At 44.7% G+C, this 56,997-nt stretch overlaps 1 protein-coding gene and 1 non-coding gene across 3 annotated transcripts; one reads left to right on the top strand and one right to left on the bottom strand.

Annotated features, from left to right (window-relative positions):
* Positions 1 to 7,203: 7,203 nt before the first annotated feature.
* TRNAT-UGU lies at positions 7,204 to 7,276 on the bottom strand. Its single transcript has one exon. It is a non-coding gene; the product is annotated as a tRNA-Thr (tRNA).
* Positions 7,277 to 31,746: 24,470 nt separating this feature from the next.
* On the top strand, positions 31,747 to 54,462 carry LOC115473730 (perforin-1-like). Of its 2 annotated transcripts, none has more exons than XM_030208791.1 (3): positions 31,747 to 31,900; positions 41,118 to 41,685; positions 52,985 to 54,462. In XM_030208791.1, exons 2-3 carry the CDS (start codon positions 41,120 to 41,122, stop codon positions 54,066 to 54,068), a joined length of 1,650 nt encoding a protein of 549 aa, XP_030064651.1. In that variant the 5' UTR covers positions 31,747 to 31,900; positions 41,118 to 41,119; the 3' UTR covers positions 54,069 to 54,462. The 2 variants fall into 2 exon arrangements, with proteins under 2 accessions (XP_030064651.1, XP_030064652.1); XM_030208792.1 differs by lacking the exon at positions 31,747 to 31,900 and adding an exon at positions 37,618 to 37,740.
* The last annotated feature ends 2,535 nt before the right edge of the window (positions 54,463 to 56,997 follow it).

Genomic DNA, 56,997 nt, shown 5'->3' with positions numbered 1-56,997 from the left:
AGTTAAGATCTGCACACAATTTGGGCATATGCCCAAAGCTGCATGTGCATCTCAAAGCACCCTTTATAGAATTAGGGGGGGAAAGCATGCGTATGAATCGTTTATCATTTATTGAATTTGGTATGCCACCCTTTTGGAATAACAAGTCAAAGCAATTTACAAAAAGAAGAAACTTAATAAAAGATAGGAAAGGAAATCTGTTAAAAATAGGAAAGTAAAAACAACAAGAAAAGATCGCATGAACTTAAAATAAGTTGCTGGACTGTGGTTGCCAGCCAGCCATGTCCAAAGGCAACACGCATCAGCAAGCAAAATATAGCAATATAAAGTATTTCAAATAGGGTTAAATGTCAATTGAAAGAGATACATTTTTAAAACAAATCTAAAGTTTGTATTTGAGCTCTCAGATTTCAATGAACAAGGTAAGGAGTTCCATACAGTGGGTGCCAAAAAAAACAAAACAAAGCCTTTTTTGCATAGGTTCCCATTTAGCCCATAATGGAGAAGGCAAGACAAGCCTATGATCATTTATTACTTGAAAATAAAGAGAAGGAAAATAGGGAATAGTAAGGGCAGCTGGATCATCTGTTTGCCACGGTGAATGTGGCATTCACATGTGTAAGTGCTAGTATTCTGTAATCTTAATTAACAAATGGAGCTTACATTGTTCGGAGGAGTGGCCTAGTGGTTAGGGTGGTGGACTTTGGTTCTGAGGAACTGAGTTCAATTCCCACTTCAAACACAGGTAGCTCTTTGTGACTCTGGGCAAGTCACCTAACCCTCCATTACCCCAGGTACAAATAAGTACCTGTATACAATATGTAAGCTGCATTGAGCCTGCCATGAGTGGGAAAGTGTGGGGTACAAATGCAACAAAAATAAATTTAGGTGCTAAGGTTATAGAATTAGGGGTTATAGCCTTTACACATGCCTTATAGAATAGTGTTTACATGTTTAAGTGCTAATTTCTTCTGCCGTTATGCGCACAAAAGCGTAAACCCATTTGCACCTAGTTATTGAATTGACTTTCACACGTATGTCTCATGAACATTCTGTGTCCTCATTTATAGTTGCAACAAGTCATATATGACCACCACCTAAGTTGGCTTTTGGACCTGGGGTTTAGAGCATTAGAGGAATGCTTGAAGTGAAAATTAGAAAAGAAGTGCATAAAACAAAACAAAATCCTAAAACTCACAGATGAGTTGGGAAAGAAGATGCATTGCAAAAGGACAAGATGATAACTATAAAAGAAATAAATACAAAGAGAAAACTCAACAGTTTACTTTATTCAGATTTCTAGATCACTTGTACCAAGAAGTTCAAAGCAGTTTACGGGGTTACAAGAAGAGGCAGCTGAGACAGACCCTCGGGAATTACATAGCAGTTAAAATACAGATATCAGACATGAGAAGATTCACGAATGCATTGTGCGGTTTCAAAACAGAAGTGTATTATGAGCATAGATATTTTTTGAATAAAGTTGTTTTGAGTTGTCTCAACAGTGTACAGTTGTTAAGGTGGTCCAGTTTTAGTGCTAGGTCTTTCCATGTTCTAGGGGCTTGGTAGGCCAGTAGTTGTGCAAATATGCTGATTCTTTTTACCCCTTTAAGTGAGGGGAATGCAAAAAAGGGAGTGGTTGAAAGTTCTTCTCGATCTGATGGCATAGTTATATTCTATATGTGAAATGAGGTAACTTGGGCAATCCCCTGTTAGGATTTTAAACAGGGTGCAAGCCAGATTGATTGTAATCTTAGCCTCTATTGGCAGCCAATGTAGTTCTTTGAATAGATGAGTGACACGATCGTGTTTGTGTTTTGGACAGACTGTAGTTTTCTTATGTGTTTTTTTTTTAGCACCTAGTAGTAGGAGATTGCAGTATTCTAGTTTCAGTAATAGTAATGACTGGACCAGCAGTCTAAAGTATTATCTGATTCGTCAGAGCTTTCTCAGCAGGGAGAAGGAGGAGTTTACTATGTAAATTAAATGATAGTGTCTGATCTAGCTGAACTCCCAGTAGTTTGGTTGTTGTCTGTAGTGTGAATTTTGTGTCTGCAGCCTTGATTTGACTTTGTAGTGAGTCTGGGTTATAGTGAAAGAGCAGAAATTTGTTTTTATCTGAGTTGAGCTTTAGTTTGTGCTTCCTCATCCAGGAGCTTATGGAGTTTAAACAGGTTTCTACCAGTCCCAACACTTGAGCTATGTTAGACGAAACCAGGACAATAACTGAAATATTGTCTGCATAACTATAACTAATGACGCCCTCTTGGGATAGTTCTAACCCTAATGTGTGTAGGTATTGTTGAATAGCATTGGGGAGATGGAGGATCCCTGAAGGACTCCACAGTGGTTTCTCCAGCTCTCCGATAGGACCCCTTTTTGTTTTACTTTGTACGATCTGGTGACCAGAAGACCTTTGAACCAGGTTAGTACCTTGTCTTCGATTCTTATGTTCTTGAGCTCGCTGATTAGTATATCATGGCCCACTAGATCGAAGGCAGAGAATTGATCGAATTGTAGTAGTAGCGCCTTACTATCAATCTGGTTTTGTCTGTTATGTATACTAGTACTGTTTGTGTGCAGTGGTTAGCTCTGAAACCTGATTGGGAAGAGTGTAGAGCATCATGTTGGGCTAAGTATTCATTAAGCTGAAGGCATGCTAGACACTCCATTAGTTTTGTGAGTAGTGGGATTGAGGCTACTGGTCTATAGTTGGAAGCTAGTTTGCAAGACACATCTTTGATGAGTAAGGTAATAATGATCTCTCCCATGGTAGATAGGAATTCTCCAGCAGACAGTTGGTTTTGAATCCATAGAAATAGGTTTCGTATGAATGCGACCGGAGGGGATCTTAGTAGATAGGATGGGCAGTGATCTACTATGCAGTGTGTTTTGGAGTACCTATGGAACAGCGCTGTGAAATTAGCCTATTTTGCCAGGTGGAAATCAGACCAGGACAAGTCCGTGGGGTGACTGTTACTGATGTCTGTGTGTTTCTCCTCAGAATCTGTGAATTGTGATCTAATATTGGCAATCTTGGTTTGAAAGAATGTTGCGAGATCGTTCGCTGATGATTTTTCATCCTAATTTTGTTGAGTGTGAGTTGTGTCTGACAAATGAGAGACAAGGTGAAAGAGTGCTTTGGTGTTTGAAGTATCTGTTCCAATTTGCTGTGAGTACCATACTTTTCTCTTCTTACTTATCAGAGACTTGTATCTATATATAGCTTGTCTCCATTCTAGTTTCAACTCAGCATTAGCTGACTTTGTCCATTTCTGCTCTAATTTTCTACAGTTTTGTTTCAGAGTCAGTAGCTCCAAATCAAACATTCATTGTTTTTGCTTATGGTCTTCATTTTCCAGTGTTTAGGGGCAATTTCATTCAGTTTGCTCACTGAAACTAGGCTGTTCAGTTCTGTAGTTTTCCCAGTGTTTGGCTAGCTGAGAGCGATTGACTGCTACAAGAGTTGGTCGGGGTCTATTTTGCCTCTTGTTTCTATTTTCACCCTTGGTTTCAAGATATGCTTTCTTTTTTTGTCTCATCTTAATATGAAGCTTAGCATGTGTTGTTCTGACCATATGGTTGGGTCCCATGTCTGATATTCTGATTGACTGTGTTGGTGTGGAATTTTTGGTATGTGCTAGTAGATCCAGTTGGTGTCCTTTTAGGTGGGGTTACTTCTGATTTGGTTGGAGAATAGTTCCATGCTGAGAGTATGTCTCTTAAATCTCAAACCTTGGGGGTCTTCTGAGTCCTCTAAATATGTTGATGTCTCCTAAGAGCAAGTTGAACTGCGAGTCTTAAGGAGTTTTTGAAAACAAAGTAATAGAATATACACCTGGCCTGGGGCCAGCTGCCTGGGGAGAAGTAGAACATTATGAAAGTCGGTCTATCCTGCCATGATTTCTAATGTTAGAGAGTTGTGTGAGTCCGTCATTTTGATAGTGAACCCCTTGTTGTAGATCACTGCTATTCTTCCTCCCCTTGTTTTCACCTGAGATTGTGAGATAATGTTGTAGGCAGGGGGGCATAGCTCATTTAGCCTGGGGGGCATAGCTTATTAATTACAGGGTCAGATGAAGATTGTAGCCATGTTTCTGTATGAAATACGCATCCCGGTTAAAATTCACTCAGCCAATTATTTAAGAGTTGGGCCTTGTTACAGACCGAGGGGCTTTTATGAGAAGCATGAGAATGGTGTCTCTATTTTCAGTCTGGGACAGCTTGATCCTTAGTTGGTTTAATCGCTGACCAGCTCTTGATTTGTTTTTATTTCTTGTTGTTGCTATCCTTATGGTTTTTGAGACCAGTTCTATCGGACTCAGCGAAGGAGTCGTATTGTGGATGGTAGTACCATTTATTGTGGTAGAGTTGTAGCGACAGCGACAGCGAGGGGAGGGCGCTAACTCTAGGCATATGAACCAGCATACAAGGTATATAGACCAGTAGAAAGCAATTTTAGGCCCGGCCATTTTGAAATGGAGATTGTACTAGGTTCTGAGGGAGGCTCTTAAATTTTGGGATGAGTAGGCCCGGGAGGTCACGCTGGGTACACTAGGAGCACACGAGGCACACAAAGGGGTGTGCCCCTTTTGCATGCCCCTTCAGCGCAATGCCTGAGACATGATGCCTCAGGAGTCAACACTAACAGTTGCAGTAACCATCAGGTGGTGTCTGGTGCTGTATGTTGCTCTTTCTCTTGCTCAACTGATCTGCTGAAAAAGGCACAGGCAGTAGCGGGCTCATTCCTCAAGATGGAGGAGGTGGAAGTCCGGTTTCTGCATGCTGAAAGAAGATCCTAAGCTGAATGTTTGCCTCAGGAGTCGGCACTAATTTAACAGTCACACTAATGATGTCATCGGGTGGTGTCTACTGCTGTACATCGCTCTGTCTTTTGCTCAGCTGACCTGCTGGAAAAGACGTAGGCAGTAGTGGGCACGTCCTTCAAGATGTAGGAGGCAGAAGTCCAGTCTCTGCACACTGGAAGAAGATCCCAAGCTGAATGTTCGTCTCAGGAGTCAGTGCTAATTTAATGGTCAAACTAATAATGTAATCGGGTGGCGTCTGCCGCTGTACATCCCTCTCTCATAGCTGATCTGCTGGAAAAAGTGCGGGCAGTACTGGGCACATCCCTCAAGATGGAAGAGGGAGAAGTCTGGTCTCTGCATGCTGGAAGAAGGTCCCAAACTGAAAGGGATGGATATGGGAGGAGGAGGAGGAATATGTTCATTTCAACTACAATGATGATGCTCATCTGTTTATCTTTTGGGATGCAGGAAAAGCAGTCCGTGATCATATATCCAAAATGTCTGCAGATATTAAGAGACAAGCGATATTAGATCGTCTTCCTACTTCATTAGTTGAGTTAGATGCCAACTATAAACCTATGGTTTGGCATATGAGTGTTGTTCGTTTTGGCCTCCAAATCTACCAAGCAGGATTCAAATTATACTCTGCTGTCGGATGTTAAAAGTTGGACCCTCTGTCCTTGGATAGAGTGGCATTGCAGGAGGGCCATACAGATTGTTCAACATGAATCAAGCCCTTCCAAAGTTTCTATGTGTACTTGAAAAAAAAATGAAGGAAGAGACTTTCTAAAAATGTTGTGGAAGTGAATCAAATTTGGGAGATGAATGAAGTAGGATTCCTAAAGGCTTTTTGAGTCTAGTACTTACACATTGGACAGCCACTCAAGGAAGATGAACTAAGAAGGCTGCTGAGGTCAAATATCATGCAACATAGGTTGCTATGGCAGCATTCAGCAAAGCTAGCATGGAAATGAGTGAAATGGTGTTCTACTTTCTAGACACCTTTTGTGATCCCTAGATGGGGATGAAGGTGTTATCTCGTGGACTGGCTTTTAATTTCTCAAGATTCATTGTGAAGTGTCAGTGTAAGACTCTCTGGGAGGAAATCCTACTGGCACTGAAGAACAGTTACCTTCTTTAGGTTGCCTCAGAGAAGGAGATTTACTTATGTATGAATTTAAACTGAACCCTAGAGGAGAGAAAGAAGGAGATCATACTACTGGCAGAGGCTGGTCCTGTAGATAGCAGTAAAATATCAGCAGAGATGTTCAGTCAGTGTAACCAAACGTAATCAGTGAATTCAGAGCATCTAAACTCCATGGTTTGTTTAATGAATCTGAGAGGGATGTGCATTCATTAGTGCGCATTCGATTGGCAAGTGTACATGTATTCATCGAGTGCAAGCTACATGGATTTAAAAGCGCATTGACCTCAAAAGCACATTTTGGAATGCATGTTGAAGTTTTAATTTGCATTCTAAAATGGTTATAAAAGTGAAAGTGTAAAAACAACTGAAAAAAATATCTGAAAATCAGGACAAACAATCAGATAAAACAAAAGTGTTAGCAGTGTACACTTCCCTAGAATCTGAAATCCAGAGTATGTTCATTAAGGGAAGTAATCTATGGGTGAGAGCAAGCTGGAATTAAGGAAGCTGACACTGACAAGAAAGAGCAAGCTAAGCTGTGATGAGAGTTGAACTCATGAACGGTGGTTAACAAAACTAGTGAGTGCTCTGACCACTGAGCTACAGAGCCTACCACAGGATAAACCTTTCCTTCTCTGGTAACTCAGAGAGAGCACGACTTAACAATCACGTTTCAAAAACACACTTCTCAGAAAATAAAGTCACTTTCCCCCTTTTGGTTTGCTTTGCTATTCCCCCTCTTTCAATAGAGATGTGTTTTTTTAATGCACATGTGGCAGGAGTTCTTTCTGTCCATTTGCTCTCCTTTCTTGGTTAGAACGCATCAAAAGAACTCAGGAAACTTAAGAGCATGACTAATTATTTCCAGGAAAGAGCCAAAACTTAGAATGGGCACCTTTCCTCATTTCAATGTGGAAACATGTTTTTTAGGGGAAAGGAATGTAAAGCTTACAAAAAAGGCATAAACCCAAAATACCAAGTTTCAATCCTACAGCTCATTTTCAAACAACTTGGGCAGCACCCTCAAATTTTCAGGCTGGTGATCACTCACTTAAGTCTTTAGAGAATCCAACAGTCTCATGGTTCTGGCAAGCAGTACAAAGCTGTGAATTCCGCCATAGGAGCTATCCTTTCCAAGGTAGGATCATATGTTTTTGAAAACTTTTATTTCTTGAAAAATATATTTACAGACAGAAGTAGGAAGAGCTCTGACTCAACCCAAACCCCGCTTACCAAAAAAACAGGACAAGGCACCAATGAGGGTTGAACTCATGACCCCTGGTTTACAAAACCAGTGCTCTTACCACTGAGCTACAGAGCCAATGGGTAAAGTGTGCTTATGTCGGCTTTCTCCACAATATACACATTTCACACTCCCACTTGTGATTTACTTGCTAGTTTATTTCCTAAAAGTAGGAAAGAGATATTATTTGAATATAGAAGGAACCGATGACACGCCCTGCTAACGTATTATTCTCACTATTTGCGTTTTCTAGTCACAAATGTAAAGTTCATATTTCGTGGGTCAAACAAGAGCAATGCAAACCAGTTCTGGTTCATCACATTTAACTGTGCATCCAGTAAAGAGAAATGGCAATGGACTGCAATAATTATGCACTGATAGGAGAGGCTACATGTGGTAAGGGTGAAAATTAGCAAAGAGAATGAGGAGAAAAACAAATACTTAATTTCTGTACTTTACTAACCAATATTCTGAAAAGAGAACTCAGTGTCTCCACATCATAGAGAAAGTTTCCAGAGGATTCAAAAAAGGGGGAAAGGAATCATCTCATAATGGCTGGCATATGGGAGAAATGGATTAGAAAAGCTTAGAAACTTCTCATTTCTCCTGAACATTAAAAGCAATTGCCCTTTTCCATAGGAAAGTGATCAACCAGAATGAGGGTAGATTGCGATCTCATCCTCACCAAATAGCACTGGATTTGGTGGATAGTCCAGAAAGCAGAGAATAAGGACCAAAACACAGAATGAATTTCCAAAGCTCACCGTACATGTCCTAGGGATGTGTATTTGCTTCCAATGACATGTTTTCCATGATGTTTCATATAATTTTTAACCTGAAATTACAGGAAAAAAGCCCCTTAAATTTCATTTTTATCAATTGTAGTACGCACTATTACTCAACAGGCGCCTATTGAAGAGCTCAATAGGCACCTACTCCTTCAAGAGAAGCCTATTGAGGGTATAAGTAGCACCTGTTCCTTCAACAGGCACCTACTGAAGTTTCTTACAAGAGCCTATTGAAGAATAGCACGCTGACAGTGTATTCTATTGCATGAAAATGGACAGCATTCATAAAATAGCCCTGAAGTTAAAATTTGAAAAGAAATGCATAAAACAAAAGAAAATTCTAAAACTCACAATCAAGACTATATAACCTTTGGATGCATGACTAGGGACACAAACATACACTTATTTATTCAATATCACAGTTCCTCATGTACAGCCACAAAACAACCTTTTAGGGTGGATGGTGTTCACAATGAGCTCCTTTTATTATTGACCATTTAGAAGAGATAAGAGTCTTAAGTTTTGGCACAGTATAGGTCAGCACAAGAACAAAATATAAGAAAACCAATGGACTGCATTAAGGGTTTATAACCTATTTAGCTATGTTTAAACAAATGAGAGATCTGCGTGAAACAAAATATTTATTTTTATTTTGACTTATAAAACCACTTATCCTTGAAATATGATCAAAACTGAATAATCCATTTGTTTCATTTTATTCTCTTTTTCAGGGTAGTCACTAAACAAAGTGGAACTCTGAGCAAGGACTGTTTTTAGCACTTCCTTTCCCACTTGCAGACTTACAGACCAGCTCAAAAGGGTGGCATAGAGCCCTTCCCAGCTTGGTGTCCAAGGCAGTCACCCTTTACCACTCCTCGTGCTGGCCCTGTTCCACTTGTCTGTTTAGTCTGCTTCATGCTTTTAGCTTGTCTTTAAAATCTTCCTCTTAGTCACATCTTTATTCAGACCTCACCTAAGCAAGCTAGAGATTGACAAAAGATTGTCTAAAGCACTGAGTTTCTTCAAAACAGGTTTATTTATATGCTTCTATTTTTTCAGTCTGTCATGTTCTACAAAACAGATGAAGTGAAGATATGATTCCATGTGTCCCAATGAAAGGAGAATTTAATTTTACTTCCATTTAATTTCAATATATTCCAACTTTATAACACCAGTAGGCTCATTTTCGAAAGAGATAGACGTCCAAGAAGTGGCATAAATCGGCACTTGGACGTCCTTCTCACAGAGGCAGAGAGGTTGGCTGGGTTAAGGAAGAAGGGGAGGAACTACCAGTCCCAGAATCCTTCTCTTCCCCACCCGGCTGTGCAAGAGTTAGGGGAGGAGATAGAAGATTGGGAAATGGTCTCTGAGGAAGGTGATGAGGGCCAGCTGGAGAGATTGGGGGCGGGGGAAGTTGGAGAGGAGGATAAAATGGAGATTACTGAAGGGCTAGGGGAGGAACAGATGGAGATTGGAGCCCTGGCTCAAACCCAAAAAGCTGCTGTAAGATGGTGGCTAGCTGTGCCTTGGAGAGACTGGTGGAAGACCAGAGGAGAGCGGCTAAGGCACTGGGGGAAATCTCTACTAAAGAGGAAACAGATGCAGCCTGTGGGAGAGAAAGAGAGCTGGGCACAATTGAAACCCCAGCCTGAACCAGGTGGGAATAAAGCTGTGTAACTGTGCTGTAAGAAGGTACAAGAAAGACTGTGTAAACTGTTTCATACTAAAAAGGTCTGGGCTGCAACCTACCAAGCTATTGGGTTTTTCCCTCTGATATTGTACTGTTCCCTAAGTGAAGTAATCTGAGCTAAAGTGAAGTTATATGGACTGTTTTTGAACCTGAGTTTGAAGTTATATGGACCTGAATTGTGCTCTGGGCTGCTGGCCTAAACAACCTGGAGTGAAGGATGTTTTGTTGATTTGAAGCAAGAAAATAAAAGCTCTTACTTATAAACATTGGGCTTTGAATGTGCCTCTGTGAAAGGAACGGAGGGAGGAGGAAGTCCTGGGAGTTCACAGGCCTGGAGCCAAGGCTCAGAGGAGCCAGATTGCTGTGGAGTGACGGCAACAGTCATGTGGAGGAAGAGGCAGCTAAGCAGGGTCAAGCCTGGCTGGGTCCTGGATGGGCAACCCAGCTACAGTACATAAGTACCACCATACTGGGAAAAGTCCATCAAGCCCAGCATCCTGTCTCTGACAGTGGCCAATCCAGGCTTCAAGAACCCGGCAACCCCCCCCCCCCCCCAAAAAAAAAAAAAATGAATAATCAATGGACTTTTCCCTCAGGAATCTGTCCAAACCCCCTTTAAATTCCGTATGCTGAGTAAAGAAAAACATTCTCCTGTTTGTTTTAAATCTACCATATTCTAGCTTCATCTTGTGTCCCCTGGTTTTGTTATTGTTTGAAAGTGTAAACAAACGCTTCACATCTGTCCGCTCTAATCCGCTCATTATCTTGTAGACTTCTATCATATCACTCCTCAGCCGCCTTTTCTCCAAGCTGAAGAGCCCTAACTTTCTCAGCCTTTCCTCATAGGGAAGTCGTTCCATTCCCTTTATCATTTTTGTCGCCCTTCTCTGCACCTTTTCTAATTCCTTTATATCTTTTTTGAGATGCGGCGACCAGAATTGGACACAATACTCGAGGTGCGGTCGCACTATGGAGCGATACAATGGCATTATAACATCCTCGTGTTTGTTTTCCATCCCTTTCCTAATAATACTCAACATTCTGTGCGCTTTCTTAGCTGCCGCAGCACACTGAGCAGAAATCTTTAACGTCTTATCCACGATGACTCCCAGATCCCTTTCTAGGTCCGTAACTCCTAACGCGGAACCTTGCATGACATAGATTTAATTCGGGATCCTCTTACCTATATGCATCACTTTGCACTTGTCAACATTGAACTTCATCTGCCACTTGCACGCCCAATCCCCCAGTCTAGCGAGGTCCTCCTGTAATCTTTCACACTCCTCCTGCGACTTGACAACCCTGAATAATTTTGTGTCATCTGCGAATTTAATTATCTCACTAGTTACTCCCATCTCTAGGTCATTTATAAATATGTTAAAAAGCAGCGGTCCCAACACAGACCCCTGCGGGACCCCACTAACTACCCTTCTCCACTGAGAATACTGACCATTCAACCCTACTCTTTGCTTCCTATCTTTCAACCAGCTCTTAATCCATAGTAATACCCTACCTCCGATCCCGTGACTCTCCGGTTTCCTCATGAGTCTTTCATGAGGCACTTTGTCAAACGCCTTTTGAAAATCCAGATACACAATATCCACCGGCTCCCCATTGTCCACATGTTTGTTCACCCCCTCAAAAAAAATGCAGTAGATTGGTGAGGCAAGACTTCCCTTCACTAAATCCGTGCTGACTTTGTCTCATCAGCCCATGTTTTTGTACGTGCTCTGTAATTTTATTCTTGATAATAGCCTCTACCATTTTGCCCAGTACCGACGTCAGACTCACCGGTCTATAATTTCCCGGATCTCCTCTGGAGCCTTTTTTAAAAATTGGCGTAACATTGGCTACCCTCCAGTCTTCCGGTACCACACTCAAGTTTAGGGATAGATTGCATATTACTAACAGTAACTCTACAAGTTAATTTTTCAGTTCTATTAACACTCTGGGATGAATACCATCAAGTCCTGGTGATTTACTACTCTTCAGTTTGCAGAACTGACCCATTACATCCTCCAAGTTTACAGAGAATTCGTTTAATTTCTCTGACTCACCTGCTTCAAATATGCTTTCCGGTACCGGTGTCCCTCCCAAATCCTCCTCGGTGAAGACCGAGGCAAAGAATTCATTTAATTTCTCCGCTAAGGCTCGGTCTTCCCTGAGCGCCCCTGTAACACAATTTTCGTCCAGCGGCCCAACCGATTCTTTAGCCGGCTTCCTGCTTTTAATGTATCTAAAAAAATTTTTACTATGTATTTTCGCTTCTAACGCTAACTTTTTCTCAAAGTCCTTTTTTGCCCTCCTTATCTCCGCTTTGTATTTGGCTTGGCATTCCTTATGTTTTATCTTGTTACCTTCAGTTGGTTCTCTTCTCTACTTTCTGAATGATTGTTTTTTTGTTCTAATGACTTCCTTTACCTTACTGTTTAGCCACGCCGGCTGACGTTTGGTCTTTTTTCCCCTTTTTCTAATATGTGGAATATATTTGTCCTGTACCTCCAGGATGGTGTTTTTAAACAGCATCCACGCCTGATGCAAGTTTTTTACCCTGTGAGCTGCACCTTTCAGGTTTTTTTTCACCATTTTCCTCATTTTGTCGTAATCACCTTTTCTAAAGTTAAACACTAGTGTATTTGATTTCTTAAGTTCACTTACTTCAATGCCAATATCAAAACTGATCATATTATGATCACTGTTATCAAGCGGCCATCGCACCGTTACCCCCCCCTGCACCAGATCATGAGCTCCAGTAATGACTAAGTCTAGTATTTTCCCTTCTCTTGTGGGCTCCTGAACCAGCTGTTCCATGAAGCCGTCCTTGATTTCATCAAGAAATTTCACCTCCCTAGCGTGTACCGATGTTACATTAACCCAGTCTATATGTGGATAATTGAAATCACCCATTAATATTACATTGCCCAATTTATTTGCTTCCCTAATTTCCTTTGACATTGCTGCGTCCGTCCGCTCGTCCTGGCCAGGCGGACGATAGTACACTCCTATCACCGTCCTTTTCTCCTTTTCACATGGAATTTCAATCTACAAAGATTTAAATAGGGGTTTTGTCTCCTGCAATATTTGCAGCTTATCTGAGTCAAGGTTCTCATTTACATAAACTGCTACCCCTCCTCCTATCCTATCCACCCTATTGCTACGATATAATTTGTAGCCCGGTATGAATGACTGTGTCCCATTGGTTATCTTCCTTCCACCAGGTCTCAGAGATGCCAATAATATCCAATTTTTCATGTGTGCAATGTACTCCAGCTCTCCCATCTTATGTCTCAGGCTCCTGGCATTTGTGTATAGACATTTCAATGCATGCTTGTTGTTCCGTTTTATATTACATTTAATACATGGCATTATTAATATGTTATCTTCTGTCTGGTCATTATTAATTTTATTTAAGGCCATCTAATCTACTACGATTTCTTTGACATCCTTACTTACAAGTAACCTTTTCTTCCCTGTCTGGGTGATATCCTCAAAAGATACCTTATCCCGAACCATGCGCTTTTGAGCGACTGTCGGCCTGCCCCCCGTTTCTAGTTTAAAAGCTGCTCTATTTCCTTTTTAAAAGTTGACGCAAGCAGCCTGGTCCCACCCTGGTTAAGGTGAAGCCCATCAGATCGAAATAGGCTCTCCCTTCCCCAGAATGCTGACCAGTTCCTGACAAATCCAAAGCCCTCTTCCCCACACCATCGTCTCACCCACGCATTGAGACTCCGGATCTCTGCCTGCCGCTTGGGCCCTTCGCGTGGAACAGGTAGTATTTCAGAAAATGCTACCCTAGAGGATCTGGATTTGAGCTTCCTTCCTAAAATCCTAAATTTAGCTTCCAGAACCTCTCTCCCACATTTTCCTACGTCATTGGTACCCACATGTACCAAGACGGCTGGCTCCTCCCCAGCACTATCTAAAATCTTGTCTAGGTGCCTCTTAAGGTCCGCCACCTTCGAACCAGGCAGGCAAGTCACCAGGCAAAAACCAGATCCTGCAGTGCTCGCTATACTCTATCTGTTAATGCAAATGAAATGGCTCACTTCACTGGATAGAGAAAAGCACAGCCCCAGAGAACACCCCCCCACACGATTTCAGCACAAAGAATAGGAAATCACCAGCACAGCAATTCAATACAATTTAAAGAAAAACCTTCTAGCCCAAAGTTGTAAAACTAGCAATTTTAGATTAAGGAATAGGATAGACCCACAGCAAAAGAAAGGTGTTTTTTTTTTCTCTCAAAGTTTTAGATAATATATATATACTGAAACAGTTATATAAGAAAAGTTTTAGGACTCTAACAGTCTCAGTCCCTCAAACAGTTTAGTAAGAAAAGTTTTAGAACACAGGCAGACTGCTACTAAACCAAACCAGCTCTAAGAATCCTACAGGTTCAAGGTAAGTGAAACTCCACCACCTGGATATACACTAATCACCCCTCCTCCTCTATCTGTTATGCAAATGAAATGGCTTACTTCACTGGGTGGAGAAAAGCACAGCCCCAGAGAGCACCCCCACACGATTTCAGCACAAAAAATAGGTGCCATTTCTGTGTGCTTAAGCATCCCCCCCAACCCTTTTGAAAAGTTGGTTCCTTCACATTGTTTTTCTTAGCCAAGTTCTTACTTCTTTCTTTGCAAATTTTTTTCATACTTTCTTCTTCTTCTTATGCCACTCTTACCTCTCCTTGCTATGCTAGTTTCCTTAAGATCTCCATGCCTTTTCCAATCCTATCCTTCCAGTTCCTTCTTTCATATTTAGGACAAATACATAGAATCTGTAAAGGAAAGATAGGGAGCGTAGGTACATTTTTGAATGTTTCTGTGTTATTTCTCCTATCCAACTGGAACAGCTTCTGACTTTTTACAGATGGTCAAAACAGTCACAAACAGAAGGCAAAATGCTCAACTGGAAGGAAGGCACCAAACAAGAAAAGAGTAGAGCAATGGGTCACTCTTTTAATTTCCAATAAAGACTATTTTGAACACCAGCTGCGAGAGGTTCCATTGCTCTACTCTTTTCTTGTTTGGTTTTTACAGATGGACCATGCATAGGCAGTCCCTTATCCTATATAATAATTCTCAGCTCCAACGTTCTGTGCCTGGCTTGAAACAACATTCTGAGGTGGTCTGCTGTGTAGATCAGATGACGTCGGACGCATTACGACGTCACACGACACCTCAAACATTCTGTGCCTGGAATGAAGCCACATTCTGAGGAGGTTTGCTAGGCTGTGTTAGCTCAGTATCACACACAGACACTCTCTCTCTCTCTCTCACACACACACACACACACACACACAGTCTTTCACTCTCTGTGTGTCACTGTCACACACACTCTCTCAAACACACACACTCTGTCTCTCTGTCACACCCACTCTCACACACACACATACACTCTGTCTCACTGCACACCCCTGTGCTCCTGCAAGGGCTTGCCGGAAGGAGGAGGATATGGAGACGCACACACACACACACACACACACACACATACTCTGTCACGCACACACACGCTCTCTCTCTCTCTCTCTCACACAGTCACTCTCACACACACTCTCTCAAACATACACAGTAAGAGCAAAATCTTCATGGTGCCCATTTCATTTGTGAAATTACACACACAGGAAAGCAACGCACAATGTGAAGATGCAAAAAAAAAAAAAAATTAACAGCAACACAACACATGGGTTAATGCACAAACACACATACAAACCCATTTGGAGAATTACAAATTAATGCCCCCCCCCCAAAAAAAAAACTTACTGCACATGGGACGAGGATTACTGCACATGGTGGTACAACATGGCAACACACGATTTACACATTTAAAAAAAACACACTCATGGATCATCTTCTACATTATACAAACTACACAAATATTCCTTCTCATTATAACACTTTTCAAACAACTGTTTGGTTACAAAAAAAAAACTTTCAAATAAAACCTTGCTAGCGCCCGTTTCCTTTAAAACAGAAACGGGCCTTTTTTACTAGTTTCTAATAATATTTTGCTATTGTTTTGGGTGGCTTCAGCCAAAATAATGGGCTAGATAGGTTCATACCGTCTCCTGTTCTCAATCTACCACCTTCCAGCACACCTCTCTCCCTTCCACCTCCCCAGCCCTACCCAGCAGAGTAACACGTCTTTACTAGATCCAGCACCCATCCCCTCAGTCTTTCTACCTTGCCTCAATAGTGGCATCACAATGATTGAAGCAGGGCTGCATCAAAGCCTTGGCCTTCCTGGAGCATACCCCGCCCCCCCCTCTCTGCTGATGTAACTTCCTGTTTCCGCGAGGGTGGGCGGAAATGAAGTTACATCAGAGGAGGGCAGGGTATGCTCCAGGGAAGGCCAAGGCTCCGAGGCAGCTCTGCCCTGCTTCAATCACAGTGGTGCTGCTATGGAGGCAAAGTGGAAGAACCAAGGAGAAGGGGCGACACCTGCATCGGGAGCGGGGGTGGGGTGCAATGCATGGATACACAGGCACCTGACTGGCCACCATTGTTGGGGGGGGGGGGGGCTGAGATAGGAATAGGGAGGCCTAGGCCCCCAAGCCCCCTGTAGCTACGCCACTGAATTAAGCTCTGGAACTCGTTGCCAGAGAATGTTGTTAAAGCAGTTAGCTTAGTGGGGTTTAAAAAAGGTTTGGATAACTTCCTAAAAGGAAAGTCCATAAGCCATTATTAACATGACCTTGGGGAAAATCCACTGCTTATTTCTAGGATAAGCACGATAAAATTTATTCTACTGTTTTGGGTTCTTGCCAGGTACTTGTGACCTGGGTTGGCCACTATAGGATATAGGATACTAGGCTTGATGAACCTTCTGTCTGTCCCAGTATGGAAAACGTTTATGTTCTATTCACACAAGCATCACCCACACTCCCTGACATACAGTCCACAATCCTGTCACACTAGCAGTCCAAGCAACAGTCCCAAATCCAGTTGATAGACTCCCCTGTGCAAAACATCTCTCTGGCACTGCTCAGGCATCACTTCGATCTAGAACAAGCCTGGCTGATGAGGCCTTGATCTGGTCCACATGAGGCCATTTCTTGGACCCCGATAGCAATGCTGTCAGAGGACCCCAAACACCTCATTAAATTTCCTCTGTTGCTGAAGAGTAATTTGTTATGAGAAAATGAAATCATTCTATGTATGTATTGTGATTATGCTTACCTTAGAGAAATGCATGCTAGAATTAGTTAGGCCTTACTGCAGAATATAGTAAAGAAAGGTCATGCATAGGCTATGACTTTAATTCACTAGCTCGTTAGCAAGGAAATAGGTTGAAATCATCTCAATCAGCTTTGTATGTGAGCCTTATCTCAGTAGCCATTAGAGAGAAAAGCAAAGAAATGTTTATGTATTTCACTTCTAAATGTTGACCAGAAAGTTCTGCAGCTGTGATGCTAGTCAGAAAGCCTGCTCACCTATATCATCACATTGGAATGTTTTAATTAGCTAGAAGTCTACTTATCTTATTAGAGAAACATGACTTGAAAGGCAAGAAGAGTTTTATTGTTTTTATACCTCATTAAAACTTTGTTAGAAACTATGCACCTGATGATGGCAAGTTCTTTGTCTATTTAAGTTAGCATTTGAGAGTTTTAGATTAGACTGCATCAGTATTTTTACCTTGATGGTGTGTATCTCTGTGCACAGATCAATAAACAAGGCTGGCTCAGAATCCTGAGAGAGTGTCTTTCTTTGGTAAGAGATTTAAATTTCCCTAACATAATTGTTGATAAATCTTGAAAAATGTCTTCCTTGTGGTTGCACCATATTATGCAAGAGGCCCCTTCTCCTTAGCTTTCCTTAATAAGATTTCTTTGTCCTTGAAGTTTTGCAGACATGCCATTATATCCTTGGGGAAATCCCCCTTCTTAGAACCCAGTGCCCGATGTGCTCTATCCACTTGGATTAATTTAGCAGAAACTCCATCTTATGAAACCCCAATACCAGTCACCAAATCATAAATACTTTGTACCAGCTTTTCTGCATCCTTATATTCATCAGTGCTTTTTTTGTAGAAAAAAAGGTGCCGGTACTCATGGGCAAGGTCACCACATATGGCTCCAATGCTATGATAGCCACACCCCTTATACCAGCCATGGCGCATATAAACAGACATCATTGAAAATATTATACTAGTATAAGAGAAAAAAAATAACGTGATTTTTTTCATTATAAATAATTTCTGTAAGCTGTTACAGCTCCAGTATACCCAGTGCAAAATAAGACAGCAGATGTAAATTCTCAAATTGGACATATTTCAAACACTAAAATGAAAATAAAATGATTTTTTTTCTACCTTTGTTGTCTGGTGACTTTGTTTTTCTATCCATATTGGTCCAAGTCTCTGATTCTGCTGTTCTCTATCTGTTCCCTTAACTCCATTTCCAGGGCTTCCTTTCCATTTATTTCTTTACTTTCCTCCTTTCTTCTTCATTTCTTGCCATACAACCATAAGTAAAAGCTGGGTCCTCCTCCATGGAATTGACTGGAGGAGGTATAACGTGGATCCAGCTTTTGCCTATTTTCTCCATCCATGTGCAGTTTTTCTCCTGTCTTCCCTTTCCCTCATCTCCATCCATGTGCATCTTCTTTTTTCTTTCCTCCCCTCCATCCATGTCCAGCATGTCTCCTCTCTCCTCTCCTCCATCCAAGTCCAGCATTTCTCCTCTCTCCCCGCCAACCTCCATCCATCCATGTCCAGCAATTCTCCTCTATCTCCTGCTGTCCTCTCCCATCCATTTCCAGCATTTCTCCTCTCTTTCCTACCATCCCATCCATGTGCATCTCCTTCCTCTCTTCCATCCCCTCCATCCATATCCAGCATGTCTCCTCTCTCCCCTGCCCTCCCATGTCCAGCGATTCTCCTCTGTCCCCTGTCCTCCCCTGCCATCCATGTCCAGCGATTCTCCTCTCTCCCCTTCCCTCCCCTCTCATCCATGTCCAACAATTCTCCTCTCTCCCCTGCCCGGTGGTGTGCTGGTAAATTTTTTAACAACAGGCTCTCTCCCCGGTCCACCTCAGCACCCCCCCCATCCACCTCTGCGCCCCCCCCCCCCAAAATTGCAGAGCTGGCCATAGCCGGGGGGAGGGGGCAATGCATTACTCTCTCCAGGAAAAAAAATTAAATGATCCCAGGTTCCAATCTAATTCATGTTTAATATGGGATAAAATGCCATAAATAAGTAAATAAATAAATAAATAAATATAAACTTTTAACATTCAGCACCTGATTCTCAAAGTGGACATATTCCAAACACTATAATGAAAATAAAATTATTTTTTTCTACCTTTGTTGTCTGGTGACTTTGTTTCTCTGATCATGCTGGTCCAGTATCTGATTCTGCTGCTCTCTATCTGTTCCCTTGACTCCGTTTCCAGGGCTTCCTATCCATTTATTTCTTTTCTTTCCTCCTTTCTTCTTCATTTCTGGTCCTCCGCAGACTTGACTGTCCAGTGGATCTAGCTTCTTCCTATTTTCTCCATCCATGTGCAGTTTCTCTCCTCAATTCCTTTTCCCTCATCTAATCTCCTTCCTCTATCTTCCCTCCATGTCCAGCATTTCTTCTCTCTCCCTTCCCTTCCCTCCCCTCCATCCATGTCCAGAATTTATCTTGCTCTCCCCTCCATCCATGTCCTGAAACTCTCGTCTCTCCCCTGCCCCCCTCTCCCCATCCATGCCCAGCAGGTCTCTTCCCTGCCCCCCCTCCCCATCCATGCCCAGCAAGTCTCTCCCCTGCCCCCCTCTCCCCATCCATGCCCAGCAAATCTCTCCCCTGCCCCCCTCTCCCCATCCATGCCCAGCAAGTCTCTCCCCTGCCCCCCTCTCCCCATCCATGCCCAGCAAGTCTCTCCCCTGCCCCCCTCTCCCCATCCATGCCCAGCAAATCTCTCCCCATCCATGCCCAGCAAATCTCTCCCCTGCCCCCCTCTCTCCATCCATGCCCAGCAAATCTCTCCCCTGCCCCCCTCTCCCCATTCATACCCAGTGATTCTCCTCCCTCCCCTGCCCTTCCCTCCTGCTCCCAAACATGTCCAGCGAATGATGTCCTTTGCCCCCACCCTCCCCTCCCGCTCCCATCTGTCTTTTTTAATTACCTCCGTCGAAGCCCGCGCTATTCAAAGCCCTGCTGCATGCAGGCCGTCTCTCCAGGCTTCCCCTGCTTGCTTCGGTGATGTTCGTGCCCTTAGTCCCGCCTTCGCGGAAAAAGGAAATGACGTCAGAATGACGTCAGAAGGCGGGGCTAAGGGCGCGAACGTCAGCGAAGCAAGCAAGGGAAGCCTGGATAGATGGCCTGCATGCAGCAGGGCTTTAAATAGCGGTTTCGACGGAGGTAATTAAAAAAGACGGATGGGAGTGGGAGGAGAGGGTGGGGGCGAAGGGCATCATTTGACATGTTTCGGAGTGGCAGGGGAGGTAAGCATGGCCTGCGATAGCGCCCTCCTGCCATGCTTACCTCCCCTAATGGAGCCGGCTCGCCCCCAACAACAACCGGCTCGCAAGAGCTATCAAAATTTAACAAGTGGTTCTTGCGAGCCGGACAGAGCCGGCTCCAGCACACCACTGCCCCTGCCCTCTCCTTCCATCCATGTCCAGTATGTCTCCTCCTTCCCCTGCCCTCCCCTGCCATCCATGTCCAGTGATTCTTCTCTGCCCCCTGTCCTCTCCTGCCATCCATGTCCAGTGATTCTTCTCTGCCCCCTGTCCTCCCCTGCCATCCATGTCCAGCGATTCTCCTCTCTCCCCTTTATCATTTCTAAAGCGCTACTAGATGTACGCAGCACTGTACATTTGAACATGAAGAGACAGTCCCTGCTCAACAGAGCTTACAATCTAATTAGAACAGAAAAACAGGACAAACGAGATAAGGGAATATTAAAGTGAGGATGATAAAATAAGGGTTCTGATCAAGTGAATAAGAGTTAGGAGTTAAAAGCAGCATAAAAAAGGTGGGCATTTAGCATAGAGTTGAAGACAGCCAGAGATGGAGCTTGACGTACTGGCTCAGGAAGTCTATTCCAGGCATATGGTGCAGCAACATAAAAAGAACGGAGTCTGGAGTTAGCAGTGGAGGAGAAGGGTGCAGATAAGAGAAATATACCCAGTGAACGGAGTTCCCGGGGAGGAATGTAGGGAAAGATAACAGCGGAGAGGTACTGAGGAGCTGCAGAGTGAATACACATATAGGTCAATAAGAGGAGTTTGAACTGTATGCGGAAACGGATACGAAGCCAGTGAAGTGACTTGAGGAGAGGGCTAATATGAGCATAACGAATATTAGTTGTGCAGCAGAATTTTGAACAGATTGAAGAGGAGAGAGATAACTAAGTGGGAGACCTGTGAGAAGCAAGTTGCAACAGTCTAAGCGAGAGGTGATAAGAGTGTGGATGAGGGTTCTGGTAGTGTGCTCAGAAAGGAAAGGGCGAATTTTGATGATATTATAGAGAAAGAAATGACAGGTTTTAGCAGTCTGTTGAATATGTGCAGAGAAGGAGAGGGAGGAGTCGAAGATGACCCCAAGGTTACAAGCTGATGAGACAGGAAGGATGAGAGTGTTATCCACAGAAATAGAGAATGGGGGAGGAGGAGAGGTTGGTTTAGGGAGAAAGATAAGAAGCTCAGTCTTGGTTATGTTTAGTTTCAGATGACGCTGAGAGACATCCAGGCAACAATGTCAGACAGGCAGGCTGATACTTTGGCCTGGATTTCGGCTGAGATTTCTGGTGTGGAGAGGTAGATCTGGGAGTCATCAGTGTAAAGATGATACTGAAAACCATGGGATGAGATCAGAGTGCCAAGGGAAGAAGTATAGATGGAGAAAAGAAGAGGTCCCAGGACAGATTCCTGAGGTACACCAACTGACAGTGGGATAGAAGTAGAGGAGGATCCACTATACACTAAAGGTACACTGGAAGAGATAAGAAGAAAACCAGGAAAGAACAGAGCCCTGAAATCCAAGTGAGGACAGCATATCAAGGCTGTGATCAACAGTGTCAAAAGCAGCAGATAGATCAAGAAGGATGGGGATAGAATAGAGACCTTTGGATCTGGCCAGGAACTTTAGCAAGCGCTGTTTCAGTTGAATGAAGGGGGCGAAAGCCAGATTGAAGTGGATCAAGAATAGCTTGAGATGAAAGAAAGTCAAGGCAACAGTGGTGAACAGCACGTTCAAGTATCTTGGATAGGAAAGGGAGGAGGGAGATGGGGCGATAGTTGGAAGGACAGGTAAGGTCCAATGGAAGTTTTTTAAAGAGTAGTGTGACTACGGTTTGTTTGAAGGCATCAGGAACAGTCGCAGTGGACAGTGAAAGATTGAGGATATGACAGATAAAAGGGATGACAGTAGAAGAGATAGTGTTAAGTAGATGGGTGGGAATAGGATTAGAGGAAGAGGTAGTTAGTTTCAAAGAGGAAATAAGATGTGTAGTTTCCTCTTCAGTGATTTCCAGTAATTCTCTCTTCCCTGCCCTCCCCTCCCATCCAAATGCAGCAATTCTCTTCCCTGCCCTCCCCTCCCATCCATGTCCAGCGATTCTCCTCTCTCCCCTGCCCTGTCCTCCCATCGATGTCCAGCAATTCTTTCTTCCCTGCCCTCTCCTCCCATCCATGTCCAGCGATTCTCCTCTCTCCCCTCCATGTCCAGCAATTCTCTGTTCACTGCCCTCCCCTCCCATGATGTCCAGTGATTCTCCTCTCTCACCTGCCCTCCCATCGATGTCCAGTGATTCTCCTCTCTCCCCTGCCCTGTCCTCCCATTGATGTCCAGCAATTCTTTCTTCCCTGCCCTCCCCTCCCCTCCCATGATGTCCAGCGATTCTCCTCTCTTGCCTGCCCTCCCATCGATGTCCAGTGATTCTCCTTTCTTCCCTGCCCTCCACTCTCCCATGTCCAGCGATTCTTCTTCCCCCAGCCCATCCTGCTTCTCCACTGCCTGCCAGCAAAGCAATAGAAAGGCTGCTAGCGTCTCACTCAGCAGCGCGAACAGTGCAGCGATTAAGAGAGGCTGGCAGCTTCGGAGCTTTCCTTTGCAAGTCCCACCTATGCGGAAACAGGAAGTTGAAACAACGTAGGCGGGACTCGCAGAGGGAAGCTCCGATGCTGCCAACCTCTTTCAATCACTGCACTGTTCGCGTTACCGAGTCCAATGTAGTAGTAAGTAGGGGAGTGAGAGGAAGGGTGCAGGACTCGCCGGGGTGGGGGGAGGGGGGAAGTGCCGGTACCGCCATACTGGTGCATACTGGCACAAAAAAAGCACTGTCTGGTGAGACTACAAAAGATTTACCCACAAATGTCAACAGATTGCTGGAGGGGCTGCGGGGGGAGAGGAACATTTTGGCACAGCTGGTGGGAATGCCCAAAGGTTCAAATATATTGGACAGAGATTGTGGGAAAGGTCAGAGAACTGATTAAGATAGACTACTCAAGACAAGCTGAGCACTGTCTACTACACATACGCCCTGGGAAGACCCCAATACATTGTCATAAGCTGGCCATACAGGTATTCGGGGCAGCTAAAATGGCGCTGGCAAAAGCCTGGAAACAGAAGGAGACCCCAGTGATGCAGGTGGTGGAGGGTAGACTACACCATTTGTATCAAATGACGAAGCTGACTGCAATACGAAAGGGGCAACTCCAGAAGTTTCAAAAAATATGGAAGGTATATGAGCAGTGGAGAGGAGTATGAATATCAAAACAAAATAAAACAATAATAATAACAAAGTGAAATATGACTGAGGATGGGGGACGGGAGGTGGGTGGGATGGTAGGGGAATGAAGGAGGGAAAGAAAAGGTAAAACGAGATACTTATGCTAAATGTTGTTGCAATATTGTTGTTTAATGATTGCATCTGGATGATAGTATTGTACTGTTATATATTTTTTGAAAACGAATAAAAAAAAAAAGCACTGTCTGTCTCAGGTATGTCCTAGATGCAGGCTTATTTTCGAAAGAGAAGGGCGCCCATCTTTCGACACAAATCGCATGATGGGCTTCCTTCTCATAGGGTTGCCCAAATAGGCATAATCGAAAGCCATTTTTGGGCATCCTCAACTGCTTTCCATTGCGGGGACGACCAAGGTTCACGGGGGCATGTCGGAGGCGTAGCGAAGGCAGGACTGAGGCATGCCTAACACATGGGCATCCTCGACCGATAATGGAAAAAAGAATGGCGTCCCTGACAAACACTTGGACGACTTTACCTGGTCCTTTTTTTCTTATGCCCAAGCCACAAAAATGTGCCCTAAATGACCAGATGACATAAGTACATAAGTACATAAGTACATAAGTAGTGCCATACTGAGAAAGACCAAAGGTCCATCTAGCCCAGCATCCTGTCACCGACAGTGGCCAATCCAGGTCAAGGGCACCTGGCACGCTCCCCAAACGTAAAAACATTCCAGACAAGTTATACCTAAAAATGAGGAATTTTTCCAGTCCATTTAATAGCGGTCTATGGACTTGTCCTTTAGGAATCTATCTAACCCCTTTTTAAACTCCGTCAAGCTAACCGCCCGTACCACGTTCTCCGGCAATGAATTCCAGAGTCTAATTACACGTTGGGTGAAGAAAAATTTTCTCCGATTCGTTTTAAATTTACCACACTGTAGCTTCAACTCATGCCCTCTAGTCCTAGTATTTTTGGATAGCGTGAACAGTCGCTTCACATCCACCCGATCCATTCCACTCATTATTTTATACACTTCTATCATATCTCCCCTCAGCCGTCTCTTCTCCAAGCTGAAAAGCCCTAGCCTTCTCAGCCTCTCTTCATAGGAAAGTCGTCCCATCCCCACTATCATTTTCGTCGCCCTTCGCTGTACCTTTTCCAATTCTACTATATCTTTTTTGAGATACGGAGACCAGTACTGAACACAATACTCCAGGTGCGGTCGCACCATGGAGCGATACAACGGCATTATAACATCCGCACACCTGGACTCCATACCCTTCTTAATAACACCCAACATTCTATTCGCTTTCCTAGCCGCAGCAGCACACTGAGCAGAAGGTTTCAGCGTATCATCGACGACGACACCCAGATCCCTTTCTTGATCCGTAACTCCTAACGCGGAACCTTGCAAGACGTAGCTATAATTCGGGTTCCTCTTACCCACATGCATCACTTTGCTGGAGGGAATCAGGGAATCAGGGATGACCTCCCCTTACTCCCCCAGTGGTCACTAACCCCCTCCCACCCTCAGAAAAAACCTCTATTCCAGCCTCAAATATCATACCCAGCTCCATGACAGCAGTATGCAGGTCCCTGGAGCAGTTTTAGTGGGTGCAATGCACTTCAGACAGGCGGACCCAGGACCATCCCCCCTCTATCTGTTACACTTGTGGTGGTAAATGTGAGCCCTTCAAAACCCACCACAAACCCACTGTACCCACATGTAGTGCCCCCCTTCACCCATAAGGGCTATGGTAGTGGTGTACAGTTGTGGGGAGTGGGTTTTGGGGAGGCTCAGCACACAAGGTAAGGGAGCTATGCACCTGGGAGCAATTTCTGAAGTCCACTGCAGTGCCCCCTAGGATGCCCAGTTGGTGTCTTGGCATGTTGGGGACCAGTGCACTACGAATGCTGGCTCCTCCCACGACCAAAGGGCTTGGATTTGGTCGTTTCTGAGATGGGTGTCCTTGGTTTCCATTATCACCGAAAATCGGGGACTACCATCTCTAAGGACGATCATCTCTAAGATCCACCTAAATTTCACGATTTGGGCATCCCCGACCATATTATCGAAACGAAAGATAGATGCCCATCTTGTTTCGATAATATGGGTTTCCCTGCCCCTTTGCCAGATGTCCTGCGAGGACGTCCTCAGGAAAACTTGGGCGCCCCTTTCGGTTATGCCCCTTTATGTCATCTAGCCCTGTTTTTCAGGTCCTCCACTCAATTTAAAATATCCATGTGGTCTTTTTGTATAGCCATAGTAGTGGTGTGGAGGTCCCATGGCTAATTCTTGCTCCTCAATCCGTTTCTCTGCCTCCTCCACATGGCCTACCAATTCGGCTGCCTCCTTTTTAATCTCTCTCACTGCTTTTTAAAAGTTTCCACAGACTCCCTGGAACTCATTTTTAATCTCCAGTGCCAATTTTCTAGGTCTGCCCTCATTAACATGACAGAATTCTTCAGTCCTCATCATCAAGGTGATCTGCACGTTACAGAGTCCTCCTCGGATGTATTCTCCCCAGAAGGTAAAATTATGTATCATACCTGATAATTTTCTTTCCATTAATCATAGCTGATCAATCCATAGACTGGTGGGTTGTGTCCATCTACCAGCAGGTGGAGATAGAGAGCAATCCTTTTGCCTCCCTATATGTGGTCATGTGCTGCCGGAAACTCCTCAGTATGTCGATATCAAAGCTCCATCCGCAGGACTCAGCACTTAGAGAATTACACCCACAAAGGGACACTCTGCCCAGCTCACCACCACCGAAACGGGGGAGGGGAATTAACCCAGCTCATCCCCACACAAGTGGGGGAGGGGAATCTGTCCAGCTCATCCCCGCGGAGCGGGGGAGGGACACCACCCCGCCGATGCGGGGGGATCTGGCTTATCCTGCAACCGCAACCGCGGGAGGAGCTGACTGACCCTAACACCGCCGAAGCGGGAGGGGTACAAAGCTGCCCTACAGCCGCACGAAGCGGGAGGGAGCGCCGGCAGAATTTATGTCTCAATCCAGCCCCGTAAAACGGAGGGGAGAGGAATGCAGCAGCTCACTGTAACACAAACTCGTCTCAACTCTTGAAGAATCCAATTGAAAAAACTTGAACACGAAGTCCTCCTGAACAGGAACTGAAGACTAAACTTGAACCTGAAATGCAACCAGAATATAAACAGTACAGATATCTGGGAGGGGCTATGGATTGATCAGCTATGATTAATGGAAAGAAAATTATCAGGTATGATACATAATTTTACCTTCCATATCATCATGCTGATCAATCCATAGACTGGTGGGATGTACCGAAGCAGTACTCACCCAGGGCGGGACATTGAAATCCCTGACCGCAACACTGAAGCTCCAAACCGGGCCTCCGCCCGAGCAGCCACAGTCAAGCGGTAATGCTTGGAGAAGGTATGGGCCGATGCCCAAGTTGCCGCCTTGCAAATCTCTTCCAAGGAGACGGACCCGGCCTCTGCCATCGAGGCCGCCTGAGCTCTAGTGGAGTGAGCCTTCAGCTGGATAGGCGGCACCTTCCCCGCGGCCACATAAGCCGCTGCAATGGCTTCCTTGACCCATCTTGCCACTGTAGGCTTAGCAGCCTGCAGACCCTTACGAGGACCTGCAAACAGGACAAACAGATGATCCAATTTCCGGAAATCATTGGTCACTTCCAAGTATCTGATGATGACTCGTCTCACATCCAGATATTTGAGAGCAGAGTATTCCTCTGGGTAGTCCTCCCTACGAAAGGAAAGGAGACAGAGCTGCTGATTCACATGGAAGCGAGAAACAATCTTGGGCAGGAAGGAAGGCACTGTGCGAATAGTCACTCCTGCCTCAGTGAACTGTAGAAAAGGCTCTCGACATGAGAGTGCCTGGAGCTCGGAAACTCTTCTGGCTGAAGTGATAGCCACCAAAAAGACTGCTTTCAACGTCAGGTCTTTCAGAGATGCCCTCGACAAGGGTTCAAAAGGCGGCTTCTGCAAGGCTCTTAGCACCAGGTTGAGATTCCACGCAGGCACCACTGAGTGCAGAGGAGGGCGCAGGTGATTAACTCCCTTGAGAAAACGTACCACATCTGGCTGCGAAGCCAGGGAAGCATCCTTCAGGCGGCCCCTGAAGCAAGCCAGAGCCGCTACCTGGACTTTAAGGGAACTGAGCGACAGGCCTTTCTCCAGACCTTCTTGCAGGAACACCAGCACTGAAGAAATTGGAGCAGTGAAGGGAGAAAGTGAGCCTGCTTCACACCACGCTGCAAAGGTACGCCAAACCCTGGCGTAAGCAGTAGAAGTAGAGCGCTTCCTCGCTCTCGGCATAGTGGCGATGACCTTGTCTGAGAAGCCCTTCTTCCTCAGACGCTGCCGCTCAATAGCCAGGCCGTAAGACCAAAGGGGGAGGGATCCTCCATCACCACGGGACCCTGATGCAACAGGCCCTGCTCCACTGGCAGCCGCAGAGGGTCGTCCACTGAGAGCCTGATCAAGTCCGCATACCAGGGATGTCTGGGCCAGTCCGGACCCACCAGGATTATCCGGCCCGGATGCTTTGCCACCCGGTCTAGTACCCTGCCCAACATGGGCCAGGGCGGGAACACATAGAGAAGCTCTTCTGTCGGCCACTGTTGGAGAAGAGCATCTACTCCCAGAGATCGAGGGTCCCGTCCTCTGCTGAAAAAGCGCGGCACTTGGCAATTGGCCGATGACGCCATGAGATCTAGGCTCGGCTGGCCCCAGCGCTTCGTGATGTCCAAGAACGCCTGAGCCGATAACTGCCACTCTCCGGGATCCAAGGTATGGCGACTGAGAAAGTCCGCCTTGACATTCATGACTCCGGCAATGTGGGCTGCTGACAGCTGTTCCAGGTTCGCTTCCGCCCACTGGCATAGATTCATGGCTTCCTTGGCTAGAGGGGTGCTCTTGGTACCTCCCTGGCGGTTGACATAGGCCACAGCCGTGGCATTGTCCGACAGGACCCGTACTGGCTTCAACGCCAGTACCGGGAGGAACTCCAAAAGCGCCAACCGAATGGCTCTGAGTTCCAGGAGGTTGATAGACCACTTTGCCTCTGCAGGAGACCAGAGCCCCTGCGCTGTCCTTCCCATGCAGTGGGCTCCCCAGCCCGTCAAAGAGGCGTCCGTCGTGACGACAATCCACTCCAGGGTCACAAGAGGCATCCCTGCATACAACTTGTCTGTCTTCAGCCACCAGCTCAGCGCCTTGCGCACTGCTGGGTCCAAGGGAAGGCGCACAGCATAATCCTCCGACACCGGAGTCCAGCGCTGCAGCAGAGAGTGTTGTAGTGGTCTCATATGAGCCCTGGCCCAGGGCACTACTTCCATCGTGGCCGTCATAGAGCCCAACAGCTGCACATAGTCCCAAGCTCGAAGCGGAGAGGCTACTAGGAACTGGTCCACCTGAGCCTGAAGTTTGACAATCCGATTGTCCGGCAGGAACACTCTGCCCACTTGGGTGTCGAATCGAACTCCCAGATTCTCCAGGGACTGAGTCGGGCGCAGCTGGCTTTTCTCCCAGTTGATGATCCACCCCAGGGAGCTCAAAAGAGCAATCACCTGGTCCACAGCTTTGCCGCACTCTGCATAAGAGGGGGCTCGGATCAACCAGTCGTCCAGATAAGGATGGACTTGTACTCCTTCCTTTCGCAGGAAGGCCGCGATGACCACCATTACTTTTGGAGAAGGTCCGCGGAGCAGTAGCCAACCCGAACGGGAGGGCTCTGAACTGGAAGTGTCGGCCCAGGACTGCAAAACGCAGAAAGCGTTGATGAGGAGGCCAGATGGGAATATGCAAGTACGCTTCCTTGATGTCCAAGGATGCCAGGAACTCCCCTGCCTTCACTGCCGCTATAACAGAGCGGAGAGTCTCCATGCGAAAGTGCCGAACTTTCAAGGCCCGATTGACCGCTTTGAGGTCGAGGATAGGCCGTACAGAACCTCCTTTCTTTGGTACCACAAAGTAAATGGAGTAACGTCCCTTGCCAAGCTGATTTTCTGGCACCGGAACAACCGCACCCAGGCGGATCAGATTGTCCAAGGTCTGCTGCACTGCCACAGCTTTGACCGGAGACTTGCAGGGAGAGAGTACAAACCCGTCTCTTAAGGGTCGGCAGAACTCTAGCTTGTAGCCGTCTCTGATGACTTCCAGCACCCAAGCGTCTGAAGTTACCCTGGTCCACTCGCCCAGAAACGAGGACAGGCGTCCTCCAATCTGTACTGGGCCATGGACCAGGACCCCGTCATTGGGTACGAGACCCCGGGGGAGGACCGGAGGGCGCACCTCCGGGACGGCGGTCTCTGCGAAAGGAATGCTGCTTGGGGGAGAAGTTCCTCTTGAAGGAAGAGGGGGCAGAGGAGCCCGACTTGCCCGGGCGGTACCGACGGGCTTCCTGAAACCGTCCTCTGCAGTTACCAGGGCGAGCACTGGCCCGAGCCCTGACCTCTGGTAACCTCTTGCCCTTAGACGTGCCGAGATCGGTCACAATTTTGTCCAGCTCAACCCCTTTAAAAGGCAACTTAGCCAGGCCGGACTTAGAGGCGTGGTCCGCAAACCAATGTTTCAGCCAAAGCCACCGCCGCGCAGAGACTGTCTGAGCCATACCTTTAGCCGAGGCTCTCAAGACATCATACAGTAAGTCTGCCAAATAAGCCAAGACCGATTCCAGGGCCGGCCAATCAGCCCTCAAGGAAGGATCCGAGGGGGAAGCCCGCTGCACAATCGTCAGGCACGCCCTGGCCACGTAGGAGCCGCAAACTGAGGCCTGCAAACTTAAGGCAGCCGCCTCAAAGGATGACCTTAAGGCCGCCTCCAATCTTCTGTCTTGGGCGTCCTTTAGGGCCGTGCCACCTTCCACCGGCAACGCCGTTTTCTTAGTCACCGCAGTGATTAAAGAATCCACGGTAGGCCAAAGAAAGGCCTCCCGTTCACTTTCAGGCAAAGGATAGAGGCGGGACATAGCCCTAGCCACTTTGAGGCTCGCTTCCGGGACATCCCATTGAGCCGAAATTAAGGTGTGCATGGCATCATGCACGTGGAAGGTTCTAGGCGGGCGCTTCGTCCCCAGCATAATGGCGGAGCCAACAGGGGCTGAGGGAGAGACGTCCTCTGGAGAGGAAATCTTCAAAATGCTCATGGCCTGCACTAACAGGTTGGGCAAATCCTCTGAGCGAAAGATCCGCGCTGCAGAGGGGTCATCCGATCCATCCGAGCGGGAATCCGTCTCCTCCAAGGAATCCCCAAAGGACCGTTGGGAGAACTCAGATACGCTGCCCTCATCTACATCAGAGGAAACAGAGTCCTCTAAGGCCTGGGAATCCACCCGAGGGCGTTTACTTCCGGGGGCCTCAATCCCTTTATCGGACAAGGGAGAAGGGGCAGCGTTTTGCATAAGGAAGGCCTGATGCAGCAGCAAAATAAACTCGGGGGAGAAACCCGCCAGAATGTGCACTTCAGCAGCCTGGGCCACAGCCCTAGACGCACCCTCAACCGGCGCTCACAAGAGCAGGGGAGAAACATGCTGTGCATCCAAGATGGCGTCCGGTGCGACACTCCACGAAGGAGCTGCGCGGGAAGAACGGCGCTTAACTTTAGCCGCTTTTTTGCCGTCGCCCAAATCAAGGGCGGCCATGGCATTAACGTCTCCCAGCTCAAGGGCGGCCCAAGAAGAAGCCATCCGAGCAGAGTGGCCGGCCAAGATGGCGGAGGCGAGCAGCGGGGGATGGGCGTTTATGGCGGGAAAAACCGCCGCACCGGAGGAAGACCCGGGACACTGACCGGCCTCCGAAGTGACACCCAACAAGGGCGAATCAGACTTTAAGACCCCCGCATCCCCGCTAGAAGCGCACACGCGGTCCGGGGAGCGATTCTTCGCGCCCTCGCCCTCCGACGCCATAGGCCACGTGGAGATCGATCGGGGAACCCCCTGCCCGCTATAAAAAGGTAAAAATTACCTGCTTCTCGCTCCGAGCTGTAATGACCTGGTGCCCCAGTGAGTAGCTGCAATAAACGTTTAAATAAACGTCGGAATAAACGCCCTTAAGGACGCCCAAAATTTTTTTTTTTTTTTTACGGAGCCAGCGGGAGGGGGGAGAAAAGGAGGGACCTGGCGCCACCAGGTTTGCACTTGCTCAAGAAGAGCCCTCAACCCCAGGTACTCAACATAACCTAAAAATTAGGCTTGGAGACCTAGCCAGAGCTGCTGCTGTGTGTGACCACCACCTGCTGAGATAGAGAACATACTGAGGAGTTTCCGGCAGCACATGACCACATATAGGGAGGCAAAAGGATTGCTCTCTATCTCCACCTGCTGGTAGATGGACACAACCACCAGTCTATGGATTGATCAGCATGATGATATGGAATCAGATTGAACCGCCAGTGAGGCACTGTGCACGTGGCACAAGCTGCCAGTGTCGGCTGTTCGTGCTGCGCCCCGGGGATCATCAGGTTTCTTCCAGCAGGCATTTTCCAATCAGAGATGCTGCGAAAAGCAAGGAACCTTCAACCTATCACTATTGGGTGAGTTTTAAGCTGTGGGTACGGGTCACTAACGGTTCACACCGCCATGCTGCCCAATGACATCATCAGAAGTCAAAAGAAATCAATTTAAATATATTCTGGCTGAAATTCAATGCGATTTAAGCAGGCAGAAGAGACTGTGGCCCACTTAAACTATCTGGGGCCACCCAACCACCAATATTCAGTGGCACTTAACTGGGCAGTGCCATTGAATATAAGCTCTGACTGCCTATACAAAAAATTGGCATGTCAGGAGCGATACAGGGGCGGCATTGGGGAGGAGCCAGCAGTTATGCAGGTGCTGGGAATATTCAGTGCCGTCACCCATATAGCTACTCAGGCGAATTTAGGACAGCTCAAAAACTGTCCTAATTTGGTCCACTTCGCTATGTGGGTACTGGCACTGAATACTGGCCAGCACCTGCATAACCTTTTTTTAAACTCCTGCAATCCTCCTCCTGCTACCCCCCCCCCCCCCCCGATGCAGACCCTCTCCTTCACTTCCCCTTCTCCACAACCTGTGATGGTTACAACCCCCATCTCCCCAGAATGGCCCTCAACCCCCTTGGTCTAGATAGGCTCCCTGGGCCTACCTTTGCACCCACTTGTGCCTGCCCCTAGCGGCTGCCAGTAGAAGATTGCTGCTACAACCCCTTGTGGCAGCTCATTGTACTTGTGGGGAGCCATTCTGGGATGAGGGTGTTGTGACTGTGGCGAGTCGGGGATTGTGACAGTTGCAGGCTGGGTGTAGGGGGGAAGGACATGAGGGTGGTGGCTGTATTGGGGGTGGGAAAGGGATCACAAGAGTTAAAAAAAAAAAAAAGAATTATGTGGGTCCCAGATGATATTCAGTCGGGGCACAGATAACTGCCTTACCTGGGCCCTGGCTGAATATCAGCCAAGAACCGCATAAGCTCCCATGGCCTCCTCCACTGAAATTAGCCTCTGATATTCAGTGCCAGTGCTTGGACACAGTCAGCACTGAATATCTGGGGCTAATTCTGCCTGCAGCTATCAGCATTTTAAAAATTTCTGATCGCAGAAGACTGAATATTACCACCATTATTGCCAGCTGAAAATTTTCTTCTTTAATCATTTAGGAGACTGGCTAATGGAAGTCAGTAAATACAGTACAATACATATAGAGGACAGTGTGGCACTGCAGTTCTGTCTTCAACATTACATTAGGCCATGGGCGTAGTTTGGGGGGCAACGGCTTGCATGGTGGCATCTCTCTCCTTCCAGCTCCTTCCTGCAGGCTCTGATGTCACTCCTTCTCTTTTCCACTGTTCTCTCGCTGCAGCCTTTTCATCTTCTGGGCTGCCGGCAGCATTAGCAATGTAAGCACTCTGCCTTTGCTCAGCCCAGAAGCCTTCTCTCTGTTGTGACTTCCTGCTTCTGTATAGCAGGTTGCTCGCTGCAGAATGGTTTCTGGGCCGTGCAAAGGCATCGTGCTCACATTGCTAATGCTGATGGCAGCCCAGAAGATGGAAAAGTTGCAGCGGGAGCAGAGCGGAGAGTTGAAGTGACACCGAAGCTTGCAGGGGGGAGGGTGAGTGCCTGACACAGGACCCGGTGGCAGCGGCAGTGGGGGGGGGGGGGGGGGAGGAGAGCGAGCAACACTGGACTTGTAGGGAAGGAGGGAGGAAGGAAGGAAGGGCGGGTGACACCGGACCTTGTGGGAAAGGAGGAAGAGAGGGAGGGAGAGTGACACCGACCCTGTGGGAGGGAGGAAGATTGGGAGAGTGACATCAAACTTGGGAGGGAAAGTGACATAGGACCTTGTGGGGAGGGAGGGAAAGAAGTTTAAAAAAAACCTTCATTGCTTTGATATACTGGCTTAATATTCAGTGTTTTAGTCTGGTGTGTGTGTGTGTGTGTGTGTGTGTATTTTGAAGAACCATAATGAATATGTATGTATGCAAATGAATATGCTAATAAGCAAGCCACACCCTTTGCCCCCAAATGAAATGACCAAACTACGCCCATGCATTAGGCTGTGTGCCTTTTTAAATATGATTTACAGACAAAGGAGCATCTGTGATTTTTAATTAAAAGCAGAAAGGTTACTATCTTATCTCTCTTCTCTTTTTGATACACATTCTCCATCACATACATCATCATTCCTTTCCTACACTAGCCTTGAGGAAAGAAAACCAATCCTCTTCCTGCTATATTAACAAGCCCGTTTATAACTATATGTCTTTTTAATGCTTTCTCATTTAACCCTTGCTTTACCTATGGAGACTGGGGCCTAGATTCATTTGGAGCACACTTCTCATCATCTGCACAGAATAGCTAATAGCTTCATTAGCATGGATTTAAATATGCTGTGCACCAATGTCTGCTGGAGGTGGACCACTGCACCATATGCTAGTAGCTTCCATTTTGCGGTCACAGACTTTTGCATCTTCTACCCAGAAGAAGCCTCTGATTAGATAAAGTGCAATGTGACTTTTTGACACAGGGAATGTCCTAATGTAGCTACTTAGAGACTTTTCCTAGTGTTTATAGCTTACTATTACTGACTAATGTATGTGAGGCTAAACAAAAAATGGTTTCACAAGTAAGTTCACCATTTTGTTCCTAAAGAGGAGGGGAGTGTAGAAACCATAAGGTTCTGCTCCCTTATGGAACTGCAGAGACCTCTAGTGGCTCTACTGATGTAATAGCGTTTGATCTGTAAATATCCATGATTGACAATGGTAAGAGGAGAACATCTTTATTTCTATAGCACTACCCAGGCCAGTTTCAAATCCCTTGTCTTTAGCGTCAGTTTTCCTGGCTATTGCACCACATAATGAGGGGAAGGGTCTTTAGCTCCTGCTTCCATGACCACTGCACCATTACTATTAAGAGAAGAGGGTCTGTGGCTAACACAGCTACTTTACCTGTAGTGAAGAACAGTAACTGTAATTGCTTCACTGGTCACAGGTGACAGCTGGAACAGGAAACTGGTCTACCACCATGTTTTTAAAAGGAGAAAAATACTGAAAGATCAAACCTGAAAGAACAGGAGGGAGCCAGAGGAGAGTCCCAGGTAATCCATGATGATTTACCCCCCCCCCCCCCCCCACACACACACACACAAAAGCAGCTGAGTTCCCATCAGGGAAGCAAGCACTTGAAGAAAACTGATAGGAGTCTTACAGAGGAGCTTGTCTTCCTAGGAAAGGGGCTTCCAGAGAGAGTAAAGCTATAAAGGACCTACCAGGTATCTCTATCAAAGAGAGTTCATAAGGAAACCTACTAGAGACTAAGCAATTGAAATTATTTTTATCTCTATCTCTGCCTGTATATAGTTGATTCTAAACATTGTCCCATGTTTTTGCCTGAGGAATCCAAGTTCAACTTATTCTTTTAGTTCAGAATTTACATTCTAGCCTGGACTGATATTGGATGAAAGGAGAGTGCTAAATGAATGGATTATTGTGCCATCGGTCTCCCAGCTTAAACTAGTCCCAGCCCTGACCTCTCTACAAACTGTTAAAATTTACTTAAACTTACCTGCTTGATGCTCACTGGGCAAAATAAGAATTACCTAACAAACTGACAGAAAAATCCGCTGCCACGAAATGACAATGGTATAAATTGTATGTGATACAGTATTATATTTAACAGGAAAAAGGCCTCAAAGAGCTCACAGACAGAAATACCTTTTTAAATTATGACAGTTGTCATCCGAAATCTCTGAAAAATAATTTACCGTTCTCACAGTTCCTTAGGCATCGACGGATATGTTCTGACAATCAGGAGTTTAAAGTCCAATCGAAGATGTTGTCAGCAAAATTGGAAGCAAGAGGATATCCGAATCATATAATACGTAACGCCTATAGAAGAGCACGGTTTAATAACAGAGAACTAATCCCAAAACCTTGCAGAGTGGTGGAGGAAGATGAAATTATGACATATGTAATGCAGTATAGTCCTAGCTCCCCAAAGGTAGCTTCAATACTCAGAAAGCATTGATCCCTGATATGCACAATGCCATTATTCAGCAGCACCCGGATAAGGTTTGCATACAGTAGAAATAGGAATCTACAAGAGCATTTGAGTCCAGCTGCCTTACCACAGCTACCACCGTCACCAAGAATTTCAGATATTTGGACAGGTCACTCGAAATGTGGCAATTGTAATTTCTGTCTGGTAATGGAAGAAACATCTATTTTTGTCAACCCATTCAATCAGAGAAAGTATATCCTCAAACATAACACTACTTGTAAATCTAGTTATGTGGTATATTGTCTAAGATGTCCTTGTAACAAGTTCTATGTGGGCCAGACCACCAAAGCATTATCAGTACAACTGGGAGAACACAAGAGCTCGATTAATACAGGAAGGATCAGGCTACCATTAGTGACACATTGCAATAGATACCAGCACGCTTTTGAGGATTTGCAGTGCGTGGTACTTCAAACAATTCGTATCACAAGTCGGGGAGGAGATTATCAAAGATTTCTTTTACAACAGGAACAAAAATGGATCTTTGGACTGTGCTCCCTTAACCCCATTGATCTAAACACTCAAGTTGAATGGTGTCATTTCTTCTAGGTCTCTGATAGGTGAATCCACTGACAGCGTCTGACATCACTAGAGCTATATTACATACATCAGCGGCTGTTAGTCAGATGACAAGAAGAGCGTTGGGAAGCCGTGCTGTTCATTCTCCCAGTACTGTGTCTAGTGCACTAAGCCAGTCTTAAAATACATACTATACTCAATAATGCCTAGTTTCAGTTGACACAATGTTTCTTTCCACAGTGTGATACCGAGACCCTGAAGCAGCCTTGCAAAACGCTGGCCATCGTCGTCTCGGCACATGAGTTGAAGAGAGCACAGCATAGCACTATTTTGGGCAACGCGGTCCAGGAGCACCATCGTGAAAGATAAGTGATGGTGCCAATAGAGCCATTGTATATCTGAAAGAGTAATATATGCAATAGAATAGTTGACTTGAGACTTGCTACATCTGCAGGAAATACTTTACATCAGAAGGTTTTGGCCGATGATGAAGGCAGGATCTTTTGATCCATTCTAGCTTTAACAGATTTATCAAGATCTGTGAGCTCTTTGAGGCCTTTTTCCTGTTAAAAATAATACTGTATCACATACAGTTTATACCATTGTCATTTCGTGGCGGCGGATTTTTCTGTGAGTTTGTTAGGTATTTTAGCATATCCGCACCCGAGTGCTAATTTACTTTAGTTGATTCCAAAATAAGAATTACACTTATCCTGTGAGACATCCAATACCAAACATTAAAGATTGTCTCTCACTATGTCAGTTCACCAGAGTCACCCACTGCTAAGGGCGATGGTTTCTGTATCTCTGTGCTCATTTTTGAACCATCTAGCTCTAAAGGTTCCTCTTATCATCCCCTCAGTAACTTAGTCATAGAGGCAGGAGGCAAAGTACCTCTGTGTTAATTGCCAAGTAATATATCATGACCTGCATGTTCCAATTACCCTCCACATTAGCTAAGTATGGTGGAAGGAGCATAAAAAATAGTTCTGAACTAATAGTTAAAAAGACAAGCACTTATACTCCTTTTCACCTAGGTTTTCAAATCATACTTTATCATATGGTGAGAAATCGCTCTGTATACAAGTTCCCACTTAAAGGGGACAGGAAGGTGCTGATCACAAGGGTGGGTGAAATTTTAAGATGATGCAGAATGTTGCCATGGAGATTACCAGACTTGAGGCGGACATGTGAAGTCCACATCCTGTTCAGTTTTGGAGTTGTTGGTAAAATATGAATCGTTCTGGTGATACTTAAGTTCTCAGTTGCCTTCCGCAATTCAAAGAGAAAAGACATTTGTGCAGGAGGTCCCCAACCAGGTGAGTCATGTTTTCGTATGAGGTATATTTCAGCATCAGAAATTATATTCAGTGTGTAGTGACTGGAGTGCACATCTTCTCACATCCTTGCCATCCCTGTGTATTAATGATTTCCCTTTGGGTGATGCCTGTGTGTAAATAACATCTTTGCACTTCTCCAGAATACAATACTCATTTTTCTGGTTAAAATAACAGCTACATCCACTTTCTTACATATTTTATTTACGTAACATATGAGTTTATCTTGTTGGGCAGACTGGATGGACCGTGCAGGTCTTTTTCTGCCATCATCTACTATGTTACTATGTAACAAGTAGTAACATATAGTAGATGATGGCAGATTAAAAAATGAAATGACCCATTCAGTCTACTCAGTAAAGTGGCGAAGGCTGTAACTCTGCTCCACATAGCTTACCCTCCTATACCTTCTTAAGAAATGCAAAATTAATTTCACTGTTTTGAGTTGAAGCATTCAGTTCTTGGTTTTCATCCTTATGCCTAACAAAGAATATGGAATAGAAAACTGGGCATATGTTTTATTACACAGCCGACGTAAATCAGGCAGTATTAATTATCAGATGGTGATATCAATTAATGATGCCATCAGTGCAGTAAAAGCAAAGCCTGAGCTTTGTATTCAGTTATTACTGCTATTGGTCTGCAGTAACAGTGTATAAGTGACCTGCCTGGTGCCTGTGGATATTCACACAGGAAAGAAAACTTCTTTGGCTTTGTATTCTGTTGTTAGACTGCAGGAATTCATTAGATAACAAAATGAGAGTTCAAAGCCCCTGGAGGAATGAGTCATGGTTATCACTGAGGGCAGCAGCTGGTGGCCAGATTTAGAACCCATGAGATAGAATTCTAAAGGAACCCTTGTGCATAACTCTCAGCCTTAGGACTATTGCTGTGATGATATGACTGGGAGCTGTGGGAGGCTGGGTTTATTAAAATTGGGGAACATTTCTGGCTAATTGTGAATGAAGCCTGCGGGTGTCAGAATCCTAGCAATGATTCTGATTAAGCTGGAAAAAAATAGGCAAATGAAAAATGACCTTGCCCCCCTCTCCTTTAAATTAGATGGGAATAAAAAGGGATATTGAAAATTGAATGTCAGTGTTATGGAAAGGAATATAAGGATCTTTGTTTGATTGGGGATTGTGAATGCATGTTTGCACGCAAGTGGAGGAGTAGTCTAATGATTAGTCCAGCAACCTGAGACCCAGGGGAATCAGGTTTGGTTCTAACAGAACTGTCAACTATGCAATATATACTGGTGTAAAAAAAATATGGTAAATCTATACTAGTAGCAATAAACACACCAGTTCATATCAAGCTCCACATATCTGAAGACTTATTTATTTTAAGGAGAAAGAGACCTCAGAAACCCTTAGGATAAATATCCTAGGGTACAACCAGCAATAACTTATAGGCTGGTATCCTGTTTTTATCATTACACTCAAAACTCCTTTTTAAATTTTATTTTACTATGCCACCATTCACTGTGCATCAAAATTGATAAAAAATAATGAATATGCTGATGTAAAGCGCCAGAGGACAATATTGTTACTTAAGAAACAGCACTTAGCTTTTGTTCAACGGGGCCCCCATTTCACCCGTCTCTTGACTTCCTCAGGAACTTGCGCTGTCCAATATCAATCACCACAATTGAAAATCTTCAAATCACCAATCCTTGGATTTTGAAGGAGCTAAAAATAAGCACAAATTTGGTTTGGTTTGGTTTTCACTGCAGCTTCTTCTAACTCTGAGCAAGTTACTTAGGGCCAGATGCACTAAACCTAACGAGCCCACAACTTGCATTTTAAACTGGTTCCAGCCAGTTTAAAACGCAAGTAGTTTACCAGGGGCATGCACTAAGGGCATTTTCCCTGCCACGGTAGCAGGCAATGAAAACGGAATGCAAATTATTCAAAAGCTATTATAATGAGCTGCACTACTGTTGTAGCCCATTATAATGAGACACACTACCGTTTTTCCGATTCCCTTACCGTAGGAACCCTAACGGGAGGTCTGCACCTCTCGTTAGGGCTCCTGTGAGGGAATCGGAAAGGAAAAGGGCCCCCCAAAAAAGGTAAAAAAGAAAAAAAAAGCAGGGAGCGCATGTGAGGGGCATCCTTTATGGAAGTACTCTCCCTGCGCTTGGGAGAGACGTCTTTGTTTTCGCCGTTTTTCGCTCTGCCATTTTTCCCCCTTCTATTTTGTCTTCGCCGCGCCACTTACCCCTCCACAGCAAAATTTTTCTATTTTCCTGGTTGCCGGAGAATCAGGACGTCCCTTTCGATTATGCACCTCTTCCTGGTCTCTTCAGCCAATCAGAGCGCGTTTCGCTGACAACAGCCAGCTAAACCCGCTTTGATTGGCTGAAGAGACCAGGAAGAGGTGCATAATCGAAAGGGACGTCCTGATTCTCTGACCGGCAACCGAGGAAAATAATGAATGCAACTGAGCTACAATGAGTAGCTCATTTGCATTCCCTATCGTTGATGCATTCCCATTCCCTACCAATTCGCTTTAGTGCATCTTGCTCTTAGTCCTCCATTGCCCCAGGAACATAATAAGTACCTGAATATAATATGCAAACTGCTTTGATTGTAACCACAGAAAGGCAGTATATCAAATCCTACCCCCGATCCCTTCCCCCAAGTGGGATGGATTTTTAGGGTTTGTGTGGTGGAGTAGGAGAGGCTGTAAAGGTTTCTGTGTGTTATTGGGTTAAGCAGAGGCAGGGCTTTTTTGAGGGGGTACTTGGGGGTACTGAGTACTGGCACCTTTTCCATTGTCTGCTAAAATTGACCCATGATCCCCAAGTTTTACTGAAAGAGCTCAGGCCCTACACACCAATTCTGCTTTGTCATAGATTCTGTGATTGGTTGCAGGGGCCTGGCTTTTGTGGGGTGGGTCCCTCAGTGATCACCCCACCCCTGAAGGGTGACCTGGCATTTAAGTACTGGCACCTTTTTCACTAGAAAAAATGCACTAAGCAGAGGTATCAGCATTTGGATGTTTTAGGGAGAAAGGAGTGTGAAAACGTTTGTGTGTTCCAGGCATAGGAAGAGGTGTCAGCATTTGTATGTCTGAGTTAGGAAGGAGTGTCAGAATTTCTTTGTGTGGGAAGGCGTCTGTCACAATGCTTGCAAAATCCAATATTTTAAAGTCAAGGCACTAATAAAATTATAATTACTGCTTTATGATAAGTATCTGGATCTGTTTTCTGTAGAAAAAGGCTGTATAACAGATCTTTGTGATCCTTTTTATTTACATTTTACTTCTGACGCAGGCAGAAGCCGAAACATGGCCATTTTGGGGTTTATGTTATAGCTTTTGTTCTTATGAAAATTATTTCTGTTTGCTCCAAGGCATGGATCCATACAGGCTTCTGAAACCTGCTCTAGAACCCTTTTCTGCTCTTTACGTCCTCATCTTTGTCTTTCATTGTCCCGGTGCCAACTCGCTGTGCCGGACAGGAACTAGAAGCGAATGTGAGGAATCGGACTTTGTCCCTGGACATAATCTGGTAGGTGAGGGTATCGATTTGGTGACCCTAGAAAGGAAAGGTGCCTACCTTATTGACACAGATAATTGGAGACAAAAAGATCATACCTGCACCCTATGCCCTAATGCCCTGCTGGAGGACACACCTCTTCAGAAATTACCACGGTCTATAGTTGACTGGCGCATCCATAACAGCTGTTCCCGCAAGGTCTCAAGCTCTATCCTGCACTCAAGCTTCCAGGTGATGGAGTTTTCCGCCTCCTCAGTGGTTAATGACTGGAAAGTGGGGCTGGATGTAAATGTGAAGCCCTCAGTGAACATCCAGGTGACCATGGCAGGGTCTCACTCCCGGATGGCAGAGTTCTCCATGCAGAAGTCCAGGCAGGACCAGTACAGTTTCATGAGCCATGAAATCTCTTGCACATACTACAGGTATTCTTACTGTGTTAAAGCATTTCCTACCTCCTCCTATATCTTACATTTTTGCACTTACTAGTTTCATCTGAGCTTCTGATGCTGCAAAAGCAACATGGAAAGCAAGAGAAAAGCACTGAAATATAGATTTTCCTAAGGTTTAATTAACTGTTAAACTCTTGAATATATTCAGCATTGAATATTGTGCCCCGCAACCTGGTCAAATATGAGACTTTCACAGCAAACAGATTTGACCATCCTGAAAAGAATTGGCTCCCTGAGTTCCCATAATCATTTCAGGCACCAGGCAATCTCTTGCTCTGTGCTCCTTTGCTCTCCCACCCATTCCCAGAGTCATCATTTAACTCTGGCTTCCTGTAGTCACCCAATTCCTAACCCCACTGTCCACTCTCATGTACTTGGACCCTTCTCCAGCATTCATTTATAAACCCCTGCCTTTCTGTCTTCTTCCTCCCTTTCACCCCACCTCTTTCCCCAGCATCCATTCCCTCTGTATCTCCCCTCCCCATACTTCTCCCTCTCTTTCAGTATCTGCCCTGCCTATAACCTTCCTCCATAGCATTTCCCCCTTTATCTCCCACCCCTCAGCCAGAATCTTCCCTTCCTTACTATCTCTATATGCTCCTTCACATAAACTAGGGGGAAGATGATCAAAACTCTGGCGCTATTTTGAATAGCACCATAAAAATTCTGCCAGAACAGCGCAGAAGAACAACACCCTAATGCTCAAAACTAATGAGATGCAAATATAGGCACGTTCATAGCGTTGAGCATTAAGGAGCTCAGTGGGAGGATTGTTTTTGGCGCATGCGCAGAAGAGCTCAGTGGGGGTAAGTTCAGCTCCTCTACACATGTGCCTGGTAAAACCTGAACATGAAGCACACATTGGCGTCTGTTTTCTGCAGCCTAAATATAAGCGTTTTTAATTTTTTTTTCTGGATGCTTATATTTAGATGCAAGTAACAGACACCACTGTGTGCTTTGGGTTTTTTGTAAGCATGGCCGCTTTAAATTTAGATGCAGGATAAGAACGCCAATGTGTGCTTCATGTTCGGGCCTGCTGTTTTTCACAACCAGTGCTCAAGGGCTCACCCGGGCTTCCTTCAGCTTATAAAAGCAATCAAAAGCGGTACATTTTGCAGCAAGAAGCATGAGAGAAGCATGAGAATCATGGCAGATCCTCTCTTCCAACACCCTAAGGCCTGCTCGGACCTGGCGTTATTTTTTACAGTGATAAGGCACCTTTGTTTCAGGTGTCCTTTCCTGATCATTGGGGAGGAAAACAAAATGACCTCATTTAAATGAGCTTGACTACATTTGCGTGCTATCTGCGCTAAGGCCTTGTACACTCGTTGTTTGCTGCACTAGTCTCTGATCATTCTGCGCTGGTAAATGTGGGTGCTAGTAGGGTGCTAATGGCCTCTAGCACCCACATTTAGGGGTCATTTTACTAAGCTGCAGTAGGAACTACGTACGTGCAGCGTACATCAAAATGAGACTACTATGAGGCTAGTGCATTCCCTGGCGGTAATTTCAGATTTGGCACATGCACATTCCAGCAGAAAATAATTAATTTTTTATTTTCGACCATGCACGGTGTTTGTGGCGGTAATTGGCAGTTGGTGCATGCTGAACAGTTACTGTGTGTGTAGCACATGAGTCTTTGCTGCTAGATCAATGGGTGGTGGCAAGGGCTCAGGCCGTAAATAGGCTTGCACTAGTTTTAATTTTAGCATAAGCCCATTTTCCGGCCCATTAAAAAAATGCCCTTTTTCCCAGATGCTGTAAAAATTGGCCTGGCGCATGCCAAAAACATGTGCCCACTCAACGTGTAATTAAACTCTGGAATTCGTTGCCAGAGAATGTGGTAAAGGCGGTTAGCTTAGCGGAGTTTAAAAAAGGTTTGGACGGCTTCCTAAAGAAAAACTCCATAGTCCATTATTAAATGGACTTGGGGAAAATCCACTACTTCTGGGATAAGCAGTATAGAATGTTTTGTACTTTTTCGGGATCTTGCCAGGTATTTATGACCTAGATTGGCCACTATTGGAAACAGGATGCTGGGCTTGATGGACCTTTGGCCTTTCCCAGTATGGCAGTACTTATGTACTGCAGGCCACTTTTTACCATGGCTTAGTAAAAGGACCCCCAACTTTTGATCATCGGCACCTAAGAGGCAGGTGGCCCCTCTCTATGCTCCCTACCACCTCGCAGTCTGTTAATGATCAGCACCATGATTGCAGCAGGGAGTGTCATCCACAAGTACTCACAAGGCTGAGCAGTAAGGAGCAGTGGTGTAACTACAAGGGGCCACAGGGGCCTGGGCCCCCCTCAATGGATCCAGGGCCCTGGCTTGACTGGCAGGGGTCCCCAACCCACGTCAGCTGAAGCGTTTCTCCATTGCTGCTCTTCTTACATTGCCTGCCCTGCTTCCCTTTCGTTGCTTGCATGTTTGGTTTTAAAAGAAACTGAGCATTAAAATTGAGCATGTGCAATGTGGGGGAAAGCAGGGCAGGCATTGTAAGGAGAGCATTGCTGGAGAAACGCTTTAGCTGGTGAGGGTTGGGGTCCCTCACCAGCTACGGTATGTGGAATTGCGCAGAGGGGTTGGGGGGGTGGAGTAGCGGGGAGGTGGCCCAAAATGTGCCCCCTCATTTTGGACTCTGGGACCTCCCCCCCCCCCCCCCCCCACTTCGAGGTCTGGCTACGCCCCTGGTAAGGAGATTGTCACCCACACCTCCCATGGCTATGCCTCTGTTTGATGCAACCTCCATCAGTCAGTACCCACAGACTTTGCTTTGTATCAAGTTTCAAAAGGAAAGAACAGATGTGCTTTCCCTTTGAAACTTGTGGTGGGTCCACAAACAAACAGTTACAAGATTTTGGGAATTTATAATGCAATAACACACATGTGAAATGGACCCATAAATTGTATAGTGGCAAATGCTTAAGTACTGCAAAAAAAAAAAAAAAAAATCAGTTACTGATATTCAAAGGATGTATGCTCTTGAGAGTTACACTCATAAACTGGACTCTGAAAATTTACTAGAGCTGAGTGCATAACATTATACTCAAAATTTCACTAAACTCCTAAATTTAGGAGCATAAAAAGTGGCACAGGGTAGATTTAGGGGCCCTTTTACTAAGGCGTAGTGGGCCTAATGCAGGCCTACCACACGATCACTACTGTGGGACACGCTGAGGTGTCCTGTGGTAGTTTGGCCAGCAGCATGTGCAACTCCTGTGGTAAAAGATATTTTTAATGTTTTGCCATGGGAGGCGTGTCTGGAGCAGAGAGTAGACATGTCTGCACTAATTGGGTAGCACGGGCACATTACCGCGTGCTATCCAATTAGCATAGGAGTATTGTGGGAGCCCTTACTACCTCCTAAATAGGTGGTGATAAGGGCTCCTGGCAGTAATAGCCATGTGCTAATGTGGAAATTAGCGCATGGCCATTTAAAAAAGCTGTACTAGAATGTGGCCATAGCACATGGCAAACCCACACGCTAATCACAGCGCCAGCCACTTTCTAGTGCTCTTTAGTAAAAGGACCCCTTAGGTTGGAAAAAAAAACTTAGGAGCTTAATACTGAGTTTCAGCATTATGCTCATAAATCTACAGAAATGAATAGCAGGCCAAGATTTATAAGCAAAGCATAACCTTATTGTTTCTAAATCAACATGAATTTTCAGCTGAAAACATATGCTCATAAATTTGGCTGAAAATAGAGCACAAATTTAGGAGCATAGTTTAGGAGGATATATTTAGGAGCTCAGCTTTTTTTAAATAACTGGCTCTGAGTATATAAAATAGTAGAGCACTTCCAATAGAACAGGAAACGGATCTCAGCACTTTACCTGGAATGAAATGCCATAGCATTATCTCTATTATCGTTAAAAAAAAACCTTCTCATTTGAAACCAGTTCAAAAATATACTTATCTCAAAATTATAGATTAATCTGTCTGAGAAAAAGGAGATTGAAAACTGACGTGGCACATATTTCAAAATTGCTTCATCAAGGACTTTTCATAGGTGAAATTTTTATTTCCTACAACTCAACTCAGCAGCTTCCTCAATCAAACTAGCTGCTAACTTTCGCAACTTCATTTTGTGCAGGTAGAGTTTTCATGGAAAAACCATGCACAGAGTTGAAAATACTAAGGATGTGCATGATGTTTCTTTGTTTGTTGTTGTTGATTTGGTTTTTGGCTTGATTTTATTTTTTTCAGTTTAGTTCTATTTCATTAATAGCATGCATTATTAACAAAACCAAACAAGCCTGTTTCATTGTATTTTAAGAACATAAGAATAGCCATATTGGGTTAGACCAATCTAGCCCAGTGTCCTGCGTCCAACAGTGGCCAGTCCAGGTCAAAAGTTCTACCTGGCAGAAAAAAAATGCACATCCCTAGAAAATGGAACCCACACATGTTATTTTACAACCACTTCCAAAACATGGCCCTGGGAATGTCTCCCCCTAGTGCAACTAAGGGTCCCCTTTGCTAAGCTATGGTAGGTGTTTAACACATGGATTAGCACGCAGGAATCAGTCATTGGTGTGCACCAATGACACACACGGTACCTAATGTGGTGGTATCATTAGTGCAGGCCATATATGGAGTTCAACCCAAGTATCAAGACTCCGCCCACTCCACACTATTTCCAGAAGCGCTGATTTGGCCATGAGCTTGCATCAAAATCCTTATATGCTACCATGTCTAATGGCCAGCAACATGAGAGAAAGGAATCTTCCTCTCAATGTCTCTTGTAAAATGGCATTTTATTAATGGGTGGTAGGCTGCAAACTCCTTAAGCTTTGGAAGTCCTATAACCAGTTGCAGTTTCAGAAGTGAGAAAACTGGGATGCAGGAAATTTTGTTTTTATGAGAATAATTAGATATTTTTTAATTTAAAATATTTATATCCCTCCAATCCCAAATCCTCAGTAAGTTGCAAGTAACACACATAATAATAAAACATACAACTATGACAAATACATAGCACAACACATCAGGAAACATAAAATCAACAAATTACAAAATCAGCTAAGTACCAAATAACTTCCCCAATCCTCAAGAACTCTTAGAAGGAATAAGTCACATATCGAATGTCTCCCAAAACAAAGATGCCTTTACATGTGCCTGAAAATCAAGTATATCAGAAAAAGTTCGACCGAAGACAACTTTGGCCCTGCACAGAACAAAGCATGGTGATGGGTGTCATGCAAATGCAGCCACAGGAGTCAACTTTTCAACATGATTGAGGGTGCTAAACCCAATAGAAATTACTCTTTCCTTGACAAACTGAAATTGGGATGCTCGAATACCTACTGCTCCCACAGATCTGGCTCCTATGTGGAAGGAACAGCCAAAAGATAATTGATCCTGAGACAGCATGGCTCTACTAAGCTGGTACAGCATTACCAGGACCACCAATGGCAGAGGAGCTGCCAAGTGCAGATGTTTAGCTCAACAATACAGAGAGGGATTCAAAGCACACAGCAAACAATAGAAGATAAAAGCACCAAGAGCCTTCAAATCCAGAACAGGTCCTCTAATCAGTTGTATAAATAGATGCTATACATCATTAACCCGACATAGGCCATGTTTCGGCACTCAATGCCTGCATCAGGGGTCTGTCAGTGAGTCAATTTTCTAACTATCTGTTCTCTCTTTTATGCTTTATGGAGAATGGAGTATTAGAAAATCGACTCACTGACATACCCCTGATGCAAGCACTGAGTGCTGAAACACAGCCCATGTCGGGTTACTGATGTACAGCATCTATTTATGAAAAAATTATGTCTTACCTGATAATTTTCTTTCCTTTAGCCACAGCAGATGAATCCATGAACTGGTGGGTTGTATCCATCTATCAGCAGATAGAGATAACTAACTTAAGTGAGTGATACTGGACGACCAGCCCCTCCATAGGTTAGTATATGTCTCATCACACAGCAGAACCTGGCACCCAACTGGAAACCTTCCTCACCAATGGAAATAAAACCACAACAGTTTGAACAGAACTAATAATTTATAACAAATTGAATCTCAAAGTTTGATTCACTAGTCTGTGCCCATTTCTCCATGTGCATGTCAGAGCATTTTATCTAAGCATGAAGGAACAACAAACACATGTGATGAAAGAATCGCAATGGTAAGCTAGGGAGGGATCCTGGATTCATCTGCTGTGGCTAAAGGAAAGAAAATTATCAGGTGATGTATCCATGAGCTGGTGGGATGTAACAAAGCAGTCCCTAGCCAGGAAGGGAATCCATCACCTCCCAAGCCAACACTGACGGTCCAAAAGAAGCATCGGATCTGGAAGCCACATCTACTCTATAATGCCTCAAAAATGTGTGCAACGAGGCCCAAGTAGCCGCCCAACAGATCTCATCCAGGAACAGAACCAAGGTCTCCACCCATGAAGCTGTTTGTGCCCTAGTAGAATGGGCACGCAATGCCTCCGGTGCTACCCAGCTACACAACAGGTATGCAGAGGAAATCACTTCCTTAATCCATCTAGCAATAGTAGGTTTAGAAGCCACATCACTGCGGCGGGAGGCTGAAAAGAGCACAAACAGATGGTCTGTCCGACGTAAATCATTAAACATCCTCAAGTAGCAGAGAAGGACTCAACACATATCCAAAAAACAAAGCTTCTCGAAATCCAAGGGATAATCCTCCTCCCAAAAGGAAAGAAGAAAAAGAGGCTGATTAAGATGAAAAGCCGAGATGACCTTCGGCAAAAAGGAGGGCAAAGTCCGCAAGGTCACTCCCGCTTCCGAAAACAGCAAGAAAGGATCACGACATGAGAGGATTTGAATCTCAGAGAACCTACAAGCCGATGCCATAGCCTCCAAAACACCTCAAAAGGCGGACCTTGCAACGCCCTGAGAACTAAATTAAGGTTCCAGGTCGGACAGGGCCGACACAAAGGAGGGTGCAGATGAAGTGCCCCGCACAAGAACCGCACCATAGCCGGATGTGTAGCCAGGGAAATACCCGAAACTTGGCTCTGAAAGCATGCTAGGGCTGTAACCTGAACTCGAAGCAAATTATAGGCCAACCCTTTTTGTAACCTGTCCTGTAAAAAAGCCAAGAGTTGAGTCACCGACACCTGAAAAGGAGACCAAGCTCGGGCCTCACACCATGCAACAAAGGTTCACCAAACACACTGTTGAGGTAGATCGCTTGCGAGCCTGCAAAAAGGTAGTTATCACCACATCTGACTAGCCCTTCTTCCTCAAACACGCCTACTCAAGATCCAGGCCGTAAGAGCAAAGAAGCAGGGATCCTCTATCTGAACCGACCCCTGATGAAGAAGTCTGGGAAGATCCGGAAGCCAAAAGGGCACTTCCACAAGAAGCCGCACTACTAAGTCCACATACCAAGGGTGCCGGGGCCAATCTGGAGCTACCAGAATCAAAAGAAGAGGATGAAAGAGTCAGATAACACATTAATTTTCAAACATACTCTCTCATATGTTTAGTTTAAAGTACCTTCCCAAGCTTCAGAAAAACGTATGGCGTTTTTAAATCTTGAAAGGGAAAAGGCCTCAGTGCCCTCACCTCCACCCATTGCAAAAAGCTTATAGGGTGAAAAGGATTTTAACCAGGGAATCCTTTTCACCCTATAAGCTTTCTGCAAGAGGTAGAGATGAGAGCACTGATCCTTTTTCCCTTTCAAGATTTAAAAACGCCACAAGTTTTTCTGATGTTTGGGTAAGTAAACATATGATAGAGTATGATTGAGAATTACGTTCATCAGCTACCCATGACCATTTGAAGCCCAATTTTAGATAGAACATAGAAATTGAAATTGATATGTCTAGGTCAGGGTGAACATAATTCTGGTAGCATTTTAGAAAAAGATCTGCTATATGTAGCCTTTTCTAAAATATAGGTATTTGCCTGCACGTACAGTCAAAACAATTGTCTAACAAAGATACACATTGAAAAACTGAAAGGAGGCACTTGGCAACTTGCATGGATAAGTTACACATGCAAAATTGGTGTTTCACAATTATATCAGACAGGGGAAGTGCGTCTTTTGCTATGGGGCACAGTGAAGTCAGTGACAAACCATATCAAACAATATAATCCCCACATTTCTATGTAAAACACAGGCTGCAATCCTTATTTATTTTCATTTTGGAGAGGAAAATAAGCACAGAGGATTAAGTGGGAGAAATCCCTTAATCCTTCCTTTAAAGGACTGGTCCAAGTGAGCACTTCTAAATAACATATACTCAGGATCTGCTCAAGGTATACTGGCGCCCTGAGCCAAATTGCTTTGGCACCCTCCCTTCCCCCCATTTCATCACTTCCAGTGCGTCCTCCTTCCCCCCAGCGGGTTCAGCATCTCTCTCTCTTTTGGGCTGGCATCTCCCTCCCCCTTCCTTGGGCTGGCATTTCTCTCCCCCACTGTCTAGTCTCTCTTTCCCCCTCCTCGCGGGTCCAACACTACTCCCTCACCTCTCTCACTCCCCTGCGGTCCTGGGCAAGATGCGGAAGAGGGAAGACCCAGGGGCTGGCCGAAGATAGTCTGTTATGATGCTGCTTTTGCTGCTGCCGCTGGCAACTGATAAACTTTGCAGGGCCGCAGAGGAATGAGAGAGGTGAGGGAGCACTGCCAACCCGCAGGGAGGGGGAAAGAGAGAAGGGAAGAGATTGGACCCCGGGGGGGGGGGGGGGGGGGAGGAGGGGAATTAAAGGCTTAGCCTGTACAGAAGGTGAAGTCAGAGACTGGGTATTTTGGTGTCTTTAATTGCTGGCACCCTGAGTCAGAGCCTTACCTGGTCCAGTGGTTAAGCCGGCCCTGCATATACAGTAAAGTCTCGATTATCCAACCTAAATAGGACCAACCCGTCATTGGATAAATGGAAAGTCAGATAATACGGAAAACAATGGTAACTCCTCAGACAATGCAGAAACAAAGGCAGCAAAAACAGGATCCCAGCTGGTAAAAGTAAGATTCTGAGTTCGGAAAATGGGAACAGAAGCCATGTGATGTCACTGGGGGTCTGTCAGATATGCTGGATTGTGAACTGAAATTTGTGAAGGAGGAATTCTGAAACCCTTGAGGGTAGCATCTGTTTCTTATCCATGTTTTCTGGCCAAAATAATGTGCATGTTTTTGAAAATACAAAACTAAACACATTCCCCCCAAAATTCAGCTGGTGGCAAGCAGTGGTTTGGCCGCCGCCAGCATTCAACCCATTTCTGGTGAGCAGCATTGAATATCCAGTTACAACTTAACCGGTTAAGCCAATATTCGGCGCTAGCCAGTTAAGTGCTTAGCGGTTAAAGATAGGCCTGCTATTTATGAGGTCTATTTTAACTGCTAAGCATAGCCAGTTTGGTGTTGAATATCCATACCTAACCAGCTATATGGTGCAAAATAGCCGGTTAGGGCCTTATTCTATAAAGGTTATGCTCCTAAATTTACGCTCCCAAAATTTATGCTCCTAAATTACGAGCATACTTTATGCTCCAAAATAGATTATTCTCATAATTTAGGAGCATAAATTGGGCCTTATTCTATGAAGGTTATTATGCTCATAAATTTAGAAACATAAATTTTAGGAGCATAAATTTAGGAGCATGATCTTTATAGAATAAGGCCCTTAGTGGCTAGCTACTAACCTCGAATATTCAGTGAGAGCTAACTGGTTATCTCCCACTGAATATCCGCGGTTAGGCACTAAAATGCTATTTAACCAGCCAGGAGTTGTTCCTGGTTGGTTAAATAATTTTGTATATTGGCCAGATTGTTTCTTCCCCAATCAACCTCATGCTGGGAATGCCTGCATAAAAATGCAGCTAAAACTGTGTACATTATAGAGCAATAGACATATTTTTACAGTATACAGAGTGAGCAATTTTCAGAAAGACTTTTTACCCAAGTAAACAGCTTTTAAAAATTGGTCTCTAAGAGCCACCTTTGCCCCCTATCAGCTTCAAAAGAAATCTGAGGTACTGGGTATTTGGTTTTCACTTGACCTGGCCTGGACCATTACTGAAAAAGAGAACAGGTTTCTGCAGGGGGTTAAAGTTATATGAAAATCAGTCTCCTGGTTGTATGTATTTATACAAAGGAGAGCACTTAGCGCATTTGAAAGAGGATGTTTGGAACCTTTGACCCCTTAATAAAATACCATTTTTTTTTTTTGAAAATATTATCAGGAAGATTACTTTTATTTTTCTTGTTGACCACTTTTTGAGGGATAAATAAAGGTTTTATTTTTAACTCATTAGAACTATAGTCTGGGTTGTTTTCTCTACAATTATAGAAAGATATACCTGGAAGTGGATCTCAAGAGGTCATCTCGAATAAGGCAAACAGACTTCAAAATGTTATGCAGTTCACTCCCCCACCTACTCTCTTGTTTGCTTAGACCAAATATTTGCCTATGACATATGTTGACAAGCCTTTGATGGAGATTTGAAAATGTGTAGCATAGTGGTTAGTGCAGTGGACTTTGATCCTGGGGAATTGAACTCAATTCCCACTTGCAGCTCCCTGTGACTCTGGGCAAGTCACTTAACCCTCCATTGCCCCTAGTACAAAATAAGTACCTGAATATATGTAAACCGCTTTGAATGTAGTTGCAAAAACCTCAGAAAGGTGGTATATCATTTCCCTTTCCCTTCCTAAATAAACTGGTTCCAGTGCTTGCCTACCCTTTATAGTTAGAAAGGTCTACTAATCAACTCTATTGCATTTTAAGACCATTAATACTTTTTGTTTTCCCAGTAGAGCAATGAAAAAGGTTAAGGTCAATTAACATACACTGAGGTCCTTTTACCAAGCTGTAGTAAGCACTAGCGCATGCTTACTGTAGCTTAACAGTGCTTACCTTGGGGCACGCTCAGAAGTCCTGTGGTAAGTTCCGGTTTAGCGCGCACACCATGTGGTAAAAAATATTTTTATTTCTACTGTGGAGGGGATGTGTCTGGGGTGGAGAGTGGGTGTGTCTGCAGTAATCAGCGCAGCTACATTGCCATGTACTAACTGATTAGCACATGAGCCTTTACCGCCTACAAAAAATATGGTAGTAAGGGCTCACATGCTAATCATTCTTAATGGCCATGCGCCAATGTTGCTATTAGCCTTAGTGCATAGGAAAGACGTGCAAAAGACCACTTTTTAGCACTGCTTTGTAAAAGGGCCCCACAGTGTAAATATCACGATGAGGGCTGAAAAGACTATTATCTGATTGTTCAATTTGGTACTCTAACTATTATTTTATTGTTTGTTTGTTTTTTTGGGGGGGGGGGGTAAATGACAGATATCGAGCTATCAACAAACCATACCTCACAAGCCATTTTTACTACATCTTGAAGAACCTTCCAAAATTATACAATGAAATGACGAAACCCAACTATTTGCATGTCATTGACACCTATGGGACCCACTACATCACCCAACTCTTTTTGGGGGGAAAAGTGCGGGATGTCACAGCCATTAAATCTTGTGAGTCCTCCTTGGACGAAATCACAGTGGATGAGGTGAAGGATTGCCTAAGCCTAGAGGCCTCAATCACAGTAGTAACCAAGGGCAAGATCACAGGAGGGTACAGCACCTGTGAGGATTTGAAGAAAAAGAAAAACTTCAAGGGGAGTTTCCATGAGAAGTATAGTGAACGGCAGTCGGAAGTAGATGGAGGTGAAGCAACAGCAGACCTTCTGTTTGCCAAGGAGCAGGACCCAGAAAAGTTTGGGGAGTGGATGGAGAGCTTGAAGACTATCCCAGGGATTGTCTCTTTCTCCCTGAAGCCTATTCATACACTAGTGAGGTTCCAGGGTCCACAGAAGGAGAACCTAAGGAAAGCCATTAGTGAATATATAATACAGAAAGCTGTCCATAATAATTGTTCCAGCAGTTGCCCTCCTAGGGCACAGAAGAGCAAAAGGGACTCCTGCTCCTGCTTCTGCTCAGTAGCCACAGGTATAAACAGCATGTGCTGTTCTACTGGTCGAGGATTTGCCAAGCTCACAGTCAACATTCAACGAGCCACAGGACTCTGGGGTGATTATTTCTCAAAAACGGATGCTTTTGTCAAAGTGATCTTTCAGAACAAGGAGATGAGGACCAATACAGTGTGGAACAATGACAATCCCACATGGACTGTCCACTTTGATTTTGGCACAGTACAATTGAACCAAGGAAGCTCCATGAAGCTTGAGGTCTGGGATGAGGACAATCGCTATGATGATGATCTGTTAGGGGCCTGCAATGAAAAACTCTCTGCAGGATTTCACAAGCCACTCTGCTACCTGAACCACGGGAGTCTTGCGTTCTTTTTTAATGTGGTCTGTGGCCCCCATTTGGGAGGACCCCAGTGTATGGAGTATATTCCATCACCAGAATAATTTTAGGAGACCTGGACTGAATGTTTTCTATTTCTGAAATTATTTGATTTGGCATTCTTCAAAGAGCTGCAGCCTACTGCCACTTTGACAAAATTTCATTCTTATGTCACATATTCCAGTATCTTCACTTATCTGTATGCTGTCACCTTTTATGATAGCATTGCCTGTAAGAATCATTTCGCCATCTCTATATGAAATTGACTGAGACCTTATCCAAAATGGTTTCCTCACTGGAAGCTGCAGGTGATAGGTGTATGTGGGAGAAGAAAGGAACATCTTAAGAGATTTCATAATTGAAATAAAAAGTGAAATAAAAGTGATGTGAATCTATTAATGATGATTATTCATAATTAAGATGTTTCTCTATAGTAGGAGACAGGGAAAGGAAACCATATTTAATGGTATATCGGTTACAGTTTCTATAGTAGGGGAAGATTTTTATAAAGTGCTGTCTAGGCAGGAGGCACATAGGTGCCTATGTTGTACCTATTTTATGAAGGTAATATATGCACTCATGTGCTTTTATAAAATTACCTGGGGGTAATTAAGTGCATATATTTATATCTACTGTATTTTGAGTTAAATATCATAAACTTGTCACAACTTCACAATTGACAATGTAACAGCCATTGGAGTCCCAACTAAAGATACTTGGTATAATAATTGATTCCTATATGTTATTCGACATCCAAGTCCAAGCAGTCATCAGAAAAGCCTTTAAAGCAATGTGGAAACTAAAAAGAATCAGGCATCTTGTCCCTAATTATGGGGCCCTTTTATTAAGGCGCACCGAAAAGTGTCCTGCGCTGGTGTAGGCGTGCTTATTGGACCCACGCAGGTCCATTTTTCAGCGTGCCTGCAAAAAATGCCTTTTTTTGGCTGAAAATGGATGTGTGGCAAAATTCAAATTAGTGCATATCCATTTTGGACCTAAGACCTTACCACCACCCATTGACTTAGTGGTAAGGTCTCACGCGTTAACCGGGCGGTAATCATCAGCGCACATACACTGCTGATTACCACCTGGTTAACGCCACACAGTAGAAAATAGAAATTATTTCCTGCTGTGCCTTTTGGATGCACATCAAAATTTGAATTACCGCCCAGGGCATGCAGTAGCAGTGGCGTAGCCAAGGGTGGGCCCGGATGGGCCCAGGCCCAACCATTTTGGGCTCAGGCCCACCCAGTAACAGCACACCTATGATGGCATGGATCCCCAAGCCTCACCAGCCAAAAACTCCCAACAACTGTTCCTCCTGCATACCTTGTAAATAGCAGATCTTTGCCTGCAGTGAGTAGCGACTGATACATACTGCTCAAACCAGCCCCACAGCCTTCCCTCTGATATACTTCCGCCTATGCGGAAACAGGAAGTTGCATCAGAGGGAAGGCTGTGGGGTCAACTTGAGCAGTGTGCATTAGTTGCTGCTCGCTGCCGGTGAAAAGCTGCTATTTAAAAGGTATGCAGGGGATGGGGGGATGTTTGAGAGACCATATGGTATGCAGGCGAGTGAGGGAGAAACCAAATCACTTGTGGGACAAGGCGGAGTTCTTCTGCCCACCCATCTTGGGCCCAGGCCCACCCAAAATTGGGTATCTGGCTATGCCCCTGTGCAGTAGCTGGGTGGTAGTTCTAATTTGACGTGTGTTGTAAGCTCGTAGGCACTAATGTGCCTTAGTAAAAGGGCCCCTGTATGTTTAGAACCTTAGTATAAACATTAGCATTATCACACTTTAATTATTACAATGCCATTTATGATGGCTGTAAGGAATCTTCCTTGAAAAAACTGCAGACAGCTCAAAATACAGTAGCCAGATTAGTCTACAAGGCTATGAGATTTAAAAGTGCAGCCTCTTTGCTTATAAAGTTACACTGACTCCCAATCAATGCCATAATATCACTCAAACTATGTACTTCAAAACTCTATATGGTTTAACCCCTGATTATATGCAACCTGTAATTGATCTCCCCCTTCATAATGTTCTCCCTGGTTCAAGAGATTATCTATCCCTGTTGCAAAAATGTGATCTACAAGTGAATCTACATGTCAGGATAATCTTACCTCTATACCAAATGGTGGAATTCTCTCCCAAATTCATCAGATGGGAACCTAATTATTTGATGTTCTAGAAATACCTTAAAGCCTCTGTGTTTAAGCAATTTCTCACGGACGATCATAATTAATTTAAACCCCTAACTGTACAATTATTCAATTTCTTAGTTCCATTCTAATTGTTATTACATATGGATGACTATAAATTGTTACCTTCTTGCGTCTAGCATTCGTTTCCATATTACTTATTGTAATTACACAATCCTCATTAAGGGATCCTTTTACTAAGCTGTGGGGAAAAGGGTCCTGCAGTAGCTGCGGGGGCCATTTTTCCTGCGCGCCAGGATCCTTTTTACCTCAGTGGGTAAAAGGTTAAAAAAATGGCCTTGCGGCAAGATAACTCTTACCGCGTGGCTATGTGGCAGTGAGTACTTGCCGCAACCCATTGAGATGGTGGTAAGGGCTCCGGCAGTAACCGAACAGCATGCGGTGATGCCCGATTACCGCCGGGTTAGCGCCATCCTAGAAAAAACCAATTTTATTCCAGCACGCTGGAAATGGCGCACACTTGAGCTGGAACTACCACCAGCGGCCGCATTGGCCCAGCAGTAGTTCCGATTTAATGTGCGGTAAGCCCGCATTGGGCTTACTGACATTTTGTAAAAGGGCCCCTTATTTTGTTATTACTACTTAATGTATACTATCCCACATCACTTTTTGTACTGTTAATCACAATAAGTTGTTAGCCACATTGAACCTGAACTATTGGGATAATATGGGATATAAATTAAATAAATAAATATACCTGCCTCAAACTAGGTGTAAATGTATACACCTAGCTTCCTCAGAGTAATTTTATAAAGACACATATATGT

The sequence above is a fragment of the Microcaecilia unicolor genome, chromosome 7, assembly GCF_901765095.1.
Source record: "Microcaecilia unicolor chromosome 7, aMicUni1.1, whole genome shotgun sequence".
Taxonomy (NCBI): domain Eukaryota; kingdom Metazoa; phylum Chordata; class Amphibia; order Gymnophiona; family Siphonopidae; genus Microcaecilia; species Microcaecilia unicolor.
This window is presented reverse-complemented; position numbering and strand designations above follow the sequence as displayed.

Excerpts from the sequence above, each read along its gene's own strand:
- LOC115473730 (XM_030208791.1), top strand. The coding sequence starts at position 41,120 with ATGGATCCATACAGGCTTCTGAAACCTGCTCTAGAACCCTTTTCTGCT. Across the intron at positions 41,686-52,984 it reads ATCTCTTGCACATACTACAG|ATATCGAGCTATCAACAAAC; the intron begins GTATTCTTACTG and ends GGTAAATGACAG.